Below are 70,195 nucleotides of genomic sequence, written 5' to 3'. Positions count from 1 at the left end.
ACCAGGAGGGCACCCAGGAAGAAGGTGGGGGTACATGGGAGGGAGTCATCAGGGCGGGGGGGGGGAGCCCCAAGGCTGAGGATGGGTGGGGTCACCCACTGAGAGGCGAAGTGAGGGAGGGAAGCCCTCAAGTTCTAGCCTCCCCGCCTGCGCCCACACTGGGTGTCCCCCCAGATCAGACTTCTCCCCTGCACATGGTCACACCCTTTCTCCCCTCCCCACGTCCTCCACTGGGGAGGGAGGAGGGGAGAAATGAGTGGGAGGGAGAAGCGCCTCCTGTCCTGCTGTCTGTCCTCTGAGACTCACACCACTGTCTGGAGGAGCTCTGTCTGGCCGCCTTCTCTCTGGTGAACCCGCACATGCTTGAGGCTCTACACATGTACTCGGCCAGGCGAGTTTCGGCAATGTGGCGACCCGGGATGGAAGCTCCCAAGGGAGCAAGTCTTGAGAGCTTTCCTACCCTTTCAGCCCCCCAACTCTCACATCCACCTTCCTGGGCTCCCCAGCAGGGGCATAGAGTCCCACTCACCAACAGTGAGCAATGTGCCTCTTCACCTGCATTTGTACATAGAGATGCTGACATGTAATTAATAGAGAAACAGGATCTAAGGGGCTCATGTGGGTAAAGCCCTAAGGAATGAATGGGGGATGGGAGCAAGCTGTGACGTTCATGTCCAGACCCTAACTGGACACCCGTTTAAGGGGGACACAGACTTCCATTTCCAAGTCTGCATAATGGGGCACAAGAACTGCACCCCACCACGTGAAGACTGAATATGCAAAAGGCCAGCACACAATGGGCTCACAATATAGTAGCTGGAAGGAGGGTTGGTGCCTCCTGTCCCCTCCTTTCTGGGTCCAGCACCGCAGAGACTTCTGGGAGGTTCCCCCTGGCCTGGAGGGAGCAGAAGCCCCTTGGGCTAGGTCACAGGGAGGGCAGATCTGTGGAGCTGGCGCTGGTAACAAAAGGTATTTGCATCAGATAATGGGTAAAGTGTCTTGTTATTCCATTAACTTGTGTAGCAACGACTGCAGCAGAGAGAAGGGAGTATTGGAAACGAACAGGGTGGAACTGAGATCACAGATCAGCGATCAGAAGGTGGGGTGGGGGAGCTGCTAGGGGGCTCAGCCGGCTTGATGAGAGCTGCAGGGGGTGGCCTTTGGGCAGAAGGGTGTGAGTGAAGCTGGGCTTCATCCCAGACCCTTAGCCCCAGCTTCAAGGCGGGAGAGCCAGCTGGGAGCAAAATCAAGAAGTACATCCCTGGAGTTCCTGTTATGGCTCAATGTGACTAGGATCCATGAGGACGGGGGTTCAATCCCTGGCCTCACTCAGTGGGTAAAGGATCCAGTGTTGCCATGAGCTGTGGTGTAGGTCACAGATGCAGGTTGGATCTGGTGTTGCTGTGGCCGTGGCGGAGGCCGGCAGCTACAGCTTCGATTCAACCCCCAGCCTGAGAACCTCCATATGCCATGGGTATGGCCCTAAAAAAGACAAAAAATAAAATAAAAAAGAGAAAGAGAGAGAGGAATACATCCCTGGTCCCACCCCACCAGCCGTCATGGGCGGGTCTCAGAAAGAGGAAATAACAAGCACAGAGGCCCAGGCTTGGACTTGACCTGCAGGTTTGAGGACAGGAAGGAGGCCAAGGTGGCTGAAGCGGAGCCGGCAATGAGGATGGAGAGGATGGAGGGACCCGGCATATCAAGCCGTGTCAGCCGTAGGACCTGGGTTTGATTTTAAGCACCATGACAGCCCCTGAACGTTCAAAAGCAAGAGAGGGATGTGGTCCAATTTAGATTGTTCGAGATCCCCCCACCCCAACCCAGAGGCAGGTTAGGGATGGATTACAGGGGCCGGGGTGGGGGCAGGAGTGCTGAGAGGAAGCTGGTACAGGGTCCGGGTGTGAGCAGATGGTGGGCAGTGAAGGTAGCACTGGGGAAGGTGGAAAGAGGCAAATGGACTGGAATTGGCTTTTAAAGGTCAATGGGACTAGGAAATGAAAAGTGAAAGAGAGGGGACAGGTGATGACGGGGGTGAAATGAGATGACGTATGTGGGTTAAAGTGTGTATTTAGCATGGCACTTTGCATGCAGTAAGTGCTCGATAAATCCTGCACAAGATGAAAGTGGAGCATTCTGCATCCAGCCCAAGCTGCCACTGGCACCCACCCTGCCGACTATGCTGGTGGAGTTTCAGGGCTCAGTTTCCTGCGTTGGGTCAGAAGGAGGCTGTTCACGCTGGCAGGTGTTGAGAAGTCACACTGTGCGCTAAGTGCAATGGCAGCATGAACACCGGGCGGGGACTTGCCCAGGGTCATGGGGCTTGTTACAGGCAGAGAGAGACCCAGAAATTGAGCCTCCTGACCCTGAAAATTCCCTCTGGGATCTGAAAAGTTGACAATTCCCAGGCGTGAATTCCAGCAACACCTTCCCCGAGCATCCGCATGCACTGAGAAATTGGCTCTAAAGCCCATTTCCTGACCCTTCCCTGGACCCGAGGCTTCAGCAATGTCAGCAGCCCAACTTCAGAGCCTTTGCACTTCCCTCTTCCTGAACCTTCCCTTGACAACTGCTCTCTATCTCGCCCGAGCAACACTGCTCGCCAAGGTCCTCGAGCAGAACAAACCCAGGCCCCACGCCCGCAGGATTTCCCAGCGCTGGGCAGCTGCTCCGGCAAACCCAAGGTTCAGGTCAATACCATCGCCTCATCCCCCTTCCACAGCCCACTTGGAAGGACTCCCCAGCCCTATGCCAGGAGAGGCCAGCCTGACTGCCAGCATCCAGTCTGTGGTGCCACCAGCTCCCCGTGGACTGGCCTGGTTCCTGGGGGTGGAGCCACACAGGAGAGACCCACCTTTCCTTCTGGGACACAGCCCAGGCGGAATCCCCCTTTCTTCCTTCTCGGCTCAACTCGGATGTGAGTCAGGGAAGGTCCCATTGACATTTTTCCTCTCTGCTCCTCCCCAGCCCACAAGGGCATGAGCAGGCACAGCCCTACATGGTGGGGAGGAGAGGTGGAGCCAGCTGGAGCCCATGCCCAACCCGCCTTGCCTGGTAAGGTCACCCAGGAGCCTCAAGCCAGTGGGCATTCCTTCCTCCTGTCCCTGAGGCGACAGCCTTAGCTAGCCCCCAGACTCAGGGTAGCAGCTTGACGCTTAACCCCAGAGCAGCCCCTGCCTCACTCAAGGCCAGGTGCAGACAAGAGGCAATCAGGGGCTTAAGCGGCTGCCAGAGAAGGCCAGCCGCCTGGTTATTAAATATTAAGAGGCAAGAGCCTAGGAACGTATTATTGCACATGAGACTTTGAAGCAGATGATGCCAACAGCTTGGACCCGCGCTCACAGTCGGGACTAACAGGGGACTGCAAGTCACCAAGCCTGGCTGCTGGCAACTGCACTGTGTTTAGTGGGCACCTGCTGGGTGCAAGGCTCTGAACGGGACACTGCAGGTAAAGACTGACCAGACATGGTTTCAGCTGCAAAGGCTTCTTGGTCTGGTAAAGAAGACAGATGACATAAGCAAAGACCCACAGCCTAAGGTGGTAAACACTGGGCCCCAGGGAAATACCTGTAAGAGATTAGGGAATAGAGGCTTCAGGGGAGAAATTGTGAAGGATACATTCAATCAGTTAGTCATTCAACAAACATTCACTGAATACCTACTGTGCCAAATATTGTTGTAGATTCTGGGAAATGAAGTATTAAATAAATCAAACTTTCTCCTTCATGGCATTTATAATTGAGCGGGAGCTTGCTTTCCATGGATGAATGAGTCTGTACCATGAAGAAGAGGCAGAGGGGGACAAGCCCATGCAAAGATTTGGAGGCATGAAGATGTAAAAGAGATTCAAGGTGAGTAGGGAGTTCAGTGTGGATGAACACATGTGGGAGGGAGAGATGGGACAGCTAGGAGTTAGGGCCTGAAAAGCTGCCACCTGGAAGAGTTGGAGGGAGTCCTAGAGGAGTTCAAAGCCCAGTGGAGTGAGCTCCCTTAGGGACCATCCATGGCTCCCAGGCTCCCTGGGATGGAAAAGAATCTGGCCTTTTAAGCTGCCATCTGGGGAAGCAGTGAGGGGAAGGAGATACCCCACTGGACATCCCAGGGATGGTGGCTGCCTGGTTGGCTGCCCACTCCACCCCAGGCTGGGTTCCGGAGCTTCCACACCTGCAGCCTGGTACGCCAGCTTCTGAATGGCTGAAAACGTATCCTGGGAACATAGGTGCCTTTGTCTCAGTCCCTGCAGAAGGTGATGGGTAATATGAGCCCAGACCATTCAGGAGACAAGTCCTTGCCAAGGGAAGATACCAGCTCAGCATTCTCAAGAATGTCCCCGCTGACTGGGCCTCTCTCTCCATTGCCCTGCCTGAGCCACGGGGGTGGACAGGATGACCTTTCAAGGTCGTTCCCTGGCTACTATTCTACACAGAGAGAGGCAGGAGGAGGGGGAGGGAGAGAAGAATGACATTTGAAGATGCTAAGATCCCCGGAAGATGAGAGTTCTTGAACATGCTTCTAAGAGTCTAGAGTTGCATGAGGTTGAGATTCTAGAATTCTATAGGTCGAAGATTCAAGGACTCCAGGATCATATGATTCTAAGACTCTGACTTGATGCAGGGATGAAAAACATCAGCCGTCACGTCCTCTTAATAAAAACCATGTGTCTAGAGAGAAACCCAACCCTAACTCCAAAGCCAAGGAGGTGTGTTTTCCCTTTCCTGCCTTGGAATTGCCTTCTCACTCCTCCTTGGTGTCTGCTCATCTGCATACCCCCCCACAGTCCCTTCTCCGAGCCTGGCAGCCACACATTTGCCATCTGCATATAACCCAGTGATTAGCGCAGCCGAGCAGGAGCGGAGGGGTGTGGAACCCGTGCTGCCTGCCAGTCAGACGGCCTTAAGTCGACCAGGCTGCAGGGAGTCACCCGGCTCCCCTGAAGGGCTGAGCAGGGGAGGGGAGACACACTCATGCAGACGCACAGGCACAGAGTGAGACACACAAAGAAAGGCCCCAGGCACACAGACACACAGAGACCCAGCGAGAGACATGCACTCCACACGTGGACATCTGCAGACAGCACACGTTCACACATGTGCAGCACACACGTGCAAACAAACCAAATGGGGACAGACAGTGACACCCTCCCGAACACACAGATGCTCAAAGACTCAGAGGAAGACATATACAGCACACATGGACATTTGCAGTGCAACACACACACACACACACACACACACACACACATCCATGGAGACATGACCACAACAGCAAAACACGCAGCAGCACTCACATGTACACATGTGCGCAGACGCATGCAAACAAACCCAAACAATAGACACATGCTAAATAGGCAGACACATGCTGAATAGGCGGACGCGCTCCCAGGGGGACACAGCACTGAGTTGGCAGTGCAGGAGGGTTGGCAGGACAGTCACCTTCCCATCCCCTCTTCGTCCCTCTCCCTCTCTCATTCATTCACGGGACATTACTGGAGGCGTGGCGTTGGGTCCTTGGGAGACCCCAGAGCTATGACACGTAAGGTTGTGGGCGCTCAGAGCAGCTGACATACATATGTAGGCACGGAGTTCTGGAAATTGTTTCCAGAGTTGCACAAAATGGGTTACCCAGAAAGGGAGAGAGTTCCCCGCTGCTAGTGGCAATCTAGCAAAACATAGAGGCTTGTACATCAGATGGGAGAGGGAGTGTCGGCAAACCGAAGGCCTTTAAAATCCCTTCCAGCTCCGATATTCTCTATTACTATCAATTCCGATGGGCTTTAAACCAGGGGTCTTCACAAATTTTTAAATCATATTCCCTACCAGTGAAAACGTCTTAAATATGCACTCCAATGGATGCTCATTTATAAATTATTATATACTTTTAGACTAATACATACTTCATAAAACAGACAAGAAAATGGAAAAACTTGAAATCATGAGATGAAATATATAGACACTTTCCAGGACAGGTAGAATCGGAGGGGTGATGTGACGTTCATTGAGCACCTCCTGTGTTCCAGACTTATGATATATATTATTTCTTTAAATCTTCACAACAGCCCCATAAAGAAGGCTGTTTTTCTCTTTTTACAGGTGCGAAGCCAAACACAGAGAAGCAAAGTCTTTTCCCCAAAGTCACACCACCCACAGCGGGCGGGGCTGGAATTTGGCCCCTGGAGCAGGCTGGCTCTGGAGCCCATTGCTCCCCCTGATGCTCCAACATTGTGGAGGGAAGGGCCGGAGCTGGCTGGGGTGCAAAAAACCCATTGGTCCTTGTGGAGCAACAGTTAACAAGGTTCAGGCCCTCAGACTCAAAGGACTCCCAAGGATTTAGACTTGAAACTGAGCAGCAAGAAGGATTCTTAGGCCATGGGCACAGCTGGGCACCTGCTACTCAAAGTGTGGTCTGGGGACCCACAGCTTTGGCTTCACCTGGGAGCTCCTTAGAAATGCAGAATCCCAGCAGTTCCCGTCATGGCTAGTGGTTAAAGAATCTGACTAGGAACCATGAGGTCTCGGGTTCGATCCCTGACCTCACTCAGTGGGTTAAGGATCCGGCATTGCCATACCTGTGGTGTAGGTCGTAGACACAGTGCGGATTTGGCGTTGCTGTGGCTGTGGCATAGGCCAGCAGCTGTAGCTCTGATTAGACCCCTAGCCTGGGAACCTCCATATGCCGTGGGTGCGGCCCTAAAAAGCAAAAAAAAAAAAAAAAGAAGAAGAAAGAAATGAAGAATCCCAGGCCCCACCCTGACCCAAGGAGTCAGAACCTACATTTAACTAGGTTAGCCTGTGAGAGGCCCTGGGAGGCCTTAAACTCCTCTGGTCTGTGAGCCTATCCATTGGGATGAGGGGAGGCAAGCTCACCCTTGGTCATTCCAGGGGCTCCCTTCTCTCCATTTGCTCAGTTCCAGAGCCTTAGAGAGTCATCGGGAAATTTGAGGTGGCTTCCAGGAATCCGTCTACACGGCTTTCCCTACGGCTTCAAGTAAAAGCTAAGGGCCTTGCCTGGGCCAGTGAGGCTGGAGCAGCAAGCCCTGCTTCCTCTCCAAGCTTGTCTCCCCTCACCCTCTCACCTACTCCACTCTAGTCTCCTAGCCACCAAATGTCCTTGACCGAGCCACCCCAGGGTCTTTGCACTGGCTGCTCTTTCCATTTTGAGCTCTCCCTCTCACATCCTTCGGGAAACACTATTCCCCGAGCCAGACCCTCACTGCTACCCCGCGTGGATTAGCAGCACCCCCTTGTTATCATCAATCTATATCCGTCACCCTGCTTCCTTATTCTCAGCGGTTATCACTGCCCATGTGGCATGCAGTGTTTTTCCTAACGATGCGCTCATTTTTCCATCTCTCCCACCAGAACGTGAGTGCCTCCAGCACTCAGCACAGCCTACAGCCCCTGGCCCATAGTAGGTGCTTAATAAATGTCTGTTGACTGAGTGCAGACCCTGTGTGGCACCCCGCCCCAGAGGGCCCAGGGGTTGAGGACAGCTGTGGGTCTGCAGGGCCTGTGGTGGGGAACCCACCTCTTCCTTCCAGGGCCCCCAGGAGGCCTGCCCCCCATCCCACTGGGGGAGGGGCAGCACCCCCGCCTGTCTGGGACCCTCCAGCTTCTCCAACACGTCCGCCTCACGCTCTGCCTCTCCCACGTCTCTTTGGCAAGTCCTTCTGTTTCAGACTTTCCAAAAATCAGGGCGGCCTTCCTCTGGGCACCCTTCTGCCAAATCCCCTGTTTACGAAGCCTTGAGACTTTCCTAAGAAGAAACACTAGGAGGACAAACACAGACGAGAACCTTGTCATTTAGCCTGTGAGGCTTCTAGGCGGGGAGACTTGGGGCCCTCTGATTCCCTCTCTGTACCTCAGTCGGCTTATCCCATCCATGGACTGTTACTACTGTCTTCCTGGTCGGGGAGGAGGGTGGACTGGGGGTAAAGATGACGAGTAAAGGATTTGGTATCAAAAGACCTGGGTTGGTCGCCTTGCTTCCTCTGGCCCAATATGTCGCCCAGCAGTCTCTGCCTGTTCCAGAGTCACTGTCTGTCCCTCTGTACAAGTGGGCAGACGTAAGTGGAACAAACTTCAGCCGGATGAGGCTGACAGTCATGGGCTGTGAGGCTCCCATGAGGCAAGAGGCTAAGGAGCTCTGGGAACGAGCTCTGGGGTGGAGAGGGGGCCGTCCTCTTGCTCCTGTGGCAGTGGCAGCTGTTAGCGGCATGGCCACTCACTGCCCTGAGGCCACAGCCCCACCTCATCAGAAGCTGGGGGCAGAGAAAGTGGTGCATCTTGCTTTGGCTCCCCCTGAGAGCCAGGCTAGTTCTTCCTGCCCAGGGACAGATACTTCCTCTCGGGATCAGGAATTGAGGCCAATTGAAACCCAAGTTCAAGGAGGACATTTGTTTCTTGAGGAAACCCAGGTCAAGCAGGGCATCGGGGCAGAGGAGGCTGCACCTCTTGGTTGAGCTGCCAGCACCTTGGGGACCGAGCTCCTCCTGGCCTGGCTCCCTTCGCTCTATCAGCAGCCAGAGGCAGGGGGCCCCGCTCTGAGCAGGCAGGGCGGCTCCAGGTACTGGGGAGCAAACACAGACACCCCACCTGGAGCTTGAGTGGAGTGTGGAAAGCCTCGGCCACTAAAAATTATGTTATATTTACATGCTATCAGGAAAAATAAAGGGAGGACATGAGAAGTGACAGGACACTTTTTGAAAGAGTGGTTGGGACAGGCTTCTCCCAGGAGGGAACATCTGAGCAAAGACACAAAGAAAGAGACAGAGACAGAACAAGCCAGGCAGCTACCTGGGGAGAGAATGTTCTGGGCACAGGGAGCAGCAAGTGCAAAGGCCCTGGGGTGGGTGCCTGCTGACCGTATTCCTGGAATATGGAGAAAGTAGGCATGGCTGGAGTGGAGTGATGGGGGAGAGGGTATAGGGAGCAGGTTCGGTCAGAGAGAGGTGTGGTGGGTGAGATCACAACGGGGCCACACTGAAAACTTGGGGGTTTAGAGGCAGGGCTATTGGAGGTTTTCACTGAAGGAAGGACTAGGTGGGAGTCCAGAGTAGAGACAGGAAACCAGGAAGGGGTAGGTACACTGGTCCAGGTGAGAGATGGAGGCGGGAGGGACCAGAAGGTGATACAGGTGGGGAGGAGTGGTCAGATTCTGGGCCTGTTTTGAAGGGAGAGCCAAGAGGATTGGCAGGCAGGGCTGTGCGTGGGAGGAAGAGAAAGAGAGGGTTCAAGGAAGCCTCGACGGTACTTTGCCTGAGCAAATGCCTGAGTGGAACTGAGATGGAGACAACAGAGCATGGTTCTCACTGCCATTTGCACACACATCCCCTCTGCTTTTCATCCATCATCCTGTCCTCAACCCCTTTTCCAGATGAGGAAACTGAGGCTGAGACCCACCCGAGGTCACACACAGTAGTGATCGGCAGAGCCTGGAGTTGAAAGTGCACCTCTCAGCCACTGAACTGCATTGGCCCCTCACAAGCAGAAAGAGCCAGACTCATCTGCTCATTCGTTATTTCATTCACCAGGTACTTTAGTGCCTACAACACATCAGCAGGCCCGGTGCTCTGAGCCACAGAGGGGCCCGGAGATCATAGGCCCTTGGCGAGGCTGGAGACTCGGGAGGAGGGGCACTGTGGGGCCTCCAGCCTGAGAGCAGAGGAGAAGCCAGAACATGCAGAGGTCAGGAACAGGAGCTGGGGAATGAGAACTCGATTCAAAGCCCAACTCTGCCACTCATGGGCTGTGTGCTCTTGCACACGCCCCTTGACCTCTCTGTGCCTCGGTTTTCTCATCTGTGAGATGGGGATAAGAATTGTGTCCACCTAAGAAAGTCAGAGGGAGGAGCATGAGAGACTCCCCTGAAACCCTTCAGGCCTTGGGCTTAATGAGCAGTCCTACATCTTAGGCATGACTAGTGCTATCACGGGGCTGAGTCAGCACTTGACCTCCAGTCACCCCGTGCGTGCTGAGGCTGTCACCTCTGTCCTGATGCCACCCTTGCATCTCCACCCTGCAGGGGACCCCCCACCTAGAGGGGAGGGGGTGGGGGGGAGGCTAGGCTCTGCACAGCTGGGCTCAGCTCCAGGCAGAGCAAGATCCCCAGAGACTGAGAACAGTGTTTAGGGCCTGACAGCGCGGTCCCACCCCTGATGAGCTCCGGCGAGCTGCCTGCCTGCCAAGTCGCTTAGTCGCTGACTTCCCCTGGAAAGCACTAATTACAGCACAGCTCCCCCAGGCCCTGGCTCCGTGATCTGTCACAGCCCCACAGCTCTGGGGCACTGGCTGCTGTCTCTAAGCCCGGGCTCTGGTCCACTCTGCTTTCCCCTGGGCTGGGAGGACAGAAAGCAGAAGGGTAGAAAGACTACAGACCGGCCAGCAGGAAAGCTGAGACCGGGCTCACGAAACAGTCCCACCCGTCTATTCCATGGTTCTCAAAGTGTCGTCCCCATACCAGTAGCATCCGTTGTTGGCACCTGGTTAGATGCCAATTCTCAAACAGCAAGACTTGAGATCTACTGCATCCAAAACCCCTGGGGATAGGGGCTGGGATCTGTGTTTTAACAATTCCTCGAGGCAATGATGCCCCCCTGCTCTGATTCCTGGGCAGCTGTGGTAGGAAGGCGGGGGCTCCGGAGAGGTGGTTATAAGGTGTATTGCAGCACAGGTTCAGAGAAACCGCCTTCAAACCTGGGCTCTGCCAGTGTCTTACCATGTGATCTTGGGCAGGTCACTTTTGTCATTGAATAGATACTTAATGATAACTTCCTGCTCATGATTTAGGCCCTGGGGCTGCTGTGCAGGGAGAAAACAATGGCAATAGCCAACTGCTTTTCCCACCTTAACTCATTTCCCTTACGAGAGACCTTTGAGATCTGGATCTATTAATCCCTGACTCTGGGCAAGGGAAGCACAGATGGGCAGAGTAAGCTGCCCCATGGCCAGCCTGAGGCAGTGCTGGCGTTTCAGCCATAGGATGTGTTCCCAGGGCCAGGCGCTGGGCCACGGGGCTAGGCTGGCCTGTGACTAGTTAAGAAGATGGACAGAGAGCAGTGAAGAGGCAGAACTCTGGCAGGTCCCGATGCCTGCCACGAAGACAGAACAAACTAGGGAAGGAGCTAGAGCACCTTGGGGTGAGGGGAGGTGATTATTTCACCAGGGTAGCCTGGCAGAGTGACCTGGGAGCAGAGGCCCCTCTAAGACAGCTTAGAGGAATTATTAGTACCCCGGTGTGGCTTGTCACAAAAAACTGCAGTAGATGCTGAGCAAATGGGAACCGCTGGTATTATCTGGAGAACTGGGTTTGAATCCAACCTGCTGGGTCACTCGCTAGCTGTGTGTCACATGTCCTGGGCAAGTCACTCCATCCCTCTGACCCTCAGTTCCCTGCAGCTATGAAACGGCTGTGTGAGCCCCAACCGGCTTCTCTCCAGCCCGTCAGCAGCTTCTCTCTGGGGCAGCTGGTTCCCTGGTCCAGGCTGCCCAGGAGTCCTTGCTGTTTTTATTTTTATTGTTCTGGCTCCACAGCTGAGGCCTCGAACTCCAAATGGCTCCTCTTGCCCAGAAAAATAGGTCGTTGGCAGCTCCGGCCTCCTGACAGGCCCTACACAAAGGCGGCTGGCGGGCCTGCCTGCTGACGCCAGCCCAGGGTGACGGGAAGTGGGGAGCAGCGCCCGCAGGGCTGGCGCCAGCAGAGCTGGGCTCCTGCAGGTTCCACGTGCCCTGGCAGGGTGACCCTGGTCCAGTCGCTTTCTGTCCCTGGGCTCGTTTCCTCACCTCTGGGGATACAGTGGAGTTGCTGAGGCCTTGACGAGAGGATCCCTGTAAAAGGCCCCGGTACCCACAGGGGCACCGTGGTCCCACCTGCGGAGATATGTCCCCACCACCGACCCCTTGATCAGGGTAGACCTTCTTAGTCTTATTTCACAGGTAAAGAGACTGAGGCTCATTTAAAAAAAAAAAAAAAAACCCCAAACTCCCCAAGTCGCTAAGTCCAATGGGCTGCATCTTTCTTGGCTGCAAGGCCCTGATGCTCCCCTCCTCCCACTCGTGCAAACCTTCTTTCTACCCAGCACTGAACAACCAGGGAAGGATGTGGTCTGACGTCTATGGAAGGATGGCTCTGGCTGCTGAGCAGAGAAAAGCCAAGGGTGGCAAGACAGTGCCCAGGAGGGGGCGGTGGAGGCGGTGGAGGCAGGGCTGGCTGAGGAGGGCTTTCGTTCTGGATATGCTGGGAAGGTCCAGCCAGGGGATGGGCTGACACGTTACATCAGGGAATGACAGAGAGGCGAGGACCAATGCCTGGATGGGGCGGCCTCTGGCTCCATCTGGTATCTTTCAGGTCTTTGTCCAAATACCACCTCTTTTGAGGTCTTCCCTGAAGCCGACCCCTCTTCTGCCCTGGGCCCCTTCCCCGCTTTATTTCCCCCAGTGGCCTGTCCCCACCGGACAGACAATTTACATACTGACTTGTGTATTTGCTTCCACCAGAATGTCAGTTCTTTCGGGTGGGGCTTTTATGGTTTTTTTTTTTTCTTTCCAGTGCCCAGCACAGCACCTGGCACATTGCAAATGCTTAATAAACACAGCTGAGAGCAGGAATGAGTGGGACAGGTGTGAAGCCCATTTGCTTGTAATCCTGGGCAGCTCAGGATGCCCCCTGTGGGTGATTTGCCTTAATATCTGCCATCACCTGTCTGCGTGACCTCAGGCAAATTGTCCCCCAACCTCCCTCTATCCAGCTGCCCATTGGTCTTCATGACCTCCAGGCCAAGGGTGACTTTTACGTGGATGCTGGATCAGGAGAACAGGCCCAGGACCCCTTCCTGCAGTGGAGGTGAGGGTGTTGGGAAGCCCTGCCAGGCGCCTTGGCCAAAGGTGCTATATATAAATAGCAGCTGGTTCCATTATTATCCTCCCCTAATCCCTAATCCCGGGCAGGTCTGTGTGTGTGTGTGTGTGTGTGTGTGTGTGTGTGTGTGTGTGTGTGTGTGTGTGTGTTCGTTCTGGGGAACAGCGAACAGCAGAGCTTTCTTGCAGCCCAGGCCAGGAGGCTGCAGCCCCTGCGCCCACTCCCACCCAGATGGATTTGGGCGATGGATTTTCCCAGGAGTCCCATTGGTCACCTTCATGGTCTCGGTCAGATGGGGCCTTGAGCAGCCGGAGACTCCTTACCCCCACTCCAGATACTAGAGGGACCCCCAGCACAACATCCGCACTGATTCCACATCTGATTCCACACCGCCTCCCTCCAACCCACCCTCCACCCAGGGCCACAGTGGCCTTTTCAACACTTAAACCAGACCTTGGTGCTCCCCTGCTTAACATCCTCCACGGATTCCTTTCCTGCAGAACAGATGCAAGTGCTTTACCCGCAAGGCCATCCAGCTGGACCATTTTCCCCCATCCTTCCCTCGTGCCCCTCCAGCCAAGCTGGCCCCTGGGCCTTTATAGGTGCTAGTCCCTCTTCCTGGAACAGCAGATCCCATATCCTCACCCGCCTTCCCCTTTCAGCTCCCAGCTTCTCACGGAGGCCTTACCTTTACCTAAACGAGTGCACCCTGCTCACTCTGTAAGCTCGACCTTCTGTTGTTCATTAATTATTTCTGCTTGTCTACTTATCTGTCTCCCCACTGGAATGTAAATTCCTCATGGACAGGGGCATGGGGTGAGTCACTGCTGTCTCTCCTGCACCAAAAGGAAACACAATCCCCTTGCACTTCCAATACTGCCCAGAACCCTATGGGTTCGCTAGGACGGCTGTCAAACACCTGACTCATTTATCAAATGCTAGGTGGCTCTTGGCACATGCTAGGCAATTTTTAAAGTGTTGTACAAATATTAATTTATCTAATCCTCACACCTACTTTTTTAGGTTGATACTCCTGTTAGTCTCATTTCAGATAAGGAAAGTGAGGCACAAAAATGACAAAGTATTTCTCCAGTCTACCTAGCTCACAAGAGGTGGCTGAGAGGACTTGAAGCTAGGGAATCGGGTCCGTAGCAGCATCCTGTCTGCCTTAGACCATACCAGGACCAAGCATTTGACGGAGAGGCTGGGGATGGGGGCGGGGGCGAGGGCCACTTTGCAAAGATCTTTAGCCTGGGAATCAGAAATTCAAATCTTCTTTCTACCCCAGACCTTGCTGTGTGGCCTGGAGCAAGTTCACTCCTTCTCTGGGCTCAATGTATAGGACTGGTCCTTCTACCTTGCTTCATTCGTACGGCTCTAATGGCTTTTTAAAGCCATTGCTTAATTGGAAATAAGCAATAAGAGGGTCTTGGACTCCCTTCCCTCCCACAATCTGGAGGCTTCTTTGGTCAGGGGCCCAGAGTATTGCCACCCCCTAGCCCTGACCTGGCTGCTACTGGTAACACAGCTTTTCCTCAGGGAAGGAGAGAGACAGAGAGATTGAAAGAGGGAGAAAGGTTGCTTTTTTCTCACCAGCAGGCTCTGTCCCGCCTCCAGACCCCTTGGCCCTGCTCTCCTCACTTGCCTGCATCTTCCTGGCTGCCTGACATCTTCCTGAAGCCCAGGCCTTCAAGTTCCGCCTGGCCCCACACCCTGCCTGGGCCTCCCCCACCCCTGAAGCAGCCATCCTTGACAGAGAGGCACCTGTTCGGAGAGCCCACCTCCCCAGGGAGGCCGGACCCTGCCCCTCTGGTTTCCCGGCCACAGCCCCCCTTCTGGCTCCCTCTCCTCTCCGCGCCTCTTTTCCAGGCGGTACTGAAGTCCTTCCTACACACACGCTATTTTTGTACCATCACTCTCTCCTTCCTCTCCCCTTCCCCCTACCTCCACTTACTTCCTGCTTTTCCTTCACCTCGGCCCAGCTTTGAAAGAATCGGGGCCCCTCTGGCCCTCACCCTCCCCGAGAGGGGCCTTCGGCTGAGGGCACCCGGGCAGGGCCACTGGGGAGGGGCGAACGCCAGACTCCCCCCTTCCTCCACTCCCCGCTCCCCTCGCCGCCTGCAGCCTCCCGCGGTGGGAAGCAGAGACTGGCCCGGAGTCCGGAGGCGGCGGGAGGTCGACCGCAACTTCCCCAGTCCACCTTAAGAGGACTATTTAGTCGGCTCGCGGCGCTGACCTTAGAAAAACAAGTTTGCGCAAAGTGGAGCCAGGGGCCCGGTCTCTGGGCAGCCCCGGCGGCGCTTCCACTGTCCTCCAGCCCTCGCCGGCCGCGCAGGTCCGAGCCCGGCTGGCAGAGGGAGGGAGCGAGGGGTGGGGGAGGCGGTTCGGGGCCGGGGGCCGCCGCGCGCGGGCTTCTGAACTGGCACATTGTTGGAGCCGAGGCTCCTCCAGTCCCGAGCCGAGCGGGGCGCCGGCGGCGGGGGCCGCGGCCGGGGCCGGGCCGGGGGTGCCGGGGGTGCCGGGGCCGCGCGCGCCGCCCTCGCTCCCTCCCTCCCCGGGGCGCGCAGCGGGCGGGCGGGCGCTCGGCGGAGGTGCCGGCGGGGCCCGAGCCCCGCAGCCTCCCGCGCGGCCGGAGGGAGGAGGGGAAGGGAAGGAAGGCGGGGGCCGCGGCCGGGACTGCGGGCCGGAGGAGACGAGCCGCGGCGCCGCGAGGAGCCCGGGCGGGGCAGGTGGGCAGCGGCGGGGGCGGCTGGGCCCGCTGCCCCTCGCCCTGCCCTCGCGGTCCTCCCTCTCCCGCGCTGTCTCGATCTGCGCGCCGCCTCGCTCACTCCGCGCCCGCTCGCTCGCTCGCTCTTTCTCTCCCTCTCTCGCCTCTCTGTGTCTCTGGCTCTCTGCCTGGCTCCCTTGGGTCTGTTTCCCTCTCCTGCCGCCTCTCGCGGGCCGTCCCTGGCTTCGTTTCTCGCGCGCTTGGGGTCTCTCCCCCTTCTCTGTCTCTCGATCTCGGGGGGTGGGGGGTGGCGGCGGGGGGGTTTCTCCGAAAATCGCGGCGCTGAAGGCGGCTCCTAAGCCGCTCCAGGCGCCCGTTCCGGGGAGGGAGGGGGAAAGCCCGGCCGGGAGGGGAGGTGGGGGGAGAGGGGGGGAGCCTTAGTCATTTCCCCGCTCCAGCCCGCGCCCGCCCGAGCGCGCACTCACGGCCGCTCTCCCTCCTCGCTCCGCAGCCGCGGCCCATGGAGCCCGCCCGCCCGGCCCCCGGCCGCCTCGGGCCGCTGCTCTGCCTGCTGCTCGCCTTGTTGAGCGCCTGGACAGGTAAGCACCCCGCTCCCGCCGCCGCCGTCCCCACATTTCAGGCTCAGGCCTCTCAGATGGCCCCTGGGAGCCACCCGGCTACTGTTGAACAGTAATCGGGGAGAGGTGCCGGTAACCAGGGTTACAGATGCGGAAACTGAGGTCCAGAGAGGGTCAGCGACTTGCCCAAGGTCACACAGCCAAGGATGGAACCCAGTCTCTCTGGACTCTGACTGTGCCGCACTATGCTGGGCACCCAGACATACCCAGACGAGTTGGTTCAGGTCCCTGCCCAATCTGAGGGGGGAGGCAGGCTGTCAGTGGCTTTCAGAGCAAGGCGCCTCTGGCTTCTCTGGAAGCTCCCTCCCTGGACTTATGTTTTCCCCATGTTTGACTTCGGGGTCTGAGAGAAGGGGGTGGGCGCAGAGGTCTTTCCAGTACTGCCTGGGATGGAACAGAAGCAGGCTGTGGCAACCAGGGAAGAGTGAGCTCTCCTTCTTGTGCGCAGAGTAAAACAGGCTTAGATGGGGGGAGAGCCAGGAGGGGAGGCCGAGGTAACCCTGGGGTGAGCTGCCTCGATGCAACAGATCCTGATGTGAAAACAGGCGGATTGTCCCCTCCGAGGTTGCCAAAGCCCCTCACTGGCTGGTCGTGTTCCCTGCTGCTCTCCTGCCTCTCTCCCCCTTCCTCCTGCCTTCCTCAGGCTTCCAGGCAGCTCCCTGCAGTTCAGGTGCTCTGTGGGGCTGTTACCTGTGGCTCTGAGCATGTCTTTTTGTTGGCCTACATCAAACACCTGGCTGTCTCCAGCAGGCGGGCTCTGAAGGCTACCGTGTGTTCGCCAAGGGGTGAGGTCACCGTTCAGGAGCCCTGCTTCTTAAAGGGGTTTTGCAGAATGTTGAGTCCCTTGGGAGGGTGTGGGGGGCAGAAAAACTGTGTTAAAGGAGTTGGGGTGGGAAAGATGGGGATTTGGGGGTTTGGTTCCTTGAAGCTGTGTCGTCGGTGGAGGGGTCTCTGCCCCTCCCTCCCCTGAGGAGGGAGGTAAAGATGAGCTCAGTATCCACCTCCCCCCCCTCCTTCGGCATTTGCCTAGAGACTGGTAACCATCTGATGGCAGTGAGAAAGGGAGAACTAGCAAAGAGTGGGTGGAGGGAGAGGTGGGGGTGGACAGCAGCGTCTCTCTGCCCCGCAGTTTCCCCTGAACCCCTGGAATCCACGCAGGCATCCTCCCACCCCCTCCACCACAGGTCTTTCGATTACACTTGCTGGGCAGGAGGGGCCCCTGAGAGGTGTCACGTCTCTCTGGTGAGCCAGTGGCATCTCTGATCCACTCCTTCCTGCCTGAGCTGACCATTAACGCCCAGCACCCAGCGAAAAAAAAAAAAGTCCAAGGTCCTGCCCTGCCCTGCCCTCCTTCCCGGGCTGGAAATACACAAGGGTCTCTCACAAGCGCCTGATTTTTCCCGAAGCGGGGAGCTGGGCCCGAGTTAATTTCTCAATGTCTATCGCAGACCCTTCTCTGTGCAGGACCCCGTGGTTCCGTCCCTGGCAAATGAGGGGTGACGCCGAGTAACGAGTATTCTGATGGGCAGCGGCGCTGCCCAGGGCTGCCTGGGAACACCAACACCCTTCCTGGGAGCAGATTCTCCCCCTTTCGCCTATAAAAACAATCTATAAAATGGTAAAGATTAGGCCGTAAAACTTCCGTTCCAATCCATTCAGCATCAATAGCCTGAAAAAGTGAGAGCAGCAGAGGGGACAAGATTAACTTTGAAATAAATAAATCTTAGGAGGTGAGAATAAGTTTCTTGGTGGAGGGTGCTGGGGAAGCGTGTCACCTCCAGAGCCCAAGCCTCCCAGCTCTGTTCTACGGGGTCCTGGTGGCATTTGGCCCTGGCGTAGAACCCACCTGGGGTGGCGGCGGGCTGGGGCCTCAGGCCCTCCTGTCATGGCTCCAGGCCTGGAATTTATGCCAGAGCAGAAGAGGGGCAGGACAGACGGGCAGGAAGGTAGAAGGGGGCAGTTGTCCAGGTTTCTAAGAAAATGGATGTGTTTGAGTGAGAAACTCAAATGTCAGGCTTGGGAAGGTGGCTTTGGATTGAATGACTACTAGTGTCTCAAGCAGAACTGTCAGCCTGGGAGGTGTCACATGATTGCTATGGCTTCACATGATCACTCTTTGGTGGGGGCTGGTCATGTGAATGATCTGGGTTGGGGGGAGGCAGGGAAAGAAGTTTCTAAAGATTGCTCTCCACGCCAAGGCTGCCAAAAGGAAATTCTACAAAGGTGCCGATGAAGTCGCCAACCTGTGCTCTCGGAGCCAAGGCGAGGCTGGATTCCCCAAACGACTTCGCAGAGGGAGGCTCTGAGGCCGGGAGAAGGCCGAGGGGCCGGGGGAGACCTGGGCAGCCCGATTCTGCAGCAGCAGCGCTGTGCCTGACACAGAGCCTGGGCCTCCTCATTTGGCTCCACCGGGTCCGGAGACCTGCGGGACCTCTCCTGGGGAGGTTTCAAATAAACCCCCCTCCACGCCTCACTCTTGCAGAAGGCCAGGTCGAGTGTGGGGTCAGTCTGGGCCCTGCGGTGAACCCCTGACCGTCTGGTAGAAGGTAGCATGCTCGCGCCTCTGTACTTTCCTAAGTGGTGAAGTTCCTCTCACTTCCTCTTTCATGAGAAGAGAAACGGGGAGGGAGGGCGTTGGCCCCACAGAGCTCAGGCCGTGGAAGGTCCTTTAAGGCCGTGGTATTCTCTGGGTGCTTTCTAGCCATTAATTATTCCTTCCCCAACCCCGTGGAGATTCGCGGGGTGATTCATTCTTTTACTTGCCATCATTCGGCACGTATGCAGTCCTGATGGGAACCATGTGTCAAGAGAAGGAAAGAAAACCACTCTTCCTTCCATGTTACCCGTGTTCCAGGCTGGGCGCTGAGCGCCTTGTCTGCATAATGTCATCAGTCAGCGAAGCCATGCGTAGGCTCTTATCCCCATTTTGCAGATGGAGAAAATAGGGTCCAGACCTGGGGAATAATCTCACCAAGGACGGAGAGGTGGGGAGCCGAGGATTTGAAGCCGGCCCTGTGGTGGGGCAGCCTTTGAAGAAAGAAGGTCAGTGACTTGATCAGGAGCACTTTGTCCAAGCTGGGGGGAGCCAGAGGGGCCCCGCCCTGTTCAGATGGAGGTTTGCGAAGGGTTCTTTCTGGGGCATCGGCTTTTTACGAGGGCGCAGTCATTTCTCTGAAAGTGCCCTGGGGTTGGAAACACTGACAGCCCCTTGGCCCTCATCAACGACAGCTCCTGGGAGCAGTGCGGCTGCCATCAGAGCCCCCCATCTGGGCTGCGGAGCTCTGGAGCCCCCAGAGCTGGAATCTTCCTCCCTGCATCTTCCTGGTGCCCTTTGCGACAGATGGAGAGGGGGTGTGTGAGAGGAAGGCAGTCTAAAACTGTTGTACGGATCCCACACGCACTCGCTCGCTGCTTCCAATGGCTCCATGCGACAGATTATTTTCTTATTTGTAGTCCTGGACTGATGGAAGGTGTCCCCCCCGCCCCCCACCGCCGCCGCCACCTCTTTTTAATGCGCTCAGATTTCTGGTCTGTCAACACAATTCAGATCATGTCACTCCCCTGCTCAAAACTGTTGAGTGGGTCCAAGTTTTCTTTGTAAAAGAAAAAAAAAAAAAAAAAAAAAAGCCTGCAAGAGGACCCGGGCTCCCTCCCTGACAGGCCCTGTTTCTCAGCCACATGTTTCGCAAAGAGCTGACCTGCTGAGATGCTGCAAGATGACCAGGCTTCCTTGCTGCTGCCAAAGCTTTCCTGGTGGCTCGAGGCCACTGGCATCTAAGAGACCCTGTAAAGGCCCACAGTTGTAGAAGCCCCAGCTGGACCGTGTGTACTCCAACATTCCCCAAACATAAGAACAGGAGGTGTTGGGTCTTTTAATTCCCATTAACAAGCAGCCTGGCCCAGCTCGGTACATTCCGTTGTACAAATCCACACCTTCAGCTCTTTCTCATCTCTGTGCCTTCGCGGATGCTGTTCCTGCCACCAGAGATGCCTTTCCCTGTACCTGCCTATCTTCTGCCTATGTCTGAATCCTCCCCAGCCTTCCATCTGTGCTGCCTCACATTCCACGAGAATTCCACCTTCCTCCTCTAAACCCTCCCCCCAGAATTTATCTGAGGCTACATATCACTATCTCTTTGTTTTATCACATGTGAGTGCATATTTAGCATTGTGCAGTGGAGTCTCTCCATGTAGAGGCAGCACAGCCTGGTGCTGAGTCTCAGGCTTGGCTCAGACACCCCACCGCCACCCCCATCCCTGGGGCAACTCCCAACACCACTACCTCCTTGGACAATTTACTGACCTCTGTGTCTCGGTTTTCTCATCTGTAAAATGACAATGACGTTGACAACTGCATTCCAAGGCTTAAGTCGGCGAATGCATGTGTAAGGCTTGCAGCCGTGCCTGGTGTGTAGTAAGCGCTCGGTAGCAGCTTACATGCATCTTACCTTCAGCCGGTGTTGTAATTGTCGTTGTTTTGTGCCGTTTGGGTTTCCATACCTGTGCCAAAGGGACTGACGGCAAAGCACCCAGGGCAGCTCCTTGCACACAGTGGGTGCCCACAAAACAAATCTGCTGAGAGTGAACATGAACTTAAGTGTTTCTCCCTGTGGCTTTTGTGTGTTTGGGGCGGGTGCCACGTCTAGTGGAAAGCCAGCTCACTGGCGTGATTGAATTATTACTGGGACTGAGTGCTGCGGGCACAACCTGCCTCTAGGTGTCTCTGTCCAGATCCACAGGTCTGGAACTATGGATTTCCAGCCCCCGAGCCATAGGGGGCCTGAGAGAGCTGCCAGTCAGCGCCTCTTTGTGGGGCTGAGAAAACTGCAACCCCAGGCTCACACAGCAGATCCCTGGCAAGTTCTGGGTGGGTGGCATGCCAAGCCCCCTGTCATCCAGGCCAAGGCTTTTGAAAACTGAGCTGTGCTGGAAGTTTCCATCTTAAAGCTAGAAATCTGACAGGATCCCACATTCCATGGAAAATACCAAAGTAATAATAGAGGGAACCATGGTTCCGGCCGCTTACTGGGCTCAGCACTTGGCATGTATGATCCCGGTGGTACTCCCAGGGATCCTGGGTAGTGGGCACAGTTCTCATCAAATCCATCTGATCAGCGAGAAAACTAGGCTCAGAGAAGCAGAGCACCTTGCTCAAGGCCACCCAGTAAGCAGCAGAATCGGGAAGGATAACCACTCCCATTGGCCTGCCCACAGGACCCGTGGCATTCGCTAGGCATCACTTGGCCCTGGCAGGTAGAGAAGCTGAGGCCCAGGGGTGCTGGCAAACTGCCCTCTTGGTGCTCCCCTCACATTTCTGTCAATCAGGGTTTCCTCCTGGGAAGCAGAGGCCACACGTGTTCCCAAGATGCGCTTCTGTCCCATAGTGAAGAAGGAAGCCTCTATTTTCACAGCTGAAATGGCTTTCCTGTTACCTTGGGCGGTCCTGGAACCGGTCTTCTGATGGGGCCTCTGCAAGGTGGCTTTTCCCTGGCCAGGTGTCCTGCCAGGCCCTCAGTCCAGAGACATGCAAAACAGCGGAGGTGGAAGTTGGCCATTATACAGAATTGGTTCTTTGTGTCTGCAAGACTTCCTGGCACATCCGTTTCGGGGCGCTGGCTGTTCGATGGCTGCAGATTAGTGCCAGGAGCGAGGGTGAGCAGGTGCAGGGTTCCAGGGGTGAGGGATGAGCCTGCAGGGGGGTTGGACGGAGCCAGGGCAGGTGGGTAATGATGCCAGGGAGGGCTCTAGTGACCCCGTTCTTCAAAGCGCACAGTGTCCCCCCGAAGTGGCAGCCCATCTGAGAGGAAATAGTGGACTACGTGCTGGGCACTGGCTGAGCCGTGAATCCATGCCGTCTCTTCCTTGTCTCTTTATTTTAGAAAATTTCCAATATTTGCAAAATGAGAAACCTCAGCTTCAACACTCATCTGCCATTCGTCTTTCACCTGCTCCTCACTTTTCTGGGGGTGGAGGGGAGGGGGGAGGATTGTAAAGCAAATGCTCAACATTAGGCGTCATTTGACCCGTGGATACTTGGATGTGCGCTGTTGCCTAATCCTTATAATGAGCCAAAAGCATGGAGTCCTTCATTCCCATTTTACAGCCAAGGAAACTGAGGCTCCCCAAACTGAGTTGGAGTCTTCCCAGGCCCACATAGCCGGTGAGGGTGATATAAAACTGGATCCAAGCCTCAGTTTACTCTTCACCACTTTTTGTCCTTTTTCCGGTCATTTTCGTTATATTCACTCAACAGATATTTTTAAAATATCTTCCAGCTTTATTGATAGGTTGTTGAGAGTAAGTTTAAGGTATCCAATATGATGATTTAATATACCTGTATATTGTGAAATGATTACCGCAATGAGGTTAGTTAACAACTCCGTAATTACCTTTGTGTTTATTTATTCACTTTTTTGGTGGTGATAACTTTTAAGATCCACTCTCTTAAGAACTTTCAAGTATTGGAGTTCCCGTCGTGGCGCAGTGGAAACAAATCCGACTAGGAACCATGAGGTTGTGGGTTCAATCCCTGGCGTTGCTCAGTGGGTTAAGGATCTGGCGTTGCCGAGAGCTGTGGTGTAGATCGCAGACGCGGCTTGGATCTGACATTGCTGTGGCTGTGGTGTCGGCCAGTGGCTACAGCTCTGATTAGACCCCTAGCCTGGGAACCTCCATATGCTGCGGGAGCGGCCCTAGAAATGGCAAAAGACAAAAAGACAAAAAAAAAAAAAAGAACTTTCAAGTATATAATATGGCATAGTTCACCATAGTTGCCATGCTGCCATGGTATCCCCAGAAAATTTTCATCTTGCAACGAAGGTTGTGCCCTTTGAGCAACATTTCCCATGTCTCTTGCCCCCAGCTTCCAGCAACCACCCCTCTACTCTCTGCCTCTCTGAATGTGACTATTTTTTAGATTCCATGTATAAGTGAGAACATGCAGTATTTATTTTCCCTCGACAGATATATCTGAGTATCCGCTGTGCGCCAGGGATGCCTCTAGGTGCTGGGGCTACAACTGCAGACAGACAAAAACGCCTGCTCTTGTAGAGCTGCGATTCTAGTGAGGAAGGAAGAACAGACGCAAGGAAACATTGTGTCGGTGGAAACAAGTACCATGAAGAAAATGAAAGCAGGTCGAGGAATAGAAGGTTGAGTGGGGACAGAAAGAGGGCCTCTCTGAGGAGCAGAGGCTTGGATAGAACTGAGGGAGCAGCCATGGGAATATGGGGAGGGGGAGCGTACCACACAGAAGGAGTGGCAAGTGCAAAGGCCCTGGGGCTGGAGTGGGTTAGCTGTGTGTCAGGAACAGCCAGTGAGGCTGGAGTTAAGGGAGATGGGCAGTGGGGGGCGTTAGGAGAGGTCAGGGCCCAACCAAGTAGCATCTGGTTCACTGTGCACTTGACACTGAACACGCTGGTTCATGTGACAGGCTCTTTGCTCTGAACGTTGTCTCCTTTAATTATCATCACAGTTCTGGGAGATGAGAATTATTTTTAGATGCACTGGACAGATGAAGAAACAGAGACTCAGAGAGGTGAAGGGACTTGCCTAAGGTCACACAGCTTGTAATTGCAGAGCTGGGATTTGAGCTCAGACCCCTAAATGCCACAGCACCTTCATCTCTGCTTTCCTGTTCCCACTCTTGCCCCCTCTAGGCTCTTCACCCATAGCAACTGGAGTGAATCAAATCCTCTTTGGTTCTTCTAACTTTAAAATGGTTCTCACTGCCCTTGGAATAAAATCAAACCTCTTAGCATGATCCATGAGACATGGCCTCTTCCAGCCCCAACTGGTACCACGCTGGCTGGTACCACAACGGCCTTCCTCCATGGGCTTCAGCCACAGCAGTCTTCTTTCTGGCCCTCCTACGTACCATCTGCTTTCCTACCTCAGGGCCTTTGCACATGCTCTTTTCTTACTGGAACATCTCCCCTGGCCTTTGCTTCCTTCGGGTTTCAGCTGCAGTCTCACCTCCTCAGAGATGCCTTTCCCAATCCCCCCATTCTAAAACTGCTTCCCCTGTTATTCCCTATCACGGCACCAAATTCATTTGTTTCTTAGCACCCGTAACCGTTTCTATATTTGTTTCATTACTTCAGCCCTATTTCCCCCACTAGAATATAAGCTACATGAGAGTTTGGACTACGTCTGTCTTGGCCACTCTTGGGCCTCCCAGGACCTTAGCACAAGGCCTGGTAACGTATAGGCAGGTGAATACATATTGGTTGAATGAAGAAAGATCCTCATTTTAAAAAGGAGGCTCAGGAGTTCCCATTGTGGCTCAGTGGTAATGAACCTGACTGATATGCATGAGGACACGGATTCCATCCCTGGCCTCGCTCAGTGGGTTAAGGATCCGGTGTTGCCATGAGCTGTGGTGTAGGTCATAGACGCAACTCAGATCTTGAGTTGCTGTGGCTGTGGCATAGGCTGGCAGCTGCAGCTCTGATTCCACCCCTAGCCTGAGAACTTCCATAAGCCATGGGTGGGCCCTAAAAAAACAATAAATAAATAAATAAATAAAGGGAGGCTCAGAGCCATGAGGTCACACAGGCCGTAACCTTGGTTGGAAAGCAGAGCTGGGCACTAAATACTACACAGTCCTGCCTCTGTAGCGGGGAGCCGTGACCACACTGCAAATCCCCGCCCATCGTGCTGAAATAGGAAGCCCTGGAAATAGCCAGGGCGGAGGAAGGGGCCCAGAAAGCCCAGAATTGGTCCTTAAATTCTGGCTGTACAGAATGGCTTGCTCCGGGGTAGACACCAGGGTCAATGAGCAGACGAACCGTGACATGTGACGCAGTTCATGCTACACTGTCTGGGCCAGGGTTCGGCTTGGAGGGCCTGACTCAGTGCCTATCTCTCCCAAAGGGTCTTTCATTGCACAAGGCCACCTGATGCAGTGGGTGACGCCACAGGTGGAGAAAGGCCACTCTGCAGCCCTGGGACCTTGGCCAAGTGAGCCTCAGCCTTGCCCTCTGTGAAGTGGGGGTGGTGACAGCGTGTGTTACGGGGTCCCTAAGGTAGTTGGTGAGGCCTGTCTTGGTAATTGTCAGTAGCCATCATTACTCTTAGTGTTACTGTCATGTGATCATTATGTAATGATTCTAAAGAGCAGGTGGAGGTCCTGCTCCATTATTTAACCAGTCGGGACCTGGAACCCACTAGACTGTTGCTCTGGGCCTCGTTTGCCCTTCTGTGAAGCAGAGGCTCAGCTTGGCTGCTCTCCTGCTGGTCCCTTCCATCTCTGAAGCTCCAGCCCAGATGCTCATCTTGCCCTTCAGTGGTACCCCAGGCCCTCAGCGGCAGGGGAGGCAGTGGAGAGGCACCCACTTCGGGGCACATTCCTCAGTGAATGCAGCACGTGCCGCTTTTGGGCCGTGTGCTCTGGAGCAGGTGTCTTCCTTGCCCTGCACCTCAGTTTCCTCATCTGTAGAATGGGAGCGCTACCGCTCTTTCCTCCCACACAGAGACAGTTGAGGCTTAAGGGAATTAAGAGCTACAGAAAGTGCTTTTGCGAACTGCAGAAAGCGCTATAAAAGGCATCAGTGAATAGTGTCAGCTTGGGGAAAAAAATCTCGTCCGGAGACTGTCTGCTGTCGGCAGCAGAGTGTGCTGAAACCTTGGCAAATGTCGTTTAATAAATGCGTGAGGCTTTTAAGGGGGCCTGCATCTCAGCTGGGAAAATGTGTGCGCATCCTTGGCAGCCTGAGCATCCCGCAGCCAGCGCTGGAGGGGACCTGGTCGCGGGGAGACGAGATCGTGCATGACTGACGCCTGTGCCCCTACCCCGCCTCTCAGAGTCTCACCTGTAGGCAGGGGCTGGTGACAACAGCCCTTGCCTCACTCGGCTGTCTGTCGTGATGGTTAAATGAGGGTTTCCTGTATGTGGCCTCAACCGCATGTTGTACAGTGACAGCGTGGTCGGGCAGCCCCTGTTCTAGAGGAACGGCTGGGCCTGGAGATTGGAAGGACCTCCCCTGGGTTCCCAGCCTCTCCAGGCCTCACTTCTGGCCCTCAGTTTCCCCCTCTGCAAAGTGGGGAGGGGGGAAGAAGGTCCTTAGGTTGTCAAGGAAGGGGACGGTGCCCCCCGTCCCCAGGCCTGGCGAACGAACGCCAAGGCTGCTTCCAGCGCACACAACTGATAGTTTTTTTCCCTGCTGCTTTGCAAACAGGGCTGCACTGCAAGCATTTCTTCATTACCTCCAGGTCCCATCTAAACCCAGCGAATGCTCAGCAGGGCCTCTGGCGCTCCCTGCCTCCCGGCCTCCTGCCAACCGTGCGCATGGCCTGCGCGCAGGTCCAGCTGCAAGTGGTCTTGTGCAGACGTTGGGGCAGAGCTGGTTCTGCCTGGAAGGGAATCCTTGGTTTCTGGGGCTTCAGGCCGCAATCATCTGTCATCCTCTTCATCCTTAAATATCCGCTGCCGAGCACTGAGTACCTCCTCTGTGCCAGGCACGGCGCTGAGCTCTTTACACACATTAGCCTGTTTCATCCTAGAACCACCTTAGTGTTATTATCATCATCCTTATTCTGCAGATGAGAAACCAGAGGGCCAAAGAGGTTAAGACACTTGCTGGAGTCTCGTGACGGGCAGAGTTAGAATCTGATCCAGAACATACATTTAGCCAATGCCAGGCAATGGTATGAACCTGGAAGATACTGCCGGCAACAAGACTAAGGCCCTCTCAATGGCCTTATAGTAAGCCTAGGATGGGGAGATGGATGCTAATGAAATGGACAAATGCCTACGTAATATGTCAAGTGGTGGGTGACACGTAGAAAAATAAAGCAGAGCAAGGGACATTGAGAGGGTCGTGTTTTACCCACATTGCCAAGGAAGGCCTCTCAGGCCTGAAGCAGGGGAGGGACCCAACGTGCGGATATCTAGGGGATGAGCGTGCCAGGCAGAGGCACTGGCTAGTGCAAAGGCCCTGAGGTGAGTGGAGAATCTGGCATGATAGAGAGCAAGGCTGCTCGGCCACCGGTGTCCCCGCAAGGATGCTGGGGCTCACTGGGAGTGCAGGGCAGGCTGCAGGAGCATTTGGCACCGAGAAAGGGTGTTACCTGGCTTCGGTTTTAGAGGCTCCTCTGGCTGCAGGGGGAGTGCGTATCGTAGAGAGGTCAAGTGGAGCAGGGAGGCTGGTTCGGAAGCTGAGATAAGGATCTGGGTGAGGGTGGTGCAGCAGAGGTGGTAAGAAGAGGTCAGAGTCTGGCTACATCTCAGGCCGTGCGCCAGTGAGCTCTGCTACCAGCTGATTGTGGGACGGGGGGAAAGAGAGGAATCAAAGAAACATACAGATCTCAGACCGGCTCTTCTAAATGCTGGACATCTGGCCTTGGGGGGAGATGGTGCCCCTTCTTTCCAGGTGAGAAGGCAGCAGCTTAGAGAAAAGTGACTTCTCCAAGACACCCCCTAGAGTCTTCTGGCTCCAAAGCGCAAGCTTTAGACTGTTGCAGCATCCTCTTAGGAGCTAACCTGCTATGTGAAGGGGCTACCAAGTTCTGCCCTCTGCCTGCAAGGACCTGGACAGTGCCCAGTTCTCGGAGTTGCCTGGGAGGTGGGGGGCATGGAGGAAAGAATACCCTGGGCCCACCAGGCCCGCCCCCCACCTTATTCACAAGGCCACGTGCATCCCTATTTGTGCTGGTTCCAGTGCAGGTGGTCGTTTCTTCCGCAGCCCCTGGGGCATCTCCACGCAGTGATGCCCCGCTGTTCAGATGAGATGGTAACTGAAGCCACGCTAGGTTAGCCCAGGCTAGCCCCACCCCAGCTTGCTCACAGCCACAGAGCATGTCCCAAGACTCTGCTCCGGTCCCGGCATCGTGCCAACCCCTCTTCTCTCCTCTGCACTCTTGCTCACATGGTTCCCCAAACTCCAGTGCCTTCCCTTCTCCCCAGCCTCTGTCAGCTTTCAAGATCCAGCTCAGGGGCCGCCACCTCCAGGAAGTCTTCCCAGATCCCACCCCTCTTCTAAGACCCTATCCCCAAGCCTCTTTTTGCTCACTGTGTCCAGGACTCTGCCCTATATGAGGGTGGGGACCCATTTTACTTGGCTCTGTGTCCTGTGGCATCTAGGACAGAGTTTGGCAGTAGAGCGAGGTTTGAAAGGGCATGAATGAATCATTCTGACTCTGGAGGAAAATCAGCCTCTCGCTGCAGCTGGCAGAGCCCTGGTTCTCCTGCATCAGAGCCCCAAGCTCCTCGCTTGAGAACTGCAGAGGCTACACAGCCAACCGCCCATGCAGCCCCCTCCAAGGGACCGTGTGCTCCACCCAGGGTCACGAGCCCCAGTTCCGGGCTGGCCTCTTTGCCACTGCGCCCTGTGCTAGCACCCAGTAAGTAGGAGCTCAGTGAAGGTTTGAGCCTCCCGTCAAGGGCAGGACCCAGTGCCAGGGGCCACGTAGGACGTTGCGCACCATGAACCAGACTTGAGAAAGTGTCTCCTCTGCCCTCCTTCCTCTCTCACCTCCCTGTGTGTGCCAGGCCCATCCATAGCTGGGCACACCCATGTACGCACAGACAGTGGTCCCCACACACGCTGTAGCCCCTGCACCACAGCTCTTAGGTCAGCACACTCACCCTCGCACTCACACTCATGTATACGCCATTCCCATCACTCTCGTGCCCCCTCTGCACACACATCCCGCTCTGGCCCCGCCTGCCCGCACACACATTCACATATACCCACACCCCTCCCAGACATCTATCTGTTCACACCTCGGGTGCAGACACACCCTCTCATGCCACCAACAGGCTCACACTCACATTGAGATTCTCTCCTGTGCACAGTTCACACCCCCTCCCACCCCTGGTCCCTGGTGCCCTTCTGCCATATTCCTGAGCTGCCCCGTTGCACATTCCTGCACACACAACCATCCTGGGCACATACTTACATCTCTGTTGCCCCTGGGCCCACCCATGCACATGCATGTGAACACAGGCTTGGCACACTCGTGCACGTGAGTACACACTCCAGAGTCTGCCTTCTTTCACTCCTGGTGCCTATTCCCATCCACACTCCTGTACCAGACGCTCTTGTTCACAGACATTCAGTCATAACCCAGAAGACGCCCAAAGTGGTGCCTGATGAGGTGCTGCCGTGTTTGGAGAATCCCCCCCACCCCCCGCCGAAAATGGCCAATGATGATTGAGGCCAGGGTGGGGGGATGCCCAGCTGCTCCAGCTGTGGGGTCAGGGTGGATGCTGAGCCCTGGGAGCACTGCCAGAGCTCCAGCCATAGCCTCCCAGGCCCTGGGCTCCTGGGAACCTGTGGAAACCTGATGGATGCCCTCCAGCCTGTCCCTGAGACCCCTGCTCTGGTGGCCCACTGCTGCTAGGGCGCAGACAGGCTCCCTTCCGAGTGGCAGTGAGCACCCATCAGGGGAAGGCTGGCTCTTGGGAAATGTACGTTTCAGCCTTGGCTCCGCGTCCTGATGAGGCAGGCTTCTGGAAGAATTGCACACGGAGATTGCAGTGGCCCTGTTTCCCTCAGCAAGTTTTGGTTCTGAGTTGGTTTGTTTTTTTTCTTTGTTTTTCTGTTAGAAAAGCATCCAGGCTTATTTTTTCACTTCTGATGCAATTGTTTTCATCTTTTCTTAATCTCAAACTACCCATGAATCTTGTTAAAAAAAAAAAAAAAAAAAAGACAAAACGAAAGATATTTTTCCAAGTCCGATGGCCAGTTATCAATCTTACTTCATCTCTCACACCCTTCTTGGCCTATCTGTGGAAGGCGAAGGAGATGGGGGGGCAGCAGGTCATGGGGAGGCGGCGGGGCAGGAGATGGGGTCAAAGATACCAGCAGGGCTCCCTTGTGTAAAGGGTCGGGGCTCATTCCCAATGTAAGCACTGGCGTTATGTCTTTAAAGTCTGTCTTCTCTGCTTGCGGGCAAGCTTCCTGAGGCCCAGACCCAGCGGTGCCGCAGCGCTGAGCTGGGGGCCCGGCGCTCCGCAGATTCTGGTATTTCCTGCTGAGAGCTGCCTGCTCGGGGTCCCTGTGGACCCTGAGCTCCTCTTACGAAAAAACAATACCCAGGGCAGTTCCACCCACTGTGCTGACTTCTTCCATTAGATAACTTACTCATGTGTTTTATTTCATCACTTAATATTTTCCCCCAAACAGCAAATGTTCATGGCAACAAAAAGAGACAAACTTCAGTATATTATTTACTGTCAGATAGAAAACATACCCACCCACGGCGGGTCCCATTTCCCTAATGTAACTCACCTCAGTGGCCTGGGGTTTATTATTCTAGGCCTTTTCTCCAGACGATTTGATCTGTCGGTCTGTGGATATTTATTGAGTACCTACTCTGTGCCAAGCACTGTATCAGGAGCTGGGGAAAACAACAGTGAACAAAACAGACGAACTCCCTATAGAAGGGAGGTTCATTCAAATAATGGACTCCCCTGCAACATACATAATTACATGTATGGATTTTTCCTGTTACAAAATGGGGTACTATAAATATCCTTTAATATTCATCCAGTTTAGAAAATCTGGAAACACCCAAAATAGAAGGGGGAAAAAAAAAAAAAGAAGAAAGAAAACCTTGTCAGATCCGTGACCCAAAGAGAGTTTGCATTTTATAGCTTTGTATAGCACCTTGCCGTTGTTTGTTTATATATAGCTTTAGTTTATTTTACAAACTCATGATCATACTGAAAGCAGTTTTCCTGCTTTTTTATTGTGCAAGTAACGCAAGCAGAAAACATAAAAGCCAAACCCCTTGGAAGTCTACTACTCAAAGTTAGTCGCTGCTCACCTTTAATATCAGATACACATTGTTTTTCAAAACCAGGAGTTTGGGAGCACAAGGAAACCCTCAGTAACTGCCTCTGATCTCGTCACTTATTTCTGTGTCGATAATTATAATCCTTACATGCAGACTGGTCATCATGTGGGCTCAGCCAGCCTCCTTTGCTTGGAAATTAGGATATCTTCAATTTTTCTATTTTTTACACGGACACCTGAATGAATGAGGCAGACTGTTTGCACACATCCTTAGTAATCTGAGTATGATTTGACCTTATTGTTCTTCACTCGTATTTTAACAGCATTCAAGTGTTGGTGGCGTTATCTTTGATGATATTCTATGAGATTATTATTTTGCTTTTATGCTTTTTCGTGTTCTCTAAATGCTTTGCAATGAGCAGGTTTCATTGGCATAACCACAGCATCATTTACGCTTAGGCCATGCGCAAATTTCCAGATGCCTGCAGTTTTCAGGTGATGGTTTTTGCTGGCTCCCTGTAATTCCATCTAGGGGAGAGGCCACAATTCATTTAACCATCCCCTGTCATTAGCCCCTTAAGTTTCTTCCCAGTCTCTTCAAGATCCTTATGTGGGGACCCCTCTCCGTACACAGGGCTCTGTCCTTGTGGAATAGCCCAGCCAAGGCTGGTGAACAGCTTGCACACTTGTGCTACGTCCTGCCACACTGCTCTCCGCAAAGCATGTTCCACTTTCTGTCCCCACCAGCTGCGCGCAAGGATGTCTGTCCAGCCGCGCTCCTCTCCCAGAGACGGTTCAGGCCACTGAACCCTCACGCTCTCTGCCAGGAGAGCTGGAGAAAGGGGGAAACAGATTTGTCAGCAATGCCAGCGTGATGACCCCAGGCCCGGATCCGCAGGAGTGATTTTAACAAGCCCGCTTCCCAGAACAGAACCTGCAGAGAAAAAGAAAAGCAAGCAAGCGAAGGGAAAACGCTGCTGGAAACACACACACACACACACACACACACACACACACACACACACACACACACAGATTAAAATAATATTTGGCACTTACGTCTCACTTTTAAAATTCTTCAAACGCTTTATAAACACTAGCTAATTAATTAAGCCTCCTAAATCTGGCTGCAGTTGGTGGAGAGAACTTGAGAGGAGCTAAAAAAAAAAAAATTAAAAAAAACCCCAGGAGCGGTGGGGGGAGCCCTACACAACTCTAGATTTTATTGTCACCTCCCCGAGTGTGATTGCAGGCCTCCGGCTGCACCACAAGAATAGCCCTGCCCCAGCCGCTCGCCTGACTCCCAACCTCCTCTCCCGCTCGCAGCTCCTTCGCCAGCTGCTGACTCACAGCCCCGTGCAGTGGTATTGATATGGATAATAATAACTGCCGTTGATTATGCACATCTGTGCGCCAGGCACAGTCCCGGGCTCCAGGGCCACGATGTCTCCTGTAGCAGCTCCTTTAACAGATGAGGAAAGGGGCTCCGGGAGAGGGATTTGCCTGGGAGCAGGTGAAATCCCTCCTTCTTTCCTTCATGTGTTCATTCAACCTGTATTTATCCAGGGCCCGGTGGGTGCCAGACACTTCTCCGCAGGCGGTGGGAAATAGTTCCCTGTGGATTCTGCTGCGGGGGGGAAACAGGACCATCCAGAGAAAATCTAGTATAGCATAATGTGGCTGTTTTCATCATGCAAACAGAAACGGTAATTCGCCCAGCACCCGTGCAGCAGGCGCTGCTGTCCACCTGTGTCATGGGCCTCACGCCTATCCTGGGGGGTGCGGGGGTGCCGGTAGGGACCCCACTTGGCGGATGCCAGAGGGGAGGCCCAGGGAGGGTGGATGCTGAGCTGGCTGAGGGGGAACCCTGTTCTCCCATAGGCCTGCTGGCCCCAGCGCCCCTGCTTCCTCCAAGTGGCACTTCCAGTCTGTCCAGTCTCCGGTGTGGAGTGTGGATCCCTGAGAATGTTCCTGGCTGGATGCTGTTGGCCGCTGCTCAGGCCTCCCGGGGTGTCTCAGGCTCATGCCTGCCTCCCTGGGCTGCCTCCGCGTGCCTCTCGCACACCCGGCCTCCGGCTCCACCCGGAGCCCCTGCCCCCTGTGGACTCTGGTTTCTTTGCTGCCCTGTGAGGGCTGGGCTGTGCTCAGGCTGCCACTCTGTGTCTCTGCTCATCTGCCATGAGATCCAGGCAGTCCCTGGCCTGGGAGTCAGAGCTGGACCACAGGCAGGGGCGTGCGAGGCCTCCTGAGGGCCTGCCTGCAGGGAGGGTAGACCGGAGTCTATGGGTGCCCCTCCCTTGGGCGCCCTGCCCCCCTCCAGTGGGGTTTTGCCAGGCCATGAGCTGGTGGGCCGAGGGCCTAGGGTCTCCCTCCTTCCCAGCGAGAGGCGAGAGGGCTGCTCACGGCGTTGGCTGCAACCCTGTCTGATGTGCAAGGCAAAGGTGGCCTCTGCCAGGTCAGGCCAGGGCAAGGTCACATCGAGGCTCAGTTTGCCTGCCTGCCTCCACCAGGCTGCCGCGCCCCTGTGTCTTATCTTATTCTCCCCCCCCGCCCACCCCCCCACCCCACTCTCTCAGTCTTCGACTCTGACTCCATCTCTGTCTGTCCATCTTTCTGCCTATCTCTGTGGTTCTCTATCTCTATCCTTCTCTTTCTGTCTGTCTGTCTTTCTGTGTGTAGTTAGGTGCCTGTTTCTCCGAGGGCTTCATAATCTGTCCTTTCTCCGCACCCCCCGCGTCATTCAGAACGGGGGTCCCGGCCGCCCCTCGCTCAGGGCATCTACAGCACGTCTCTTGGCATCTTCGCCAGCCTGTCCATCTTCCTCCTGCGTCCTCCCTCCCCCAGCCTCCTCCAGTGGGAGTCCGTGCTCCTGTGCCCCAGTCTTCTCCAATTTGGGGCTCAGGCCCCTCCCCCACCAGCCTCCAGGACTCCTTCCAGCCACCCAGCCTGGAAGCCCTTAAGGCCTGACCTGTCCAGCCCCTGTGTATCGCAGCATCCAGCCCTGGCCTGGCCTGCAGGAGCATGTGTGAGGGCTGGTGAGAGTGAAGTTCATTGTCATGACATGATGACCGTAGGTTCCCTGTGCCCAGCTTGGTGCTAAGTGGCTTCTGTGTGACTTCTGATTTCTGCAGAGGGCTGGGGGTTATCTACCCATCTTGTGGGGGAGGAAATTGAGACTCTAGCAATAAGCAAACTCAGGTCCCATGTGAATAAAAGTCAAGCCGGGTCTCAAACCAGGTCAGATGGCTCAAAGGACCAAATGCTTCCTTTTGACATTGACCTGGACAGGGTGTGTTGTTTGTTCCAACCAGCGATCCATTGAGATGGAGCCAGAGTAACTGACAGGTGAGGAGACTGAGGCTCAGAGAGCAGTAAAGGGGCCTGCTCAAACGAGGGGCAGCACTCATATCTGCGGCACCTGGCTGGATCCAGCACACTCACAGGAATCCCTGCGGGATCCTCCCAGTAGTCTAAGTAATGGCCCGTGTCACACAGCCACATCACAAGGACTCAAACCCAGGTCCCCCTCTGTCACTAGTCCACAGACTAATGGGCCCCCGCTACTGAGTATGACTCACCTGCTTAAGGCCTGATTCTTGGGCCAGGCCTGAAACAGAATATGAGCTCCTTGGAGAGCCCTGCCCCTCCCCACCCCTGCCGCACCATGCCATACCTCTGAGCCTTTGCCCAGGCGGTTCCCTCTTTCAGGAACACTGTGCCCTTTCTTCCTGGTAAGATCAGATTTGAAGTCACTGCCCAGCCCAGACGTGACTCCACCAGAGGGGGCCCAGGAGCTCACACCTGCTCATCATCCTGTCTGTGCTTCAGTCCCGTCATTGGTATGAGGGTCTCACATTATAGCCTCATGTGGTCACATGCGGTACTCATTCAATGGGCAGAGCTTGAGGCTCCCTCACAGTGCGCTCAGTGAATGAAAGCTCTTGTTGATAAGCAGGACCTACAGGACCACCTGAGGATGCCTGAATAACTGCTGTGTGTTTCCCTCCAGGAGCGGCAGGTGAGGAGGGGCTGCAGGTGCTTCAGCCTGAGAGGTCCGTGTCTGTCGCAGCTGGAGAGACGGCCACTCTGCCCTGCACTGCGACCTCTCTGATCCCCATTGGGCCCTTCAAGTGGTTCAAGGGGACAGGACCAGCCCGGGAGCTAATCTACGATTTCAAAGGAGATCCTCGGGGCCACTCCCCCCGAGTAACAAATGCTTCAGATGCCACAAGGAGAGACAACAAGGACTTTTCCATCCGCATCCGGAACATCACCCCAGCAGACGCCGGGACCTACTACTGTGTGAAGTTCCGGAGAGAGAGCCCTGCGGACGTGGAGTTTAGGTCTGGGCCAGGCACTCAGCTCACTGTGAGTGGTGAGTATGGCGGGGGCGCCTCACCCCCTGCTCTGTGACAGCACGTCAACAAGAATGCAGTCGAGAATCAGGAGAGGCAGAGGGTGCCCCCGTCATGATCTGGGTCATGGTCTGATTTCACTCCCTCTGCAGATCAGGGAAGTCGAGGCCTGGAGAGGCTGTGCTCTTTGCTCAAGGCCCCACAACTGGTATCTGGTGGGAAAAACCGGGACGCCCAGTCTGCTTGGCTCCCAGCCCTGTCCAGTCCCATCCAGCGCTTTGGTCCCAGGGATGAGGGAACAGGAGGTCTGAGTGACTCGCCCAGTCTCAGGCCAGACCTCGCCTCCTGCCTCCAGAGAGTGCTCCCCTCAATGTGGCTGAAGCTTCTCTTTATTCGGCACTTCGTGAGCACCTACTGTGTGCCAGGCCCTGCTCTGGAGGCTGTAGCAGCCTCAGTGAGTAAAACAGGAAGCCGCTCTCCTTCCCCAAAGCATGTTCTCTTCCCTTCCCATCAGGAGCGGTACGTCCAGGGCAGGGAGGGGAGAATGTGTGTCTTTATTTCCTCTTCAGAAACCTCACGCTGAGAAGAAACCCCTCGAGGCGCCAATTCAGTGTTTCCACTGCCTGCCCTGGATGGGGGAGACGCCCAGAGGGTGGGTGTTTCCTGGGGGTCTGTTGAGAAGCCCCTCCTGAGATTCAGGCACTGACTCTCACAGTCACTGAAGGCTCCCAGCAGCGCTGGACCGGCTCAGCATGTCCCTCACCCAGGGAAGGGCTGCCCCATGTACCTGTCATGGGGCGGCCCCACTGTGGTTGCAAGGGGGCACATTTAGGATTTTCTGCCAGCGACCTAAGATCCTGAACCCTAAAATGTCAGCCCAGGACTGACATTTAGACACTCTCCAGCCCCGCCCCCCAAACACAGATCGGGAGCCTGGGGCCACGAGGTGACAGGGGCCCGACCACAGACACATGGCCAGGGAGGGGACATTTCCAGAACCCAATCTGATTCCAAGCCAGGATTCTTCCTGCACCAGCATCGGATCCTGGTTCTGTGGAAGAACCTGGTGCATAGTGGGTGCTGAATAAAAGCTTATTACCCCACACCATTGAATAGGGAACATTTGGATCAGTTTCCCAAAGGTTCCGAATGCCCCCATACATTCAGACCCTGAGGCCAGAGATGATTAGGAACCTCTCCCCACTTTCAGCAACTTGACGCCAAGTCTAGCATTTCCACGTCAGCTATAGCCGCCCAGTGTTGCAGCAGCTACGGAACACTGCCTTGTATGCAGAGAGCATCTCTCATGTGGCAGTTGCCTGTTGATGGATATTTAGTTGTTCCCAACATCAGGCTATTAAAACAGCGCCACGGTGGATAACCTTAGCCGTGCATCACTCTGCTCAAAGGGGAAACATCCATGGATGTGCATTGCTAGGTCAGAGAGTACGTGCATTGTAATTTGTGTGATTATTTTGCCAAATTCCCCTCTGGTCATGATAGTCCTCTAGTCTCCCCACAAGCCCTGGACCTAAGCAGGGAAGTTGGCTTCATCCTGATTTTGCAGATGTTACTAAACTTCCCAAGGTGGGGAGCCCCTTGCCCGCCAGTCACAGCTAGTAAGTGGCTCCCATGCCCCTCAGATCTGCTGCCCCCCAGGACAGGGCTCATGCTCTTGCCCAAGCCCCTGCGCCCATGATTCCCTGGATGAGAAAGGAAGGAAGCGGGAGGGGTCAGGGAGCAGCAGCCCCTCCTCAGAGGCTGAATCTTCCTCATGCCTCTTACTCCTTCCAACCAGTGCTTTGAGGGAGGGGCCATCTCTTGTCCCTTTTGCAGATGAGGACACTGAGGCTCAGAGGGGAACTGGCTCCTGAGCAGGTAGGGGAGCCAAGGTGGACCCCCAAGCAACTCGATTCACCGCCCTGCTTTATGCCCACCCCGCTGCACTTGTCCAAGTGTGCAGAAAGCTCCAGCCTCTCCTGAAAATTCCTGGGTTGTTCTCTTCTCCCACAATAAGCATTTTTAAAAGTCCCATGTGAGAGGTGGGGCTACTTTTACAATCCATAGCAGACAGATTCAGAAATATCTCATGAGGTCCTTACCTGTTAACAGGGCTCAGTGGGTTTAAAAGCATCAGGAGCCTTTTCTCCCCAGTGCTGTGATGTTGCCCCTTCACTGAGCAGCCTGCAGGTGCATCCCCGAGCAGGGTAGTGTGGACGAGCACAGAGGGGCCCCTGCCGTCCCAGCTGCACCACGCACGCCCATCCCTGGCTCTGCAGACTGAGGACAAGGACAGGGAGCTGTTCCCCGGAGGGTGCTTGGGGCCCCGCACCAGCAAGAGCCCATATTCTAGACTCAGGAGTCGGGAGCCCGTGGCTCACCCTTGATGTTTCAGGGGCCCCAGTTCTGGGCCCGCAGAGGCCACTCCTCCCTGTAGCTGCTCAACGTCAGGAATCTCAGAGGGAAAGGGGGGTGGTTAGTATGGGGGCGGGTGGGATTTGCTAGCTCTGTTGATGGGCATGAAAGCTTCGAGGTGACAGGAAAGACTTCTGGGACACAGTGGGGAGGGTGGGGACAGTCCCTTCATTGCTCTCAGCCTCAGGTTTCTCATTGTAAACTGGTCATCTCATGGTCTCCTTTGAGGAGAGTCGGAAGGACCTGAGGTGCTCTGTCTACATCCCCAGCACAGAGCAGGGAGCCCCAAAGCCAGTGTTATGTCAAGGTCATGACCAGTTCCCTGTGCTGGGCCTCATCCCCTCCCCTGTGCAAGGAGGGGAATCACACCAGCTTTCGCAGTGTGTCCTGAGGGTACAGGGACCTGGTGACAGGACAGCCCCTCAGTCAGCGATGTGCTGGCCTCCCAGGCTATGTGTCTGGGGCAAGTCTCAGCTCCTTGAGGCCTCCGTTTCCCCATCTGTGAAATGGTGGTGAGCACAGCCCCCTCTCAGGAGTCGGTGCTGGACTGAGAGGGTCTAGGACCCCTAGATAGGGGGGGTTGGATGAAAATGCTCCTGGGGGTCAGTGCACAGCCGTTGAGAGCCTGGGCGGAGCTCTCTGCCTGGGCCCCATCCCAGCTCTGCCACATCCAGGCTCCGGGGCCTTGACGAGTCCTCCCCACATTGGAGTTGGACAGCATGGCCCTCAGAGCTGCGGCGGGGACTTTATGAGGAGGCGTGTAAAGGGCTTAGAGCAGAGCCTGGCTCGTGGTACGTGTTCCACCAGCATTAGCTCTGATCACCTGAACCAGAGGGACCTCAGAGGGGTCACGTTCCCTCCAGGACTAAGCCTCACTGGGGACGAGGTGGAGCCAGTGCTTTTCAACCTCATCCACCTGGGAAACTTCAGCAGCTCCCCAGACCCTGGCTCCACGCTAGAAATTCAGTTTGACTTGGTCAGACATGGGCCTGGGCGGCCACGTGTTTTAACTCCTGCAGAGGGTGCTGAGGCCCAGCCAGGGCGGAGGAGCCTGGGCTCCGAGTTCCCAGAGTCCCAGAGGGAGAGCTGTGGTTTTGTCCTGCAAAGATGGTTTTCCCTTGTTGCTGGGGCTACAAGAGCAGCTTCTCTGGGTGAGGACGCTTCAGAAGAGTCTGTGAATGTGACAGCTCATAGTAGCCCAAGAAAGCAAGCCTGAGTGGAGAGGTGGGGACAGTTCTCCTCAGTGCCACCCCCCGCCCCCAAGCCAGAGCCAGCCTGGGCTGAGAGTGATGTCCTGCCCTCTCCAGCCCCGAGGCAGGTCACCTTCCCCAGACCACCCTGACCAGGCCAGAGCTTCATTGCCGGCAAAACCTTCCCATCTTTAAACACCCGTGTTTCTGAGCAGGCACTAGAATCCCTACAAAGACTCGCTGCTCAGCCCAGAGCCCTCCTGCCTCAACACAGCAAAGAGTCACTGACTATCTGTCCTCTCTCCTTTCAAAGTGCTTCCAGCTCTGCAAAGCGCTGACCTGCAGGGAAGATGCCCGTGATCTCTTGCATCTCTTGAAAGGCGATTCCCCAAACTTGAGAGGATTGTGTTTTAAAAAGAGGGAGAGAAACATTATTTGGTGGTTGTCTACTTCTTTTTTTCCTGGGAGTTGTTCATGGCAGCTGCAGGGAACAGGACTTGAGACTTGTCTTACTTTTTTCTTACTTTTGCTTTGCCTTCTTATGGCCTAAAGAATAAGCAGGTAGTTGCAGAACTAGGAATGACCAGATCTTATGATAACAATCACAGGTGTTGGAGTTCCCATTGTGGCTCAGCGGTAGAAACCCGACTAGTATCCCTGGCCTCGCTCAGTGGGTTAAGGATCTGGCGTTGCCATGAGCTGTGGTGTAGGGGGCAGATGAGGCTCCGATCCTGCATGGCTGTTGCTGTGGCGTAGGCCCACACCTGCAGCTCCAATCCGACCCCTAGCCTGGGAACTTCCATATGCTGCAAGTGAGGCCCTAAAAAGACCAAAAAAAAAAAAAAAAATCACAGGTGTTACTGATGAAGCACCTACTATGTGCCAGGCTCTGTGTTTTCCATACATCTTCACTCATCTTACCAGGGTGGTGTCTGTATCCACTTTGTCCAGGAGCAGACACTGAGGCTCAAGGATAAAGAACAGAGACCTTAAAATCATCAGTCCTTTGTGCAATGAGATGAACTCTGACCTTTTCTCCCCGGGTGCCCTTGGTCCGCTGCGTCTCCCCGAGCCGCGTCCCCCCGAGCCTCGTCCCATAGATAGGACCACACTGGGGCCTCCCTCACGGGGCTGGTGGGAGAACCAGAGAGTTGGAAGTCTTGGAGGCATTGGCCAGCCTCGGGCTCGCATAAAAGGTAACCGATCACAGCATCTCGTCCCTTGAGCGACATCCAGGATGCTGGTGTTTTTATGACTTATTCAAGTAACACTTCTTTACTAGGTCCTCAAAACGTTTGATGAGTCTTAGGAAGCAAGTTAAATATTTACCAGTGCAAATATTTATCATATTTGCCATCTGCCGACTTTTACAGGAAGTGTTGGGTAATAATGAACAGTTTGGAGACACCCTAGGGCCCTTCTCCAGGGAGAAGCCCTCGCTTTGGATGTGCGGGTCTCTGTGCTTCGGGTGCTCTGTAGGCCTGTGTCTGTCTCTTCTGATTCAGTAACAATTAAGAAATTAACCATCTTTGGTTTCTCGGCATTGGCTTGCTCCTTCCTTTTCCAAGGCAGAGATTGGCAGATAAGTCTTACGGGAATATCTGGGAAGAATGGAACCTGTGGAGTACATTTTTAATACCTGAAGGGACAGCTCTGGATATAAATACAGTTCAGGTCAAAGAGAGATCCGTGTTGGTTCAGTTTTGTTTAGCATCTTGTGGTTTCCTCAGAGCAAAAATGCTTCCACTGCCCGCTTCAACCCTCGCTGGCACCCTGGGAAGGAGGATGTCCGCTGTCCCATGTCACAGACAAGGAGCTGGGAGGTGCCACGGCCACACTTCTCGTCCAGCCTGGTTCAGCTTCCGTGGCAGTCCCACTATGCCCCTGCTTCCCCTGCATTTACTTCTGTAAACACATCTCTGAAGTTAGTTAAGTTTTCCAGGGGAGGCCGGCTAAGAACAGTTAATGGGAAGAGTGAAACCATCAATCTTTACTCTTGTCCCTGTGCCCAGATTGCTGGGACATCCCCTGGCAGAGAAGAGAAGGACTTTGAACTTGGGCTCAGGTTTCCATGTGGGCCCTACCCAGAGCTCACCTCTGGCAACCTGTGTCCCTTTGAAAGTTGAGGATGGTGACCTGCCAGCCCAGCATTATCAGGGGGATTAAACATAATATGTGCGAAGGTTCTTAAGTGCCTGACGCTTATCCTTAGTGATGGAAGTCACGCTCATGTTGATTGTTTAAAAATGCTCCTTTTGTAGCCAAGCCCTCTCGGCCCGTGGTCTCAGGCCCTGCGGCGAGGGCCACACCTGAGCAGACAGTGCGCTTCACCTGCAAATCCCACGGCTTCTCCCCCAGAAACATCTCCCTGAAATGGTTCAAAAATGGCAATGAGCTCCCAGCCTCCCAGACCAGCGTGGAGCCCGAGGGAAACGTTTCCTACAGCATCTCCAGCACCACCGAGGTGCTGCTGGCCCCGGGGGATGTGCACTCCCAGGTCATCTGCGAGGTGGCCCACGTCACCCTGCAAGGGGGCCCTCCTCTCCGTGGAACTGCCAACTTGTCTGAGACCATCCGAGGTAGATACCCTCACATCAGCCCACGGCCACACCTGCCCCAACCCCCAGCCTGCCCCTCCCCCTGCCTTGAACTGCCTGGAATCTGCTTCCTGACAGTCCTGCCCAACCACCAGGCTCCTGGCTGTGCTGGCCACTCACTGCTGCCTTAAAGGCAGCCGCAAGGTGGACACCAGTCATGTCCAGGCCCTGTGCTCAGAGGTTCCCTGACTCGACCCAGAGCATCTCCAACGACGGAGCACCTGCTCTAAGCCAGGCCCCCGTGTGCTTGGTGATTTCATGGGTTTTGCGCCAGTTATGATATTCCCACCGCATGCCAGGGGCTGTGCTTGTTGATTTCCCTCCTTATACCCCAATGACGGGTCCAGGAGCACCTACTGTGTGCCCTGCACTGTGCTCAGTGCTTTCATTCATAGGCCCAGAGCCCCTCGGTGTGAGAGCACCCGTGCCTGCCTGGCTCGGTCCTGGGTGACTCCCTGCTGTGCTGGGAGCTGGGATCCAGCCCCTTCCCCATGACCTGTCTGTTCCACAAGGTCAGAGCTTCTGCCTGTGCTGTTTCAGTTCCGCCCACCCTGGAGGTTACCCAACAGCCCCCGACGGGGAGCCAGGTGAATGTCACCTGCCTGGTGAAGAAGTTCTACCCCCAGCGCCTACAGCTGACCTGGCTGGAGAACAGAAACGTGTCCCGGACAGAAACGGCCTCGACCCTCATGGAGAACAAGGATGGGACCTTCAACCGGACCAGCTGGCTCCTGGTGAACTCATCTGCCCACAGGGAGGCTGTGCTGCTCACCTGTCAGGTGGAGCATGATGGGCAGCCGGCGGTCACCAAAAACTATACCCTGGAGGTTGTCACTCACCAGAAGGAGCAGGGTGCAGATGCAGTCCTTGGTGAGGCCACCACTCCAACTGACCGGGCTCTTTTTTTTTTTTCTTTTTTTAAATGCTAAAATAATGATTCATGCTTATTCGAGAACAATCTAGAAAGTCGGTAGATATTAAATAGAAGTTTGAAGTGCGTTCCCCTCTCCCAAATCCCATTCTCCAGGAGTCACGACTGGTAAGAGAATCTGGTACCTTCCTGATAGATCTTTTGGCGTAAATATCCTTCAAGAAAGAAAGTAGGGAGAGGAGGGAGATCATCCGGTTCAGAGCGTCCTGCCTCTCGTGTTCACCTACTAACAGCCACTGTGCTCACCACCCCCTGTCCGCCACGTCCCTCCTGCCTGCTCTTTCTTGCCTTGGCTCAGTCTCCCGGCTGCCGTCACAAGGCCGCCCCCTGGGAAGGGGCGCAGGGGCTTCACACCATCTGCGCTTACCTCGGGTACAATCAGGGCTGCGTGCCTTGGATATATTCTGTTACATGCGCAGGTATGTCCGTGGGACGATTTACCAAAGAGCTTTTCTAGGCCCCAGTACATGCCCGTTTAAGACCGTGGGGATGCTGCCACTCTCCTGGGAGAACAAAAGGTGTCAGCCCTCTTCCACCTGCTGTCAGCGTCTCTCTCTTCTTCCTTTAAGATGGCAGCACCTCGTTGGCATTTGGTGCCACTGTGGAATGTTCCATCACCTGTACGCTTGTGTATAGCAGACTCTGAATGGATTAGAATAGAGGCCAGTTCCTTCCTTTGTGCTTCCTTCAAGGGAACGGCTCTGAAGAAGCCTTGGGGCCTGCCAGGGTGCCCTTTGCTGCCACAGATGGCTGGTTTTCACAGGATAGGCCCAGCACTGGGAGACAGGATGGGTGGACCCACTCTGGCTGTCACAGCCTTGTGGGGACTTGGACAAGCCTGTGCCTGTCTCTGGGCTGATCCACCAGCTCCTGGCAGCACTGAAGGACATGCCTGTCTACCAGGACCATGGCTGTCTCAGCATCACAGCTGATAGGAGACACTCAAGAAACACTTTTAGATGGAGTTCCCGTCATTGTGCAGTGGTTAATGAATCCAACTAGGAACCACAAGGTTGCAGGTTCGATCCCTGGCCTCGCTCGGTGGATTAGGGATCCAGCATTGCCGTGAGCCGTGGTGTAGGTCACAGATGCGGCTCTGATCCCGCGTTGCTGTGGCTGTGGCGGAGGCCGGCAGCTATAGTTCCAATTGGACCCCTAGACTGGGAATGCCATGGGTGCAGCCCTGAAAAATTTTAAAAAAATTTTTTTAAAAAAGAAAAAGAAATACTTTCAGAAAGGATGAAAGAGTGAGTTAGCTGGATGATGGGTTAGTTGGTGAGGTAATGCTCAGAGCTACTCTATGAAACAGAAATCACTACTGGCCTCAGTTACGCAAGAGGAGGCGGGTATGTGAGGGAGTTTAAATGACCTTCTCAAGGTCACAGCACGAGGGGGCATCCATTGGAAGCCACGTTTCTGAGGCTCAGAGCCCTGCTCCCAACCGCCCCACCCCCTGTGCTCCCGTGCCAGCCCCCCATTCACCATCTCACAGGCCCTGGGCTCAAACCAGTGCACAGCCTCAGAGCTCCACTCGGCCAGCGTCACATCCACGCTTCCTCAGCGTCCGTCCCTGCGCTGTGCGATGCCCTGATGGTGGGGTGGCTGCTCCGTGGCTCACTCAGAAAAGGAGGGACATGTTTCTGTTCCTTGGGGGGGAAATTCCACCCACATCCAGCAGCCGGGGCTCCTCCAGGTCTGTCGGCAATGCTTCCCTCCACAGTATTTTGTTTTTGTTTTTGTTTGGTTTGGTTTGGTCTTTTTGCCTTTTCTGGGGTCGCTCCTACGACATATGGAGGTTCCCAGGCTAGGGGTCTAATCAGAACTGTAGCCACCGGCCTTCGCCAGAGCCACAGCAACGCGGGATCTGAGCCGCATCTGTGACCTACACCACAGCTCACGGCAATGCCGGATCCTTAACCCACTGAGTGAGGCCAGGGATCGAACCCGCAACCTCATGGTTCCTAGTTGGATTCGTCAACCACTGCGCCACGACAGGAACTCCACGGTTTTTGCGCTGCCCGTGGGTGACCCTCAAGGGGACATGTTCACAGACCCATGAACGTGCCCACGTGGCCTGAAACATCTGAACCAGATGTTCTCAGTTGCTGATGCCTGCCTAGTGGTGACAAGGGGCAGGGGCAGTGGGTTTTCCTTTTCCTTGTTTGTAATTTCCCTACCTGAAGCCTCTGTCTTATGTGGTCCTAGACAACTCCGACAACTGGAAAAGCATCTTTATCACGGTGGGCGTGGTGTGTGCCTTGCTGGTGGCCCTGCTCGTCGCTGCTCTCTACCTCCTCCGAATCAGACAGAAGAAAGGTGAGTGGGTCCCCGGCTTCCTCCCCAAGACTTTGCCCCTGGCTGTCCTTCCAGAGCGGGGGGCCTCTGCTTTGGGCTACACAGAGCTTAAGCTGTAAGGGTGTCCCGTGACTCCCAGTAACAAGAAGTCTGGAGGTAGCAGTGCCTTGGCTGTGCCGCCCCTTCACCAGGCTGGAATCTGGGTGGGTGCCCTGGTGGCCTTCCTCTCGTGGCTGCAAGATAAGCATCACTTACCCTGGGCCCCACATCCTCACGGGACCACCACTGAGGTGGGGGCCAGGGAGATTCCAGGGCAGCAGGAGGGTCTTAGGGAGAAAACAGGATTTCCCAGGAGGCCCCTGGCCGACTTCTGCTTTCCTCTTACCTGTCCAGGGTCCATGCCCAGCCTCTTCCCCCATCCCGGTGCAGGACGCTGGGAGGGAGCAAGGCTAATATCACCACTTCTCTCTTATACTGCTGGGAAGATTAAATGCGTGACTATGAGTACAAGGTTAAGAAAGAGCCTGGCGTGCAACAAGTGCTTAATAAATGCTAGCTCCTGTCAGTATTGTACATGAGCGCAGAAATATGAGCCACTTTCCTGGAAAGCTCCCCTCACTAGGGCAAGGTGTGTGGCTTTGGACTGCAGCAGCAGGGTCCAAGTTCAAATCCAGGACAGGGTCCCCTTGTTTGCATTCATGTACATGGGCGTGTGTCTGTGTGTGTAGTTGTTGCTGTGGCCAGACCTCTGACCTTGGCATCAGATGAACCAGGGTTCCAGACCCTTGTTATATACTCTAACCCATCAGTTGGGCCTCCAGGAGCCTCAGTCTCCTTGCCTGTAAAATGGGTGTGGCAGTGCCTGCCTCGGAGGTGCGTTACGAAACAAGTAAGCTCTCCTGTGAAACAGCAGCTCTGACACATTCTCAGACCTGAAAAAATACATGTCCTCTTTCCCACTCTAAGAGGAGGCAATTTTAAGCCCGCGCTTCTGAAACTTTTTTGACTACAAGGGATAGAAATACATTTCGCGTCTCAGCCTCACGCATACACACCCCATATATAAAATTGGAACTCTGATATTTTCCTTTTTGTCATCTCTTACACTATATTCTCCTAAAACTGTTGTAACCCACCACGTGCCGCCGCCTGTAGAGTGCAGAGAACCGTCCTGAGCTGCACGTCCGCACCGGAACCTCCAGGCTGAGCTGACAGGCATGTGGTGTGTCAGCCACGCACCCCTCCTGCACCCCCTCTTCTCTGCCCCCCACGTGTCTCGCCCTCCTGGGCTGGAAGGACTCTGCTCTGAGACACTGCCTGGGCCTCAGGCTCCCGTCCAGGAGGGCTGGCCGCAGGCCTCGCATCTTTGGAATCTGGAAGAGATTTTGCCAGATGACCTATCGGGTGGTTTTCTTAACATTTCTGAAGCCCCCACGCAGGAAGGACTCCTCCTTGGGTGGGGAAACAGGGCCCTCCACCCACCAAGGGGGCACAAGCCAGCCCCTCTGTGAGCATTCACCACGTGTGTTAGTGGAACCCTAGTCCCCTTTGGACCCTCATCCCTGGGTACCACGTCGGGCTCCAGCACATGGGAGCTGGTCCAGAGGAGGGATGGGGGGAGGGGTGGAGAGGCGCCGATGCTGGTGAAGGCCGCCCAGCCCCGAGGGGTGAGTCTGCTGGTGTGTGAGCCCAGCTCTCAAATGTAGGCTCCAGTGACAGTAACAACTGGCCCTCAGGCAGCTCTTCTGATATGCCAGGCAACTGTTCACACCACAGACCTAACCCCACTTTACAGATGAGGAAACTGAGGCATGGGAAAGTTACAAAGCTTGCTCAGGGCCTCACACCTGGTGTGTTCTAAGGCCAGGATTCAAACCTGGACAGTAGGTCTGCAGAGGCCACATCTGAGGCCTCTGCACATCACTTCCACCCTAATGAGACACCCGGTCTCCCTTGTTGGTACCCTGGAGGTGCCTGCCATCTGCTACCTCAATACGTGCAAGGAAATATCCCAAGTTCAATTCTACCACGTATCAACTAACCTTAAGGAGTCGTTTGGGGTCCTTGGTGTAAAATGAGGTTGATCAGTATCCTGTCCTCAGTGTCCTCTGAGAGGACTTGTGTCCTAACACTTGGCAACTCATCAGCCTCCATTCAGATGAGTTAGATGCTGAGCTGCAGCCTTCCTACCTAGCACCACTCACCTAAAAATCCAATACCTACCCAGGCACCAAGCGTCGATGTGGCAGTGAGAATGCTTGCATTGTGGCAGCCTCCAGCCTGTGAAAATGTGGAGGAGAGCCCATTTGCCTGCGCATGTTGCTTTTTAATTACAATTTTACAGCAAAATGAGAGTCAAATGGTGGCTGAACCCCAGTGGCTTCTCTGTGGGATGCCCCATATCACAGGCTTAAAATCTCTGAGCCAGATGGACCCTTTCTTTCCTCCCAAGATCCTTTTTTGGAAAGTGGTGAGATGAAAATGCATGTCCAGCCCAACCCTGTGAGTTAGAGCGTTGAAATCCAAGCTCAGAGAGGGGAGGCGATCCACCCCGGATCACACAGCCAGTGAGTTGGTGGCAGAAGTGGGATTCACGCTTGCTTCCCCCGCCCACACACACACCCCTAGCAGCCCTGCTAGAACCTAGTTTCCAGCAGTGAAGGACCCCGATGGTGACCCAGGTTTGCTACAGGGCCTCAGGGAATGTGCATGGTGGATGGAAGTGAGGCTCAGGGCGAGGGCAGGTGGCCTCTCCCAGGCTGAAGGCTGCTTTGGCATCTGACCCTTGGCAGCTCCCAGAGGTGGGACAGCAGGAAAGCCCCACTCACTCATCTTCCTCCGTGAAAGATAATGGACCACCCACCCCACTGGGGTGGGCATGGGGTTTCCGTGGTTTGGAGGATATGATTTTAACAATTCCCCCCAACATCCCTGGAGACAAACCTCTGCTCACCCATACCCCCACCCTCCACCAAAATAAATAAATAAATAAATAAATAAATAAATAAAAAGTTACATAAGAAAATGGTATTTCTAGGTGAAACAATTGGCTTCTGTTTCTTTTCTTTTGCAGCCAAAGGCTCCACGTCTTCTACAAGGTAAGTGCATCACTGGGCAGGGGGTACTTTTGCAGTTCTTATTTGGTGGTTTGCCCCTAAAACGGCAAAGCATAATCTGCACCCACTGACCCTCATTCCTGTGCCAGCCCGCTTTCCTGTTTCCTTCCTTTGTAAGCTCCTCACATCAGGTTCATCTTTAATTCCTGTCTCAAATGAGGGGATTTGCAGGGATTTCGGCCTGTGGAGGCACCGATTTCTTGCCTACTGTTCATGGACAGTGAGCCCCTTATCAAACCCCGTTTGGACTGTGACAGAAACCTGCCCCCAGAACCGCGCTGTATACTCTGCTCTTCCCTTTGTTCGTTAAATATTTATTGAGTGCCTTGGCAAGGGCGGCCCTGGCGATGCCAGGGTGGCTGGGTCGGCTAGAAGCAGCTGTGCTCCCCTGAAGCCCACACCCTGGGCGGAAGCTCAAGTGATGACATTACATCACAGACAGTACATTAGTTTGTCGATGTAGGTTTTTGGTGATTTTCGCCACGTCCCTTCTCTGTGCACCTGCTCTGTTCTGAATGCTCAGGATACTGCAGTGAACAAGAATCAGTCGGGGCCTCCATGAGGCTCAGGCACTGGTGAGAGAGGCAGGCAGTGAGCCTGGAGGCGAAACAATGTGGAAAGTCCTGGTGGATGGTGATGAGTCAAACTCAGCAAAGGGATGAAGATGGGAGGGAGGGCAGGGGAAGGGCCTCCACTGAAGAGGGGATGTGAGCAAGGATCCAAAGCTGGGGGGTAGGGGCGGGGCGGGGGTGGGAGGACAGACCGTAAGGGGTGCCCGCTGGACCAGAGAGCAACCAAGGCGAAGGCTCTAGGTGGGAAGTGTTGAGAGGGTGGGGGAGGCAGGTGCAGTTGGGGCGGAAGGAATGAAGGGAGGGGGTGGGGGAGGGGGGAGGTACAGGCCACAGTCTCTCTGCTGGAGCCCTTGCGACAGATGAGTTACTAATCCAGACGTTTCAGCTTTGGGGAAGGCCCCCAGTACTCACCCCAGTGCCGTCATCTACTGCGTGAGTGTACCTGCGTGGAAACATACGAACGTCTGTGCTAAGGACAATAAATACAAACTACAAACAGCTTCCTGTTAGTTAAGGACAGATTTTGCCACTAAATGGGTTTTGCAAGCCTTTTGGTTTTGGGTTTTGTTTTTTTTTTTGGAAAGCTCTGCGGATTTCAAAAGCGGAATTGAGAATCTGGAGTGAAGGCCAGTCGTCTTGGGCCTGTGGCTGTTAGGATATGGGGTTTTACTCCCAGTGGGATGAGGAGACACAGGAGGGAGATGATGGACTTTGTTTTATTTTATTCATTATTTATTCTTGGCCATACCTGTAGCATGTGGAAGTTCCCAGGCCAGGGATCAAACCCGCATCACAGCAGCCTCCCGAGCCCCTGCAGGGGCAGTGCAGGATCCTTAACCCACTGCACCCACAGGTCAGCTCTGATCTGACTTTGTTTTAAATGTACCACCCTGACCATCATGTGGGGACCAAGCTATAGGAGGTGAGGGTGGAGGCAGAGAGGCCAGAGAGGAGGCTGCTGTGGTGGTCTACGCAGATGGTAGCGGCCTGAACCAGGGTAGTGGGATGGGCTTAGAAATGGTCAGATTCTGGATATATTTTGGAAGTAGAGCCCAAGGGATTTTTTTTTTTTTTTTTTTTTTTTTTTTTGCTTTTTAGGGCCACACCCACGTCATGTGGAAGTTCCCAGGCTAGGGGCCGAATCAGAGCTACAGCTGCCAGCCTACACCACAGCCACAGCAACGTGAGACCCGAGCCACATCCACATCTGTGACCAACACCACAGGTGATGGCAACGCCAGATCCTTAATGCACTAAGCGAGGCCAGGGATCACACCTGCATCTTCATGGATACTAGTCAGATTCATTTCTGCTGAGCCATCATGGGAATTCCCAAAAGGATTTTTGCTGACAGATTGTAGGGTCAAGGACAGCCCCAAGGTTGGGGGTCTGGGGATGCTTTGTCTTGTGTTTGGAGGCCACAGGTGGTGGTGGGTGTAGCGATGGGAGTGGACTAGACACTGCAGCTGCACATAGCAGGAGCATCTAACCTGTCTGTGGGGCCCCGGGAAACCGTGTGGGTCCCTCCTGCCCCCAGCAGGTGTCCGTGGTACCCCTGAGAGAAAGTCTTGCTTTCTGCTCTGACCTCCACAGGTGGCTTCCTGCTCTGAGCCCTGGCCAACCTCCCAGCCTCCCCATCCCCATAACAGGCCAGCCGCACACCTGTTTGTTTTCCTGTTGCCATGTCTTCCCATCACACGTCCCCCACCGAGTACACTCTTTCCCAGGGGCCAGACTTGGCTTCCATCCTTTGCCTAAACACCCCCAACGGCATCCTGTGGCCCTTGAGATAGTCCAGACGCCCTCTCGAGACCCTCAAGCTCCTCGTGGTCCTGTCCTGCCAGCTTGGACAGTTTCACTTCCGGCCACTCCCAGGGCTCGCATTCAGGCACCTCCTCCATCCCTCCTCCTCGCTCTCCTCCTCCCTCTTGTGCCCTGGCCTCTCTCCCTGAGATGTCCTCCCCACCCCTGCTCCTGTACCACCCAGGGTCTGCACAACTCCAGGAGGTGACAGAACAGCCTCTGAACAGCGCCCCCTAGAATCGTGCAGCCTGGAAGCTAATGCGGGCTCCCCTCCTTTCACCCGATTATCCTGTTTCTTTTGGGCTCAGCAAGGGCAAGGGTGTTACCTCCTCCAGGGACAGGGGCTCCTCCTGGGAGCTCTCCTGGTGCCCCTGCAGTGACACCCCAGTGTGTTCAAACTGTCTCTGCATTTGTCCCCATAGTATAACCCGCCCCTCTTGAAGGCAGGGACTATTCCCTCACATTTAGTGCTAAGAGCTGCTGAACTTGGCACCGTGCCTGGACTGGAATCAGTGTTCAGTAAAGGTTTGTTGAATGAACAAGTGAATGACGGGATGAATGCCATCCCAAACCAATAGAGCAAGCCTCAATCCCTAACTTCTCTGAATCCCTAAAACTCTCCCTGTCGGTGGCTTCACAGCCCCACATGTGGAAGAATCTCTCTTTTTTGTTTTGTTTTTGTTGTTGTCATTATTTTTTACCCATCTTATCTCCCGATTAGACAACACATTTCTGGAAGAGAAGGGCCATGTCAGTAATAATAATGACCACGGCATCTGCTGCTAACATTTACTGAGCATTGCGTGTCCCAGGCACGGATCTATGCTGTTATCTACATTAGCCCATCGGTGATTTAATTATCGCAAAACCCCTATGATTTGCTGTTATCCCAATTTAATTGAACACAGGTCTCAAACCTGAGTGTATAGCAGAATTCCCCTGGAGGGCTTGTTAAAACGCAGATTACCTGCTGGCCCCACCCCCTGAGTCTCTGCTGCGGAATTGGTAGTTCTAACAAGTTCTCAGAGAGGTGGGGCCGATGCTGCTGTTTCGGAGCCAGGCTTGGAGAACCTCTGCTCCAGAAGCGTCTTGTCCCTAGGTGTGGTGGAGGAAACTGAGGCTCAGAGAAGTCGTGTGACCTTCCCAAGGTCCCACAGCTCCTAAGGGCTAAACCGCGCCTCAGCCTGGATTTCTCTGCCGCTGAAGCTGAGGCTCTTCAGCACTGATGCCTGAGGTTCTGATGTGCAGCCTCCTGCTGCCTGTTTCTTCTTCCCCAGAGAAGCCAACCGTTTGCTGCCTGTTTTTTATTTTTCCAGCGTGAGCCTACCGAGGGAGCCATGAGATCGCTTGCTCCCTTTCATCTCTCTAAACCAAAGCGATAGCTAGTGAGCGCTAATGGAGCTTTCCCATGCGCTGCTGCCGGCTTCAGCCCGGCTGGCTGGGATCAGAGGCTTTCCAGAGGATGCTGGCGTGGGTAACAACCCCAGCACCCCGGGGAGGGGGTGGGGGTGGGGGAATGCCTCCACTTTGAGCTCAAAGGGCCCAGCAGATCGCAGGGCCGGTGGGGAGACTGGCTATTTCTAACTCGCTGGGTTAGGGACGTACAGGCAGAACGTTGTAATCTTCCACAGCTCAGATGAGAGAAAAATGTGTGCCTGCTCCCTTAATTGGGCACTGGGGTTCATGCGGTCGGCCGTTTGTTCACTTGTCAGACATTCGCTGCGTTTATTCTTGGAATATTTAAGGCTTCCCTGATTCTTTCATTTATTCGTCTGGATTGAGCCCAGCTCAGCACCAGGCCTTAAGCTGAAGGATTGCAAAGAGGAGCAAAAGAGACACTAGCCCTGGTCTGGGGGTACTTTTGATCCGGTGGGAGAGAGATGTTCATTCATTTATTCATTCATTCAATAAACATTTAGGGTGTGCTAATGATGCACCAGCCTGTCACTTACCAGGTGTCAGGGCTCCGGTGGTGAATGTCACAGGCCTGGTCCCTGCCCCCCTGGAGCTTCTGGTCCAATAGGAGGCAAGTTACCAAACAAGCTGGGAGGTTGGTACACGATGTACCACAGGCACTGACTAAATTAAACAAAGGCAGGTGCGGAGCAGAGCAGGGAGGGTGTGATGGGTGGTCAAGGAAGCCCCTCCAAGGAGAGGACATTGAGAAGACAGCTGAGGGGCGAGAAGGCTCCAGCCATGGGAACATCTGGGGCAAGAGTGGACCAGACAAGGGAACGGCCGGGGCCAAGACCTTGAGGCAGGAACAGTTAGATGTGGCGTGTTCATGGATCACGGAGGAGGTGGCGGGGGGGGTGGGGTGCGGGGCAGGGTGGAGGGAGCCAGCGGGGAGGTGGAGGACCAGAGCAATCAGCCGGGGCACATCACGTGGGCCGGGTATCAGGACACCGAGGTGGATTTTACTGTGTGGTGGGAAGGAGTTGAGGATTTTGAGCAGAAAAATGATGGGACGTCCCTTATGGGCTTTACTTATGGAGGGTGGTGTGCAGAGGAGCGGGACTAGAACAGAGACGTCAGCGAGGAGTCCCCTGAGGGATTGAAAAGCTAGGATGGTGGTGATGGCAGAGCGGAGGGGTTTGGTATGTCTTTTGGAGGCAGAGCGGACAAGCCTTGAGGTGGATTAGACAGGTTTCGAAGGAGGGGGAAGGAGAACTGGGATGATTCCCTCTTCCTGAGCCAAGCCCCGGGATGAGTATCAGCAGTGCCCTGCCCTGAGATGGGAGAGACCAGGGGAGAGACAGGCATGAAAAACTGGATGACTGCTTCGGGTCTGTAGTGATAGCTCTGAAAGAGGGGAGCCTAGAGTTCTAAGAATGGGGTTTGGGGTTCAGTGAAGGTTTCCCTGAGAAAGGACTATTTGAAACAGGCCCCAAAGGAAGAGAAGGGGTGAAAAGCAGATGAAGAGGCAAGGAGGACAGAGTGTGCAAAGGCCCTGGGGCAGCCTGACTGGCATTGCTTTCAAGTTACTTTTGCACACCTATATCCAAGTGGTGAGAAAGCATGGCAGAGAGATGCAAACCAGATGGGAATATACGCAAGGATATTTGACACGGTCACCAAGCCCTGGCAAGCCCAGCCAGCCCAGCGCTGTCAGATGTCTTCCCAAGGAGGTGACACCACAGTTGAGTCTCGAGATAAACAAAGGTTAATCAAGAGGAAAAGTGGTTGAAGGGGTCCTTCAGGGCTGTTGTTGACACGTAAAATGCATCACATCGAGTAGCCCTTGAGGAATATTGGGGAGATGGATAAGTGGGTGAATGAGGACAGGGGGGGAGTCGGACTGAGCTTGAGGGGGCTGCGTGGGGTGGTGGTGGGGGGACAATCGACCAGCGCCAGACCGCATGGGGCGTATGAGCAGAGCAAGGCTTTGGACCTGAACCAGAGGCTTTGGGGGGCTGGAGGGGTTGGAAGCAGGAGCGGTGTCGGGGGAGGTGAGTGAGCTTCACCTGACGAAGTCCCTGCTCCTGGAAGGCCGTTTCTTGGGCCACGTGGGACCCGTCATGGCCCAGAACTGCTTTTCTGAGCCAAGCACTCTTGCCAAGTCCATTCGTAACCCCTCTGCCCAGCCCCATTGCTCATTTCTGACATGATCCAGGCTCACATCCCCAGCATGGCCGGCTTGAGAATTTACACAACTCCTGCAGAACCGGTGGCTCTGGTTTGCTCACCACCTTGACCGTGACCCTGCAGTGAGGCGAGCCACAGCCTCCAATTACAGAATCAAGAGCATGAACGGTTTCTTTGATTAACCAGAACGCTTGGTCCTTTGCTTTTCTTTTTTTAATAAGACAGGTGTGTATAATATAGAACATGGGGAAAACATGGGAAACTAAAAAGAAGAAAAAAAGACCACTGCTCTTAGCATCTTACTGTGTTTCCTTCCAATGTTATCCACACATTTTCCATAATTGAGATCATTCCGCAGAGAATTTGCTTTTTCACTTATCATTGTAATGTAATCATTTGTCATTTTTTTTTAAAATCCTTCCTCATAAACCTTTTAAATCTTTATCTACAAACCTATCTTAATTTCCATTAAGGGACTGGTTAATGGTCCCAGTAGGCAGAGCTATAAGGTATAACCCTCCCTCCTTCATCTCGTTCTGTGCTAAATGTCTTTGTGCATTAAGCTTTTCTGTATTTTGAATTCTCCCCCCACCCCCGCCCCGAAATGTGCAATTATGAGTCAAAAGATGAGGACACCTTCCAAGCTCTTGACTTTGCCAAGCTGCTTCCAGAAAGCATTGTGCCAGTTGGCCCCTCCCATCACCAGTGTAGGAACCTGCCAATTTCACCACACCTTCCCCAGCACCAAGTATTATAATTTTTCAAAGATCCTTGACGATCAAGTAGGTTAAACAACAACAAAAAGGCACAGTACATTGTCCAAACGTTTGATAGGCCGTTGTGTTTCTGTTGGGAATTGGCTCCCCCGTGGCCTCCACCCGTATAGGAAGTGAAACCTAAATGTTATTCTTATCAATTTGCATGAGCACTGGAGATAGTGAGGATATTTTTATCCATGCGTCTCTTTCCTTTTTAGGTTGCATGAGCCCGAGAAGAACGCCAGAGAAATAACCCAGGTACAGTCCTTGGTGAGATGCCCTTCCTGGGAAACTGGGTGGTGTGATTTCCTTGCATCAACAGGAGCTACAGATCCTGTTCTAAATTAAGCCTCCTTCGCCCGGGTGGGAGGTGGGGGGCTGGTGGTGGTGGAGGATCCTTGCATTCCTGAGCCCCCCCTCCTTCTGCTCCAGCCGGGAGAGTCTGTCCCAGCCTCTCTGACTTGGTGCCAGTCACTGCACAGCTTGGAGGGGCACCATCCGCCATGTGTTCTGTGCAAACGGTACCTCTGGAGTCAAGCGTAGCGTTCATGCTGTCCCGCCTCCATGCCCTGGCCCATGCCAGTCTCTCCTCCGGGAGCACCCTTCCAGCCCTGTCTCCTATGGAGTAGCACAGCACTATGCTGCCTTTGCTGATGGAATGACCCCGTGGCGTTAATTGCCTCGTGTAAGGGCACACTCCCTCGAGCTGGTGATTTCGCCTCAACATCACCAAGGAGGTTTCGGGGGCACCGAGCTTGGTCTGTTTCCGAGAACTCTGGCCTCTAGCCCTGTCCACACCGGCTGACGCTGTCAGCCTGAGGAGGCCAAGGGCTCTTCTGTGTCTTGTAACAAGACAGGCCCTGCCCTGAACCTGGCATGAGAACGTGCCAGCTGTCCTTGACATTTTCCTGGCAGTTGTCGTCGTCCTAGATAGGGTCTGTGGGAGAGAGTTGAGGCTGGGAAAAGGCATGGCATTCCTAAGCCAAAACTCTCCTGGACCCAGCGCAGTCCCCCAGCAGCCCTGGGCGTGAGCTCAGGTGGCGATTATAACAAACAAGACAATTTCCAGTCATGGGAGAGCCTTCTCGCAGTCATTTTACTTTGGGGAACTTTCAAAGTTCTTTCTGGAATTTTCCAGGGAAAGAATGATGGTGAAAAGAGCTGGTCTTCGAAACCTGTACAAAATTTACAATCAGAGGACTTACCAAGCACCTAGTTGTGCCAGGCCCTGGACAGTGAGCCAGGGTCTTGTGGTGCTTTCAGCCCTGAGTAGGATTCCCGGTGCCACCCAGGGAGGGAATTTAATGGTGTCTGTGTGGGTTTCCTGGAGAGAAGTGAGTGAGTGTGCAGGTTCAGTTTTTTTTGGCCATACCCACAGCATATGGAAGTTCCAGGACCAGGGATCGAACCCAAGCCACAGCAGTGACAATGCCAGATTCTTAACCTGCCGAGCCATCAGGGAACTCCCGGACCACAGCTTTAGAGGCCAGCAGACTTTGGATCTTTTCTAGCGGTGTGACTTTGACCCAATTTATTTAATAACCTCCCTGGCTCTCAGCCTCTTCACCATAAAATGGGCTCAATAACCCTTCCGAGCAGGGCTGTGATAGGGCCTGAATCAGGTGACCCACGTGAGAGCAGAGCGCCTGTCAGCTGGCAGGACCTGAGGTCTGTGCTTATTACTGTGCATCGGGTGGGATCATGGTTGTTGGTAGTGCCCCCCACTTCTACAGCGCAGGTGCCAGGCTCAGAGGAGCAAAGTGTGTCATTTATGATGCGTAATTTCAAGGCGGCCGTTGTGCATGATAAGACAAGCATGTGGGAGAAGTTCAGGTTTGCCTGGCGGTAGGCGATGGCTGACACATGCTAAACATACAAGCACACGCAGCAGGAGCCAGGCTCCATCCTGAAAGCTTTACCTGGACCCTCTCATCCGATCCTCCTGGTGACCCCAATGATAGATACTATTATTGGACCCACTTTGCAGATGGGGAAACCAAGGCCCAGAGAGGCTGAGTTGCCCCGTCCCTCGGCTACAGAGAGCAGAGCCAGGATTGACTTGGCTGCTGCCTATAGAGCCTTTACCTCCTGCTAACTCCTGGTCTCATTCTCACACACCCCTGTCTTCTGGCCCCCAGACCCCAGCTCACCCTGAGTGAGGCTGAAATTGTTGCCATCCCTGAATCCATCCTCCATTCATTCATTCATTCATTCAGTGTCAGTTGGGCTTCTTCTGTGCCAGTCTTGGTTTCGGCATCATAAACAAATGCCTCATGAATATCTGCTGAATAAATGAGTAAATAAATGAATGTCTCCACCCCTGGGGGACGAGCATGTACTCAGACCCTCAAACAGGTACAGTCCTAGGTGGCAATGGCTCTAATGGAGAAGCACAGGCTAAGAAAGCACAGAGACAGAGCCCTGGACCTCTATGAGCACAGGGTCTTAGGATGAAATTTACAGGGGGGATTGGGTGTCCTTACAAGGAGAAGGAGGGACAGATAGTCTCGGCAGAGGAAAGAGTGTTGGGAAAGGCAGGCGAGAACTGCAGGGAGGTGACGCTGAAGCAGGGCTATGAGGGGACCATGCTGATGTGTGGGAAGAGGCTTCAGGCCGTGTGAAGAGGAGGCTGATTGGAAGGGCAAAGCTGGAGACAGGTGACCTTGGCCAGAGAAGAGGGGAGGCGTGAATTAGGACCGAGCCAGTGGAGGCCAAGAGGAGACAGAAGCATCCAGACTCGGTGCCAGTGGGTGCGTGGCTGGATGCTCCAGCGTGACCTCTCCATCTCATTTAGATCCAGGACAACAACGACATTACCTATGCAGACCTGAACCTGCCCAAGGGGAAGAAACCCGCCCCCAAGGCCGAAGAACCCAACGACCACACGGAGTATGCCAGCATTCAGGCCCGCCCACACCCCGGGTCGGAGGCCAACCTTACTTATGCTGACCTGGATATGGTGCACCTCAACCGGGGCCCCAAGCATCCAGCCCCCAAGCCTGAGCCATCCTGCTCGGAGTATGCCAGCGTCCAGGTCCGGAGGAAGTGAACAGGGCTGTGGTCATCTCTAGGGTCTATCCCCATGAGCCTTCCTGTCCCACAGCGGACAGCCGCGATGAGGACAGCCAGCCCAGTTCTGGGAGGGCCGGGGTGGCCCGGGCCCTGGGACGCAAGAGTGAGGGTAGCTCTTGTCTCCCCAACCCAGTTGGCTCTCCAGCATTTCCAGGGCAGCCGTGTCCCCCCCACCCCCCCACCGTGCGGCTATACGTGGAAGCTGGCGTGGCCACACCAGGCGGCGAACCCACCTGGGAACTGGCCAGAGCCGCTGGGAGTGCGAGAAGCCTCAAACCTCTGTCCATCAACTGTGGGTCTTGGTCCTGGTCTTGGAGACCCCTGACTGCCTCCTTGCCACGCCACCGCCGCAGCCTGATCTTCCAGAGTGAGGAGGGAGGGAAAAAAACCCTCCTCCTCCGCCCAGCACCATCCAACTGGGACTTGGGGAAAGCTTTCCCTTTTGATCGAATTGCCCATCCATGGAGAAGCTGGGAAAAAAAAAAAAAAAACTCTGGGACCCCATCCTGAGCCTTGGTGAGGTTGCTGCCAGCAGTTCGAGCCTCCTCATGCCTGGACGGACCAGCCACAAGCCCTGGGCAGGAGAGGACCCTCCGAGGAACTCCTCCACCCCCGAGGACCGAGGGACAACCCCCCGCCTCCTCGGCTCCCGGAGGACCCGTCGTCCCCACCGTGACACTCCACGTGGCCCCACCTCTCCTCGCCAGACCCCAGCTCGCTTCCTCCAGCTAGCACTAACTCACAACATCTCGCTGTGGACGCCTGTAAATTATTGAGAAACGTGAAATGTGCAATCTTGAAACTGAGGTGTTAGAAAATTTGATCTGTGCTGTTTTGTTCTCTTTTCGTTTTTGTTTTTTTTTTTTTCTTTTCTCTCTCTCTCTTTTTTTTTTTCTTAAAACAACAGCAGCGTTATCCTGGCTCTTTGTCATGTGTTGAAGTATGTGGTTGGTCTCACGCAGTCTAAGGTGGAACAGTTGCTTGTCCTAGAGGGATTCCCTTACAGCCGAAACGGAGTTCCTCTCCAAGTCCCAGAGCCCTGAGGGTGGGAGAGAGGGTTCCAGGTTGGCTGCTCCATGGAGACACCTGGCCTTCTCTCTGCATGGCTGGTACTACTGCCTTCCCAGCGCCCCCATGTGGTAAGTCTGAACCTGCCCTGTGCGCCACCTGGCTGCCTCCTTCTCGGGGCAGTCGGGTCGGGACCTACCGCCTCAGTCTGCTCACCTGTAAAGAGGGGAGAGGCGAGATGCCTGCCCCCCCATCTCTCACACGCACTTTAGGGCCATGCAGGGTAGGAAGCGTGCCTGGCTGTTTGCCCCAGCCTTTAGTGACCTTCCCCTCTTCCAGCTCCCAGAGCTCATCTCTGAAGGTGGAATCTTCCATTTCTGCTCCCATACCCTATTGGGATCAAACTGGAATAAATCGAAGACAGCCAGGAGGCCTGGGCAGCTGTGAAGCCAGGACTGACCTGCCTCCTGTCCCTCTGTCTCAGAAGGTTGGGCAGTGGCTGTGCCCTGGTTACCCTCGGACCGACCCTTCCAACTCAATGTGGACCCAGGGCGGGCAGGCATTGCAAGCCTGGTTTGTTGGGTCTTCACGTGTAATTGATCTGCTCTCGGAGTTCAGATGCTCATCGTCACTGTCCCCGGGGTCCAGCCCCATTTGATGGCTATGGGCTTCCCCGCCCAGGCTGTCAGAGCCAGAAGTTGAGCCATCCTGCCCATCAGCAGGTCCTCTAAGCAGAACCCCGGGAGCCCAGCACAGACCCAGCTCGCTATTTTACACGATGGCATCTAGGCATCGGCTGAGCCAGCAGGCCACGTGGACAGCTTTGGCCCCATGAGCCAGAGTTTGTCTGTGGCATCTGGGAGCACAGTGGTCCAGCCACCTGGCACGGGCTAGTTCCAGATTCCAAAAGGTTGGCTTGTAAACCTCAGCCTGCCTCTCTTCTGCCCAGAGAAGAGGACGCGTGTGAGCACACGCACGCACGCACGCACGCAGCATTTTACAAGTCTTCTCGGTTTCCTCGGTGCCATTTTCATTTTATTTTATTTTGACTTTTGGAAGGGGAGTAGGGAATGAGGCCAAGGAAGTCACGTAGTGTAGCTTCAGCCCGGAGCCTGAGAGTCCCATACCTTGTGTATCGAACCCCAGGAAAAGGAAGCAGTCGAAACAACAGTGCGGAAGGAGCGTGGTTTCGGGAGTTTATTTTCAGACTGCAGGGAAGGAAACAGGCCCCATTTTGTATATAGTTGCAACTTAAACTTTTTGGCTTGCAAAATATTTTTGTAATAAAGATTTCTGGGTAACAACGGCCCCTCTGGGTGTTGAGTCTCCTTGTCTCTGTGAGTGTGTCCCTGTCCCCAGGAGCCTGGGAGGAGACTGCGTGTCCCTAGGGCTTGGAAGTGACCTCAGCGTCTGGTCCTCTCTCTTGTGGGTTTTATAGACACAGACTTTGTTGCACCTGGTTCAGAGGGAGTCGGTGGAAGGCAGCCCAAAACACCCGCTCCAGCAGTATTCCAGCAGAAAACCAAGTTTGGATCCTGGGTCTGTCACTTTGCCGCTGCGGGAACCAACCACTCACCTTGCAGACTGAGCCGGTCATTGGCACAGTGGGAACAACAATACCCCCGCCAGGGTTAGTCTGGGGACTAAAGGGGTCACGTGGCACGCAGCCCCAAGCTTGGCCCATGGCAGACCTTCACTAAGCATTGGGTCTTTCCTTCCTGCCCTAAACACTGCACAGTGGGGTCACCCCCACCACTTGTAGGATCTTGGACAAGAAGGTCACCCTCTTGGAGGCCCATTTTCCTTCTCGAGTCCTAGAATATCCCTGCCAGATGAGTCATATCTAGTGCCAGTATGGAGTAGGTGCTCAATAAATGTTTGTTTGGTTATGTCCCCTCCATAAGAATAGTGTGTGTGTGTGTGTGTGTGTGTGTGTGTGTGTGTGTATGTGTGTGTGTGTGTGCGCATTTGCTTTTTAGGGCCATACCCACAGCATATGAAAGTTCAGGCTAGGGGTCGAATCAGAGCTACAGCAGTCAGCATACACCACAGTCACAGCAACGCAGGATCCAGGTCGAGTCTCTGACCTACACTTCAGCTCATGGCAACACCAGATCCTTAACCCACTGAGCGAGGCCAGGGATCAAACCCACAACCCCATGGTTCCTAGTCAGATTTGTTTCCGCTGCTCCATAATGGGAACTTCAGAATAATATTAGTAACAATTATAAAATGATGGGAGTTCCTGCTGTGGCACAGTGGGTTAAGAATGCAACTGTAGGGGCTCAGGTCATAGCTGCAGCTCAAGCTTAGTCCCTGGCCCTGGAACTTCCACAGGCCACAAGTACAGCCATAAAGAGGGAAAAAAAAGATAAGTATACAATGATATCAACATCAGGTAGTTAGTGCTTACAGTGTGTTGGCACTTCATACCAATTGACTCCTTTATATCTCACAACTCCATGTAAATAATGGTACTGACCTTGTTTTATAGATGAGGCACAGAGAGGTGATGTGACTTATATGGGGTCACACAGCTATTGAGTGATGTTGCTCAGACTCCAACTCCAGCTGCCAGCTTCAGAGCCCAACTTCTCACCACGGAGTTATTATCTATACATCACGTACTGGCACTGACTATGCAAAATTATTAGCAATAACAATAGCTAATGCCTGTTATGGTAAGTTATATACCAAGTGGTTTGCCGTTATTAACTCATTTAATCTCCTAACCTCCATGTGAGGTGGGAACTCTTGTTGTCTCTATTTTACAGATGAGTAAACTGAGACACAGAGAAGTTAAGCCATTTCCCCAATGTCCCATAGCAGAGCCCAAGGAGTCTGGCTCTTCCCTGCCAGGTTTCCTTCTCATAACCATCCAATAGTGATGGTTGTGCCCATTTTGCAGAGAAGGAAAGTTGAGGCTCAGAAGTGCCGTCGACCTGGCCAATCTCACACAATGTATCTTTAGTTGACTTGGGCCTTGCACCTGGATCCACGAGCACACCCGGGATCAGCCCTGAGCCCTTGGCCTGGTCCATGCGATCACACAGGAGGCAAGGAGCTTCCTGCCAGGCTCGGAGAGGTCACCTGCCTCACAGGCCGGGAGCTTGGCTGTGACAGAGAACGCCGCTCTCCTCCCTGGGCCCCAACCTGTGAAATGTGTGTACTGCTTACAGGATGAGGTGTTCCAGGCAAGAATCCAGGCTGATTGGCAGAGAGATGCCTTCCTTCTCCGGGAAGGCAGGGGTGAAGGACTGCGTGTCCAGGCAAGGAAACCCGGGGGTGTAATTCACGCAGCACCAGGGCCTCGCTTCTCCACAGCCCGGGTCTCCAGGGCTGAGGTTGGCAGACAAAATCTAAGTTGATGGGAGCCAAGTGACCCTCTCCTTGCTGCCAGGAAATCAGGTAAGCACTCGGCATTTATCAGCACTGCGTTCCTTGTGCAAAGGAAGGCGATGGGACCTCCTCCCACCCCCGCCACCAGCCCTCATCCCAGGGGACCCATTGCCCTCCCCTCCCGAAGCCTCTGCCCACTTCACATGATGATCAGGAAAATTTCTGCCCCTTTTCAAGATTTTAATGCCTCATTGTAGAAGCCCCTGCATCTTCTAGCCTATTCCCATCAGCCAAGATTTGATCCAGTTTTGTTGATTTTATTTAGTTTTAACATAAGCACTTCCTACATATCAGAAAGTCTCCTAAACTCTGTACAAATATTAACTTATTTAATATCAGTTCACTCCATCTTTTTAACAAGCCTATAAGGCAGGTCTTATGATTATCCTTTGTTCAATAAAGACACTGAAGCACAGAGGGTTTCCACATCTTGGTCAGGGGCCATCATCTGCCTGGAGAGTGGTGCCACGGTGGGCATGGGTGGGCACTGGATTGGATGGGCGTGAGGGGAGCTGGAGGTTACTGGAGTGACAATAGGGGACACAGATAGTGTTGGGGTGCACTGGGTTTTGTTGGGAGCCAGGAAACACCATGTGGTCTCACCCCAAAGTGTCAGGATGGTCTCACGCTCCTGCCTGGTCACCAGCCAGCCAACATGCCAATGTGACTTGGGCCTCCCCAGGGCTCAGCCTGCCACCACTAGGGCTGTCCTTCCCCTCCTTAACCATGACACTGTGCTTGACTAGGGTCTGGGTTTGTTTTCTGAATATAGGATTATAAAATAAAAAATGTTTTCCAACTAAATATAGAACTAACATATGATACAGCAAATCCCACTCCTGGGCATATACCTGGACAAAACTACAATTCAAAAAGATACAGGTTCATAGCAGTACTATTCACAATAGCCAAGCCATGGAAACAACCTAAATGTCCATTGACAAATGGAGTTCCCGTGGTGGTTCAGCGGAAACGAATCCAACTAGGAACGATGAGGTTGCAGGTTCGATCCCTGGCCTCACTCAGTGGGTTAAGGATCTGGCCTTGCCGTGAGCTGTGGTGTAGGTCGCAGATGCAGCTCGGGTCCTGAGTTGCTGTGGCTGTGGCATAGGCCAGCACAATAGCTCCAGTTAGACCCTAGACTGGGAATCTCTACATGCCATAAGTGTGGCCCTAAAAAGCAAAAACAAAAACAAACAAACAAACAAAAAACCCAAACAACAACAACAAAAAAAAAACCAACCAACCAAACAAAAACAAAACAAAACAAAAAAAGATACAGGTTCATAGCAGTGCTAGTCACAATAGCCAAGCCATGGAAACAACCTAAATGTCCATCGACAAATGAATGGATTAAGAAGATGTGGTATATCTATACAACGGAATACTACTCAGTCATAAAAAGAATGAAATAATACCATTTGCAGAAACATGGATGCAGAGAGTCTCATACTAAGTGAAGTAAGTCAGAAAGAGAAAGACAAATACCATATGATATCACTTATGTGTGGAATCTAAAGTATGGCACAAATGAACCTACAGAACAGAAACAGACTCGCAGAGAACAGACTTGTGATTGCCAAGGGGGAGGGGGGAGGGAGTGGATGGACCGGGAGTTCGGGCTTCGTAGATGCAAACTCTTACATTTAGAATGAATAAGCAAGGAAGTCCTACTGTATAGCACAGGGATCTATAGCCAATCTTCTAGGGATAGAACATGATGGAAGATAATATGAGAAAAAGAATGTGTATATATGTAAGACTGGCCCACTTTGCTGTATAGCAGAAATTGACACAACATTGCAAATCAACTATTCTTTTTTTTTGTCTTTTTGCTTTTCCTAGGGCTGCTCCCGTGGCATGTGGAGATTCCCAGGCTAGGCGTCCAATCAGAGCTGTAGCTGCCGGTCTACACCAGAGCCACAGCAACACGGGATCCGAGCCACGTCTGCAACCTACACCACAGCAACACAGGATCCTTAACCCACTGAGCAAGGCCAGGGATCGAACCCGCAACCTCATGGTTCCTAGTCAGGTTCGTTAACCACTGAGCCATGACAGGAACTCCTCAACTATACTTTAATAAAAACATTTAAATTTTATAGAAATTAAAAATAAATAAATAAATAAAATGCTTTCCAAAAAAGACATGTGCGCCCCAATGTTCAAAAGCAGACAAAACCCAGTTGAGAGAGGTCAGAGGGAGGCTGTCCTTGGAGGCAGTGGTGATAGGAATGTGGGGGGGCCCTCTGGGGCAACCAGAGCTTGTTTCTCCACCTGAGAGGTGGTTATGTGGGAGCTTGCAGATGTAGAAATCCCTCAAGTACAAACTCAATGTCTGCATTTTTCTGTGTGCAAGTTATACCTTAGCAGTTTTAAAAGGCTGGGGCCCTGGCCCCCTGGGGATTCAACTCCACCCCCAGCTTTGACACCTGCCCCAACCTGACACTTTCTTAAGATGGTACCAGCATCTTATCTTTGGCCCAGGAGCCCAGCCCAGGGCCCCCACCCAGGTGAGGGCTTAGGAGAGCTGCCAAATTCCTTTGAAAGGATAACATCTAGGTGACCAAAGAGCACACAAAACAGTGATAAACCATTTATCTGTCATCACTGTGTCTACTGAGATCCCTTAATTATGCCTCTGACCCTCCCTGCTCATCCTGCGCCTCCGTCCCCCCCCCCCTCCACCTAGGGGTGTCAAGACAGCTGCTTAGGAGTTCCCATTGTGGCTCAGTGGGTTAAGAACCTGACACAGTGTCTGTGAGGATGTGCGTTCAATCCCTGACCTCCCTCAGTGGGTTAAGGAGCCGGTGTTGCCACAAACTGCCGCCTAGGTCGCAGATATGGCTTGGATCCCGAGTTGCCGTGGCTGTGGTGTAGGCCGGCAGCTATAGCTCCAATTCGACCCCTAGCCTGGGAACCTCCATATGCCAAAGGCGCAGCCATTAAAAACAGGAGTTCCTGTAGTGGCGCAGCGGAAATGAATATGGCCAGAAACCATGACGTTGTGGGTTCGATCCCTGGCTTCGTTCAGTGGGTTAAGGATCTGGTGTTGCTGTGAGCTGTGGTGTAGGTTGCAGACATGGCTCGGATCTGGTGTTGCTGTGGCTGTGGCTGTGGCTGGCAACTGTAGCTCCGATTAGACTCCTAGCCTGGGGACCTCCACATGCTGTGGCGGCAGCCCTAAAAAAGCAAAAACAAAAAACAAAACAAACAAACAAACAAACAAAACAGATGGGTAGAGTCCTCATCCTGTGGCCTTGGGCAAACGGTTTCAACTCTGAGCCTCGGTTTGGTCACCTGTGAAATGGGGTCATAGCAGCCTTCAGCTCAGGGTGCTCTTAGTGCAGGTTAAGTAGAGAACAGAGCAGCCCCTTTGCCACAGTATGGTGTCCACAGCAGTCAGCACACGCGCATATTCACACACACTCACACATTTACAGACACCTTCACACTTCCCCCACTCACACACCACACCCACACACAAGCCCACACATAATCACACTCACACATTCGCACCCACACATTCACCCGCACACCAAGGCCAGGCTCTCAGAGGCACTCAGCAGTGGAGGCTGAAATCAGCTCCCCAAGTCCCCGCCTCCCTTGCAGCCTAGGACGGCTCCCTCTGATCTGCTCTGGGGAATCCCACCGCCCCTGCCCAGGTTCCAGAGTCTCTTCCTTACACCCCAGGTCTATTGAAGGACACTCCCTGCTCCTCTCCTGCACCCTCTGCCAGACTGGTCTCCCTGTCCCACCAAATTCCAGGTGGAGCTGCCTTTGACAGCCCTGGCCCCACAGAGAGTCACCCTCCCTTTCCCCAGTGACTAGGTACCCACCCCCCAACCAGACCATGAGCCCCCCACACCTACCTTTTCTCTCCAGCCTCTGGGAAATGGGAAACTGAAGCCCATCACCTGCCAGACAGGATCAAGGGCACTGGAATTCTGTATTTCACTGAACCTTTCCTTCCTTTGCAGATGGGTGCTCTGATGTCCATTTCACAGATAAGAAAACTGTGGCTCAGACAGGAGAAGGCATAAGGTCAAGATCACTCATTCAGGAGTTTCCGCTGTGGCTCAGTGGGGTAAGAACTCAACACAGTGTCCATGAGGATGCGAGTTCAATCCCTGGCCTCTCTCAGTGGGTTAAGGATCCGGCATGACCGCAAGCATGATCATGGCTGGATTGCAGATCTGGCTGGATCTGGTGTTGCCACAGCTGTGGCATGCGTAGGCTGGCAGCTGCAGCTCCAATTCAACCCCTAGCCTGAGACCTTCCATAGGCCACAGGTGTGGCCTTAAAAAGAAAAAAAAAATCACTTCTTCAGCCCATAATTATTTCCCAGGCTCCCTGCTGTGAACTTGGTCCTGTGCAAAATTCAGAGGAGACAGTGTTGACAAAAAATGACCACTCCCTTGTGAGCTCATGGGGTACAAGGGAGCAGAGCCCCTGGTAATAATGCCAACACTGCGTGAGCACCACTAGAACAAAGGGGCGTCAATTTGCAATTTTCAGAAGATGAAAAAACATGACTTAAATACAGAATAGCAAAGTCAACCTCAGGTCTGCTCCCCAAAGAATTAACTAATCCTTTCATGGGCTTTTTAAACCATGGCCCAGCATGGCAACTGCAGGAAGTCCCACCTTCTTTGCCTTATTTCCAAATTTTGGACATTTTCTCTTATTAGGTGAAAGTACACAGGCCTCACTCAGCCTGCACAGGGCAGAGAGGCTTCCTAGAGGGGAAATTCCTGAGCTGAGCCCTAAAGGATGAGTAAGAATGAGCCTTAAAAGATGGCGTGCAGGCGCTGGTGCCTGCTCTGCCTTCCCCGTGTGGGCTGGCCCTGTGTTACTCTCTCCATCACTCCCTGCACTGTCAATGCCTGCCTCCTGACGGTTCCTGGCAGGAACCACAGGGCCTTTGCACATGCTGCTCCCCCTGCAGGGAGCACCTGCTAGATCTTTCCCACTTGTCCTCGGAATCAAAGGTAGGCTGAGTTCCCTCACTGAACACCACGGCAACAGCACTGTCCAGGACTTCTTTTCAGCCCTGGTCACAATGTCAGTGTACGTTGACCTTGAGATGACTTGCTTAACACTCTTTTCCGCCACTGCTCTGGGAGCCGCCTCGGGGCAAGGGGGGTGTCAGCATTTCTTCCCAAGTAACTCCTGTGCTCAGTTATTGGGTTGTGCCCAGTAACTATTTGTTAGATGGATGGGAGGAGGGATGGAGGTAGGATGAGCGGATGGCTGGAGGCATGAATAGGAAGGAAGGAAGTTAAGGAGGGAAGGGAGTTCCCATCAGTGGTCAACAATCTGACCAGGAACCATGAGGTTGCGGGTTTGATCCCTGGCTTTGCTCAGTGGGTTAAGGATCCGGCGTTGCCGTGAGCTGTGGCATAGGTCGCAGACGCGGCTTGGATCCCGCATTGCTGTGGCTCTGGCGTAGGCCAGCGGCTACAGCTCTGATTGGACCCCTAGCCTGGGAACCTCCATATGCCGCGGATGCAGCCCTAGAAAAGCAAAAAAAAAAAAAAAAAAAGAAGGGAAGGAGGAAAGGAAGGAGGGAGGGAGGGGGAGGGGAGAGAGGCGAGGACTGAAAAGGTGCGGAAGGCCCAGCAGTCTGCGAGGCGTCTTAGGAGAACTGAAAGTGCCCCAGCTGACAGATTTGGAACTAGGACTCAAACCCCAGTCTTTCCGACTTCCCCCACTGAGTCCCTCTGCCTTTCATCGTGATCCTGGGTTCAGAACAATCCCTTTTTTAAAAATTGATGCCCGCCCCCCAACAGGCAAGGAGCCAGTGACCCTTGTCTGAGCTTTTGATGCCTCATCTGGGGAACCTGGGCGCGCACTTGGAGAACAAGATGAGAGATTGCAAAGATCTTCCTCTACCCTGAAATCGCACAACCCTGGCACCGCTGGCAAATGGCCGGACTTGGAGAGCTGGCGGGGCTCGGCCGCGCGGCAGACGCGTCCTCCTGGCCCCACTTCAAGGACAACAGGCCAAACCCTCGTGGTGGTGGAAAGGGCCGTTCCCAGGCGCCCGGGCCTCCTGCCCCCGCAGGCCCGCTCTGGGCAGGGTCAGCTGGTGCGGCAGCCGGTCGCGTGGATCCGGGCCACAGACCTGTCTCCGGAATGAGGCCGGGTGAGAGTTTAATGGCGAGAAGGCTGTGGCCCGACTGCGGCTGTCGGCTCCGTTCTGCCCCGGCTCCTTCGGTGCCAGTAAATGGACTCTGCGCACATGCAGATGAAGGCATTACCGCTCGTGTTATGTGCGCGATGCAAAGACGCTTGGGCGGCCGGGCCGGGAGCTGCCATTACCGCGAGACCTTTCACTGGAAAATTTTTCTTGGGGCAATTAAATCTTCAGCTGTCTCCTCGAAGGGAGTGCCAGCTTGCATTTTAATTATCCTTAAAAGAGAGAAGTAGGGGAAAGGACACAAGGCGCAGAATTAAAAAATAACAATCTGCTTTATAAACACGGCCATCACCTCGCGGCTGTGCATCAACCCAGAAGGTCCTCCCCCGCCCACTCTGCCAGGCCCTTGACCCTTCGGGCTCCAGGAAGGGGCCTCTTTCGGGGGGGGGGGCCAGGGGGAGGGGGTGGGAGAGCCCTCGCTTGTGTGGGATGTGGGATGCAGGGTCCTGGGTGGGGGGGATCAGTGATGCAGCCGCATTACTTGTGGCCCTGTTCCTCCTTCACCACATTCTAGGAGGTGGAAATTATTAACCTCATCTCACAGAAGAGGAACTGGAGCCTGAGGAAATCATTGGTAAGAGCAAGAGTTACCACAACAGCAGGCAACAAGCTGTGGATACACAAAACAACATGAATGAATCTCACAAAACATGTTGAGCAAAGGACCTGGACACTGGTGCTTCACACTCTAAGATTCCATTCGTAGAAAGTTCCAGAACCCGTGAAATTAAACTATGGAGACAGCGGACAGATGGGGGTCTGGGAGGGGAAGGGGCTGACTGAAGGGGCGGAGGGAACATTTGGGGACCTGAAAATGTCCTTTGATGGAGATGGTGCTTACATAAGTATATATATCAAAACTCACTGAATCATATTCTTTTGAGGGGGGCACACCCACAGCATATGGAAGTTTCTGGCCCAGGGATCGAATCCAAGCCACAGCTGCAACCCATGCCACAGCTATGGCAACGCTGGATCCTTAAACCACCACACCAGGCCAGGGATCGAACCAGTGCCTCAGCAGCAACACAAGCCGCTGCCGCAGAGACAGTGCTGGACCCTTAACCCCTTGCAGCACAGGGGGAACTCCTGAATCATATTCATAAAATGAGTACATTTTATTGTTCGCAAGTTACACCTTAATAAATTTGATTTAATAACAGTAAAAATAATACGAGTTAGTATTTATCCGGACCTTGCTCTGTGCCTGTCCCTGTGGTAAAGCATTTGCCATGTGCTGAGCCCGTTATCTTTCACACCGAACTGTGAGGTAGGCACAGCCAGGGCCCCATTTCCCAAATGAAGAAAATGAGGCACAGAGAAGTTCTGAAACTTTCCGAAGTGGATGTGGCTAGTAAGAGGCAGAGCCTGGGTTCAAATCCGACAAGCCGACTCTGGAGCCTTAGAGCCTTGAAAGCAAAGTTCAAAGCAATCCAACTAGTCCTAGAAGCAGGATTAAACTCCAGGGCCTTTCCAACATGACGAAACCGGTAGAAGGGGAAAATCCATGCATTCCAGAAATATTTGCTCAGCATCTACTGCAGGTCATACTGTGCACACAGAGAGCAGCTGACAAGGTCCCAGGCCTTCCTTTGGGGGAAGCAGGGGAGGCGGATCGGAATCACCAAATGTCACAAAAATAGATGTGAAGTTGCAGCTCAGAGGACGGGTGCAGGGCCCCAAGAGCACAATCCAAGCTGGGAGCTGCCCACAACCACTCCCTGGTCCATTTGTGCAGAAGCAGCCCCACCCAGCAGGCACCAACCAAAGCCTGGGCCACCTGCTCCTAACTTGACTCCCCTTCCAAGCTGTGTGTTCTGACAAGTTTTTTAGAGTCTCATCTTTCAAGAGATGCCGGCAGAGTCCCTTTGAAAATCGCCTGCCCTGCTCTTAGCACCTTGTGCCCGGAGCTCAGCTATTTCAAGAATGACCCCTGTCCATTCCCCTGGCTGGGCCACC

The 70,195-nt window shown here is 54.1% G+C and overlaps 1 protein-coding gene across 17 annotated transcripts; it reads left to right on the top strand.

The window, feature by feature from the left end:
- Positions 1-15,068: 15,068 nt before the first annotated feature.
- Positions 15,069-59,943, top strand: SIRPA (signal regulatory protein alpha). 17 transcript variants are annotated; one of them, XM_021077323.2, is made up of 9 exons: positions 15,069-15,187; positions 16,071-16,158; positions 34,948-35,313; positions 41,160-41,477; positions 42,036-42,365; positions 44,632-44,742; positions 47,795-47,819; positions 54,774-54,813; positions 57,350-59,943. In XM_021077323.2, the coding sequence occupies exons 2-9, from the start codon at positions 16,080-16,082 to the stop codon at positions 57,602-57,604; spliced, it is 1,524 nt and encodes a 507-aa protein (XP_020932982.1). In that variant the 5' UTR covers positions 15,069-15,187; positions 16,071-16,079; the 3' UTR covers positions 57,605-59,943.
- Positions 59,944-70,195: the final 10,252 nt, after the last annotated feature.

This window comes from Sus scrofa, chromosome 17 (genome assembly GCF_054392235.1).
Source record: "Sus scrofa isolate SSC_HxYL_T2T_F1_AM1 chromosome 17, Sscrofa_HxYL_maternal_Yorkshire_Landrace_v2.0, whole genome shotgun sequence".
Classification (NCBI taxonomy): Eukaryota; Metazoa; Chordata; class Mammalia; order Artiodactyla; family Suidae; genus Sus; species Sus scrofa.
The sequence above is the reverse complement of the archived record's forward strand: the minus strand, read 5'-3'. Positions and strand labels throughout refer to the sequence as shown.

What these genes read in the sequence shown, in the direction of transcription:
- SIRPA (XM_021077321.2), top strand. Translation starts at nt 16,080, where the DNA reads ATGGAGCCCGCCCGCCCGGCCCCCGGCCGCCTCGGGCCGCTGCTCTGC. An exon ending in CCGAATCAGACAGAAGAAAG is followed by an intron (nt 44,743 to 47,794) that starts GTGAGTGGGTCC and finishes TTTCTTTTGCAG; the next exon opens with CCAAAGGCTCCACGTCTTCT. An exon ending in GGCTCCACGTCTTCTACAAG is followed by an intron (nt 47,820 to 54,773) that starts GTAAGTGCATCA and finishes TTTCCTTTTTAG; the next exon opens with GTTGCATGAGCCCGAGAAGA.